The sequence below is a fragment of the Mya arenaria genome, chromosome 2, assembly GCF_026914265.1.
Source record: "Mya arenaria isolate MELC-2E11 chromosome 2, ASM2691426v1".
Lineage (NCBI taxonomy): Eukaryota > Metazoa > Mollusca > Bivalvia > Myida > Myidae > Mya > Mya arenaria.
In genome coordinates, this window is record NC_069123.1 from 5776617 (window position 1) to 5837564 (window position 60948).

General features: G+C 36.7%; 3 protein-coding genes and 1 long non-coding RNA gene across 7 annotated transcripts in view; 3 read left to right on the top strand and 1 right to left on the bottom strand.

Annotated features, from left to right (window-relative positions):
• Window positions 1-1517, top strand: part of LOC128205598 (uncharacterized) — a 2215-nt gene extending 698 nt beyond the window's left edge. Inside the window, exon 2 of the mRNA XM_052907342.1 lies at window positions 1-1517. This exon is cut by the window's left edge and continues 415 nt beyond it. Coding sequence (XP_052763302.1) covers window positions 1-1517 — 1517 coding nt within the window.
• A 10899-nt stretch (window positions 1518-12416) lies between these two features.
• Window positions 12417-44919, bottom strand: LOC128242639 (zinc finger protein 62 homolog). 4 transcript variants are annotated; one of them, XM_052959878.1, is made up of 11 exons: window positions 44836-44919; window positions 41683-41785; window positions 39740-39902; window positions 39395-39487; window positions 38811-38930; window positions 38357-38447; window positions 36815-36882; window positions 35918-36002; window positions 35026-35170; window positions 21570-24004; window positions 20881-21018 (listed from the first exon to the last, which is right to left on the bottom strand). In XM_052959878.1, exons 2-11 carry the CDS (start codon window positions 41767-41769, stop codon window positions 21015-21017), a joined length of 3291 nt encoding a protein of 1096 aa, XP_052815838.1. In that variant the 5' UTR covers window positions 41770-41785; window positions 44836-44919; the 3' UTR covers window positions 20881-21014. The 4 variants fall into 4 exon arrangements, with proteins under 4 accessions (XP_052815846.1, XP_052815838.1, XP_052815859.1 ...); XM_052959886.1 differs by lacking the exons at window positions 20881-21018; window positions 21570-24004 and adding an exon at window positions 12417-16283; XM_052959899.1 differs by lacking the exons at window positions 20881-21018; window positions 21570-24004 and adding an exon at window positions 29603-31002.
• Window positions 42371-44316, top strand: LOC128242665 (uncharacterized). Its single transcript, XR_008262660.1, has 4 exons — window positions 42371-42425; window positions 42738-42864; window positions 43776-43860; window positions 43962-44316. It is a non-coding gene; the product is annotated as an uncharacterized LOC128242665 (long non-coding RNA).
• Window positions 44920-49247: 4328 nt separating the features above from the next.
• On the top strand, window positions 49248-58065 carry LOC128218580 (uncharacterized). The gene is made up of 8 exons (XM_052926286.1): window positions 49248-49670; window positions 51171-51352; window positions 52270-52335; window positions 52807-52912; window positions 53813-53928; window positions 54541-54632; window positions 55646-55731; window positions 57047-58065. The coding sequence occupies exons 1-8, from the start codon at window positions 49566-49568 to the stop codon at window positions 57176-57178; spliced, it is 885 nt and encodes a 294-aa protein (XP_052782246.1). The 5' UTR covers window positions 49248-49565; the 3' UTR covers window positions 57179-58065.
• The last annotated feature ends 2883 nt before the right edge of the window (window positions 58066-60948 follow it).

The window sequence follows — 60948 nt, forward strand, 5'->3', positions numbered from 1 at the left end:
TCAAGGCACTAGCCGTTCGCGAGGAGAATACAATGGTTGCAAGAGTTAATCTACATAACATGAAACAAGATCGTGATGAAACCGTGAGAAGTTTCGGTGCGCGTATACGTGGTCAAGCAGGTGTTTGCAAGTTTTATGTGAAATGTGCCAACTGTGCTTCAGACGTCAATTACACTGACGCCATTCTTCGCGATGTACTCACAAAAGGACTTGCCGACCCAGACATACAGCTAGACCTCCTGGGCGACAGTAACCAGGAGATGAATCTGGAGGACGTGTTTAAGTTCGTAGAAGCAAAAGAGGCGGGAAAGCGCTCAGCTTCGAAACTTTTGGACTCCAATGCAGTGGCAGCTGCAAGCAGCTCTTATCGAAAGCTCAAGCACGTAAATCAGCCGACGCCCAAGGACAAAACAGAAACATGCACATATTGTGGTACCAGAGGTCACGGAAAAAGCTCCACATCTAGTGTTCGACGAAATGAGTGCCCAGCATATGGACACATATGCGACTTGTGTAATCGCAATCATCATATTGAAAGTGTTTGTCGTAGTAAAGATAAGCCTAAACTTAACAGAAACATTAACACATTCTCAAAGAATTCAGCTGTATTTGATGCTTTATGTACTGTTAATGATACTTTTGTTAATGCCTTTGACGATTCTTGCACGTTAAGTGAGTCTGGTGTTGAGCGTGCATTACGCATTAACCACCATGTATATGATAAACTTTCAGAAACATGGGTTAAAAAACGATCAGCCTCTCAAGCATTTGTTAATGTTGTTGCTACAGTTTCTCATGATGATTACTCTGCCCTTGGTTTTGACTTGAAAAACAAATGCTTTATTTCAGCTACTATACCTGCCATGGCAGATACAGGATGCCAGAGTTGCCTAACTGGTTTGAAAGTCCTCAACAAGCTAGGCCTGCGCGAATCAGACCTCATCCCAGTGACCATGAACATGCATACAGCAACAAATGTTGGAATCAAGATCATCGGTGCTACGATACTCCGCTTGCGTGCCACTAACGATACAGGCATACCGATAGAGACCCGACAGATGACTTACGTATGTGATACCACTGACAGGTTGTTCCTCAGCAGAGAAGCCTGCTCAGCACTTGGTATTATTCCCGATGCCTTCCCTGCGGTTGGTGCATACGCAGTAAATGCTGTCACGGTGAATCCCCACCCATCACCATTGGCAACGCATCCATGTGACTGTCCCAAACGCCAAATGCCCCCTCCCCCTCCCACAAGGATGCCATTCCCTGGCACATCTGAAAATTTACAGCGTTTAAAAACCTTCCTCCTAGACCACTACAGTGCTATTACTTTCAACACATGTGAGCATCAACCACTGCCTTTGATGGACACACCCCCGATGAAACTCATGGTAGACGACACTGCGGAACCCATTGCCCATCATACACCCATACCTGTCCCTATTCACTGGCGTGAAGGCCGGTTTAGACCAAGATGTCCGTTTAGGCGTCATAGAGCCAGTCCCAATCGGTGAACCCGTGACATGGTGTCATAGGATGGTCATATGCGCAAAGAAAAACGGTGAGCCTCGCAGGACAGTCGACTTCCAAGCCCTCAATGCTAACGCAACACGTGAAACCCATCATACCCAATCACCATTTTACCAAGCCCGTTCTGTCCCACATGGCAAAAAGAAAACAGTGTTTGATGCTTGGAACGGTTACCACAGTGTACCAATACGCGAAGAAGACCGTCACCTGACGACATTTATCACTCCATGGGGACGATACAGGTATAAAACAGCACCCCAGGGGTACATTGCATCCGGTGACGGATACACACGAAGGTACGATGAACTTGTCTCAGACTTCCCTAACAAGACGAAATGCGTAGATGACGTGTTGCTATGGTCTGATTCCATAGAAGAAAGTTTCTTTCAGGCAGTTCGTTGGTTGGACTTATGTGGCAAGAACGGCATTACCCTAAACCCCACGAAGTTTGCCTTTGCTGAGGACACAGTAGAATTTGCAGGGTTTGAGTTAACACAAGACAACGTCCGTCCATGCAAGAAGTTCCTTCGAGCAATCCTCGACTTTCCAACACCGAAGAATATAACTGACATACGTTCGTGGTTTGGGCTTGTCAATCAAGTTGCGTATGCATTCAGTATGGCCGACAAGATGATACCATTCCGACAACTGTTGAAGTCAAATGTGCCATTCCGCTGGACAGAAGAACTACAAGACTTGTTTGAAGTCTCCAAACGCGTCATTGCCGGTGAGATCGAAATGGGTGTTCGAATATTTGATCCTAACAAACCAACGTGCTTGGCAACAGATTGGTCAAAAGATGGCATAGGTTTCTTTCTGCTCCAGAAACACTGTCCCTGTCCCATTTCCAAACCATTTTGCTGCAATGATGGTTGGAAGATTACCCTTGTCGGAAGCCGTTTTACACATAGCGCAGAATCCAGATATGCCCCAATCGAAGGTGAGGCCCTAGCTGTGGCAGATGCTTTAGATAAGGCAAGGTATTTCGTTTTAGGGTGCAATCAATTGATCGTTGCTGTTGACCACAAGCCGTTGCTGAAGGTGCTTGGTGATAGATCTCTTGAGGACATCTCTAACCCACGTCTACGTAACCTGAAAGAAAAGACGCTGCGCTATAAGTTCCGAATAGTCCATATCCCTGGTGTCAAACATCGGGCAACTGACTGTTTATCTCGACACCCGACTGGCGACCCAGAAAAAATGGAACTCGCAGATGATATAGCTTCAGTACAGTCTCTTTTGCCTATTATCACTCACAACCCTTCGCTGATGAATGGACTTCGTACCTCGGACACAGATTTGCTGATTGACGACACCGTGAAGATTGCAGCAGTTTCTTCTTTGAATGCCATTCAATCAGTTACTTGGGATCGCGTTCGCGTTGCCACTTCAAGTGACCCAGATCTGCACACTTAACTGGGTATTATCGAGTCTGGTGTGCCGGACAATCGCCAGGAGATCCCAGCGACACTAAGAGAGTTTTTTCCTTTTCGAGATCACTTGCACACGGCAGACGGAGTGATTCTCTACAAAGATCGAGTGGTCATTCCACCATCTCTTAGACAGGAGGTTTTGGACTCGTTGCATTCTGCGCACCAAGGTGTTACAGCGATGACGGCTAGAGCAGAATCCTCAGTCTTCTGGCCGGGAATTACACCAGCCATCAGTAATCAACGAGCAACCTGTCAGCATTGCAACCGTATAGCCCCATCTAACCCTAGCGCGCCACCAACACCATTGACAGACCCAGATTACCCATTCCAGTGCGTGTGCGCCGATTACTTCCACTATAAGGGCTGTAACTACTTATTGGTAGTCGATAGATACTCAAACTGGCCAATAGTTGAGCGAGCTCATTGCGGGGCTGATGGTTTGATAGAATGCCTTCGGCGTACCTTTGTCACATTTGGCATCCCTGATGAATTAGCCTCTGACGGGGGACCTGAATTTACATCCACCGCCACCCGCACGTTTCTAAAGAATTGGGGTGTCCACCACCGTCTCTCATCAGTTGCTTTTCCTCATAGCAACTGTCGTGCAGAAGTTGGGGTCAAAACTGTGAAACGCCTCATAATGGACAACACAAAACCAGATGGGGGTCTTGATACAGACTCTTTCCAACGGGCGATTCTGCAATACAGGAACACACCAGATAGAGACACCAAACACTCTCCATCCATGTGCGTTTTTGGTCGCCCTATTCGCGACTTCATTCCCATCCCACCTGGTCGATATCAACCTCATGCTACTTGGCACGACACCTTAACTTTACGGGAAGACGCACTTAGGAAGCGCCACATGAAAGAAAAAGAGAGATTATCACAACATACGAAACGTTTACCACCATTAGCTACGGGAGACCATGTCCGTATTCAGAATCAAATAGGCCAACATCCCCTGAAATGGGATAAGACTGGAACAGTCATTGAAGTCCGCCAGTTCGATCAGTACGTGGTCCGCATCGATGGATCAGGACGGGTCACACTCCGTAACAGGAAGTTTCTGCGACGTTTTGTCCCAGTTAATCCTACACCGTCTAGACTGACAATTGATAGAGACCTAGCGATGTGTCGACAATACCCCACACAGCCCACAACCGGGCCGGCGAATCAGCCAATAAATCCCTCATTGGACCCTGGTCATGAACAGATTCAAGGGAATACAACAAGTTCAACATCACTGCCTGCGACAACGGATGCATCGCATTGGAAGTCATCAAACCCTATGACGACCACCCCTCTTATCCACAGAATCAATAGTCGTCAACATACAGATCCACATATACCTACTACCACAGTCGGCGAGCCAGTGGAGCCAACTAACGACGCACCAGTCCCTCTTGTACCTCCACTCACATCTACCACACAACGAGATAACCCATCAACGAGCCAGTCTGTACATACCACACCTCTGCGAAAATCCAATCGCCCAACAAAAAAGCCTGCGTGGCATAATGACTTTGATATGTAGATGTCTTATCATAAAACACTTCTTGTGAGTCTGATAGACCGCAGTTTGATTCAAACTTCGTAATTATATCTGTTTGCATTGTTTAGCTGATATTTTTAATTCAGTTTTCTGCCTAGTCAATTCTCTAGTCATTGTTATTCATAGCTACATTTTTTTTTTTTCACAACAGCCTTTATGTCATTATATTACAAAAGACTCGAAGGGGGATACATGATTATTGTTTATTGACACTAGTATTTGCATAGTAACTTCCCTTTATATTAAGACTGATACTTAGACATGCCAGAGTTACTCCCCTTTGATGTAAATTGACCATTTGTAATTCAAAAGGAGTCATTTGATGAAACACCAGCTCTAACATGTTTCTGGCATATTATTATTGTAAGTTATCATCGATACTAAGTTCATTATGTTACTTATTGTATTCATTAATGTACTGTACCAATTATTGTTTAGTATCGTTTCCAATGTTAATTATAGGGACAACATATTATTTGGTAAATATCTGAGTATGTCTCATTCATGTATTTCAGACTGTGTTCATTGTTAATCTAATAAAGAAACACAAAAAGACCACGTTCTTATACATACCAAGTATGAGGACTAGATACCAAGTCGTTCAAAAGTTAATGATCGAAAACGAAAGTGTGAAGCCGACGACGGAGGGATGTGTCGTCTGCCATGCTTCACAGGCGCTACAATAAACGCAGCCAACTACTTATACTGTATTTGGTATTGAAATGATTTTAAATCACAAATTATTTCTATTTTAAACTTCATATCGTTTGAAATAACTGTACTCCTCCTACGTTTCCTACTCGTCAAAATCCTTATCATTGTCATCACAACCACCACCACCACCATCACCACAAACAGCAGCAGCATCATCATCAGCAGCAGCAGCAGCTTCACCATCATTTACACAATATATGTTATAAAAAGTGGTCAAATCACTTACAATCAAGCTATGGTCGCTTTGTTCTAGCCGCTTCGCTGATGCCCATGTGACTATCAAGCGGTCGAGAGGTTTGTGACGTCTGGTGCTTAGACATTTTCCCGGGGCAGTGCCGACTTCAGGATTGAGAAAAGGAACACTTTTTTCCTTAAAAATAAAGGCAGAAATGGCAGCATCTAAGTTGTAAAGTATTTCTTTTCAAATCCTGCTGATCACCAAGATGCACTATTTTGGGAAAAGGACTACCTCGTGTGCATACACAATTATATTGGCCATGTATTAAATAAAGATTACATTATTGCATACATATACTTATAATAATTCATTAACAATTCAATGCTCTGCAACACCCAAATTTATGTGTAATATATATATATATATAAACCAGTTTAATGATTATTTCTTAGATATCATGCTCTGTTTCAAAAGTTGTTGAAATTATAAAAGAAAACAAAAGTGAAAGTACTTTGTGATTAAGGTTTGTCTATACTTAGTAGGTAAAGGAAATCTTGCTTTGGTCAGATTGCAATTTTACTGTAAGATTGAAATCACCAGCAGAAAATGTTAGTTTACATTAAATGGTTTCATTTGAAAAAAGCAATGCAAATTAGGACAAATATTCTTTTTACTTCTTTTATTCGAATAATGGTTTTGCTTTCAAAAATAAATTGTTGCCTTCAATTTTAAATATACAAGTACTTAAGTATGTTCCTGTTGCTAAGATTTAGTTTTGTTTATTAATTATTTTATTTACTTTGTCCACAAAATTAACAAAAAAATCAATGTACATTGTAAATCAATTTTAGGAACAAAAAAGAGAGGGTTTTTTTTTCAAACGTAAAAAAAATCAACATAGAAAACATCATTTATTCTTAAGAATTTAAACAAAACTTACTTATAACATTGTTATACATGGATATTTTCTTATCGGAAGGTTCTTCATAATCGGTTTATCTATTTCAGTTAAATGTTTTCAAAAGAAATGAAATATATATTAGGACTTAACTGTTTTGCAGTTCTCTCTCGGGTGTTTCCGTCATGACCTTCGGGCAATAGGGCATAAAGTCGGGTGTTTCCGTCATGACCTTCGGGCATTAGGGCATATAGTCGGGTGTTTCCGTCATGACCTCCGGGCAATAGGGCATAAAGTCGGGTGTTTCCGTCATGACCTTCGGGCATTAGGGCATATAGTCGGGTGTTTCCGTCATGACCTTCGGGCAATAGGGCATATAGTCGGGAGTATCCGGTTATGTTCGACTTCTCCTGTATCACACGACAGTTCTGAAATTGTTTAAATGTCCGTACATAATATTTTAAGGAACATTTTTTTTAAACATTTTTTAAGAAAAATATTATAACGATTAATGGCTTATTTCAGGATTTGAAATGATCGGATTATCTGAATTGAGAGACGGAAAGTATTAATTTGCAACTAAATCATTCAACCGTGCAAAAGTAGTTTTAAGCACGAAAACTAAGTGTTTAAAAATCTTTTTTTTATTTAGTTTAAGGGTTCAATATTTAGTAGGCATAATTCATATATCCGTTGCAACATGTGTAACTTTATTTAGGATGTGGGCAAATTTTAAGTCAAAAATGTCAGTACTACCCAATTAACAATGTTTTGAGGCCTTGTTGTGACTGCAGCTATTTTAAGAAAGAATTTGCATTTTTGTTATGAATTTAATCCACTATGATTCATTATTTCATTAAATATCTTTCTTACTTGAAAAGAGATCAATGACGTCAAGAACCCAAAGACATTATTGATAAGGTAGTCTGGGGCATTTTTACACAAAAACAAAGTTATTATGTCGACAAACTTTTCCGAAAAAAAGAATGTTTTTTATCCAAAATGTTATAAAGTCTTCATTCATAAAATTTGATCAACTCCTTACTACACCAAAACATGTCACAAAAAATGTATGTTTTACTCCCCAAAAAGATGGTTCCTCAAAACTAAATAAAACATTTAAAAACGTTTTAATTTTTAGCCTTCCCCACCCACTTTTGCACTGTGAACGGAGTCTAAGCCTACCACTGGCACCATCGTTTCCGGACAGGTGTAGTTAGGACAGCAAACAGGGGCTGCGGCGTCACGGGAGTCTAAGACTTCTACTGTCACCATTGTATCCGGACAGGGGTGTTGAGGACGGCAAACGGTGGCGGGGGCGACACGGGAGTCTAAGACTTCCACTGGCACCATTGTATCCGAACAGGGGTGGTTACTATATGCAATGTCTGAAAAAAACGGGTTTACTTAGAACAACATCAACAACAGTATTGACACGGAACGTCTCGTTACCGGGTTACTCGTGGGTAAGATTGTTCTATCCGAACAGGAAACACATAATATATACATTGTATATTTAACTAGTGATCACTGGCGATGGTTCGATTCCAACCCTAAGATTACAACCACAACATAAACAAGCAAGTACAATGAGAATGCTTACTTGTTGACAAAAAAACATATAGAAACAGATTCATATTTTATACATACATGTACGCATACACTTTCCAAAGTCAAACACACCAAGAACAGGTAACCGGAATCTCCCAAGATACTGTTTGAACATGCGCACTGACGATTTGGTGACCAGATCTCACCTCAATTTCATTACACCTGTAGAAAATACAGTGGAAGGCATTGATCCGAGTAACACAATAGGCGTGAAATAATACCACTCGTGTCGCGCTCGGCTATTTACGGTTATCTTCCAAAATTGTCGGAGAGGGGAATACGTTGGTACGACTGGCCAATCACAGCAATCGGAACACCTCGGCTGATGGCCGATTTGTTAGGATAAAAACACAAGTGTGTTTAACATTTCATGTCGGGGCGTTGTTCAACTGGTACAATAATGGACTAAAATTAAAAAGATTTATATTGTCTATTTGAAAACAGCATTGGCGGGAAGGTGCATGTCAAGGGGTCAAATGATGCCTGGCATGACTAAGAAATAGAATCTACTAACTTTGTTGATGCAAGAAAACGACTGCTACCATATATTAAAGGTGATAACTATAACACAATTATGCATAAAAAACTGATGAATGAAACAGATGAAAAGAACTTTATTAATATAGCGAAGTTTTTTTAAGTTTATACTGGATTATTTAGAAATAAACCTGGCCCCAATTTCTCGAAACTTCTTAAGTCTCTTATAACAGGATTAAGCTATAAACCCACTATTTTTGTCTTTCAATTTGTTGCGTTTATATACTCCTTTAAATGTTTTAATACTTAAGATAGGAATTATCGTTACGATTATCACAATAAACTATTTTTCATTTATCAAAATTCACTATAAGTATGTATTTTGGCTAAATGCAATAAGCAACTTAAGCCTGTTACGCTTAAGAAATTTCGAGAAATTGGGGCCAGGCTAATTAGCACTTAACTCAATTTTACTATAAATTGTATAAATATATTTATGATATAATTTAAGTCTTAGTTTACTCTAGAAGATAGATAATAGTGTTTTTTTCTTTTAAGTTAGTACTTACACAGCTTGACCGATTTAATTTTTGTATGTTTATTACTTGTTAACCTCGTATCACATGTATTATATGTGCAGAGTGTACACTAAACTTTGAACTTTTGGAATAGAATCACATGGCAGCGGCGGAACTCTCTTCGTGGTCAGCGGCTTCATTACCATGACAACCTTGAACCCTGCCATGGTGTGTGTCTTGAGATTGATGCCAAAATGTGTCCTTCTTACAGACGATTGGAGAATTTTTTTATATGTTTATATAATTATTATATTCATCATAATTTCGGAGGATTTTTATGAGGAAATTTGCAGCCAACTGTCATTTCATGTCATGTAATCAGCAAGTAAAATAATCATGCAGTTAATTAAAAATGCGAAAATACATCACAACATGAAAATATAAATTAAAAACATGCACAATTTCGCCATTGAACACACAAAAAAACTTGTTTAATATATAAAAAAAACACACATATGAATCATATTGTTTTGTATCAATGCAGAGATATACAAAAGAAAACATTTTATATATCAATTTAAATATTTACAATCTGTACATGTATACTCTATATACTAGTAGGTTTAATAGGTAGTCATACCACGTGTATCGGAAAATATAAGTGGAAAAACGTTATTTAGATGCACGAAACAGACAACACTGCTAAAGAAACTGATTAGGAAATTAAAAAAATACCAGGAGAACTGGTAGCTGAACTTATAGCAACAGTCCTAGAAAGCAGTGGAAACACCTACCTCAGCTGACTCAAATATTTAATTCCAAATACAGCATTAACTTAATCAATGACCTTACCATGAGTAATTCAACTCGGGAGAAATATGTACACGTGTTACTGTATCACTTGCACAACAACAGCACGTGTTTACAGATGGACGGACTCTATGACACAGTAGTGAATCAACTCAGGAGGAAGATGTACACTGTTACAAGAACATTGAAAAGTGACGAACATATATATTTACTTGTCCTTGAAACATTAATTCAAATTATTAAAATAACAAACAGTTTATTCATTTGACTTAAATGATCAAAATAATAAAGCATGTGATCTGTGTACAGATAAAAACAATATTATCGATAATGGCGCCTATAAACTGGGGGATTTGCGGACACGAAGCTATTAATAGAAAACCCTATTTATAAAGCCTTATACTTTTTAACTGTGCACATCATTAAAGTCAAATAAGTTAATCATAATACATGTAATGCATTTCATTGAAAAAAAAAATCGTTCTATAGTTTGTGCCCCTTTAACGGTTGTTATGAGTTTCTTGAGGACGTCGATCGTGGTGAGCGCTCAGAAAAAAAAAACGTTTACAAAAAGGACAGAGCTCTGATATGGAAATGAAAAAGAGGCCTACCAAGGTCTATGCTCTACTGGCATGATTTGTATAGAATATATACTGACCTCACATTCAAAGTACCGTGTATGTTTCACAAAGGGTTAGTACTGCACTAGTACACAACTCTCTGTACAAAGTTTCCCCCTTACTTTTGCTTTCGGGCAAGGTACAAATACACAAGTTTCTGTACAAAGTTGTCTCCCTTAGAAAATACTGCAGCATTTCAAGGGCCATAATCCAGTAATGCATGGGCGGATATGGCTGATTTCATGAGCTCTCATGGATATCTAACTACTGTATAAGTTTGATAAGATTACAATCTTAACTGAAGACTGTTTCGTGTTCACAAGCAATTGTTTACAGACGAACTCCATCGCATAAGATCATTTGGCCTTTTGCCAGTAGGGCAAAAAATGGTTGGTGGGTGGGATGGAGAGTTAATGGTGAATATGGGACGAGGGAAGAGGCGGGATCTCGCGATATGTATGCACGTGACGGATCCCGGCTGCCCAGGTAGAGCCGAAGACGGTAACACCTGACGTCTTCGGTTGGAACCACTTACTATCATGAATTTCATAGCATTTTACCAAGTCTTAGTAAGATTCTGGTCGGAAAAAGATATACTAGTATGACTGTACAAAAACTTGATCCATCCCTCTATCATTTATAACAACTGACTTATTTAATATATGAACACATACGCTATGTCTTATTAGCACCCTTATAGATTTTTGCTCGGTATATTGGCGGGACACGGAATAGACCATTTTTATTTTCGCCATGTCCAATATGCATACCAAATTTGAGGATTTTTTTTCAAGTGAAGATTACAAGCAATTTTTACTGATGAAGGAACGCTGAATACCACCTCAAGATATTGAAACGAAAATATGATGACAAAACATTGGAATTTAAATAAAATGCAATAAGTGTGCTTCTCACTAAACTTACACATCCAAAATAAAATCTTTTTTTTTATTTGTTTTTATTTTTAATTTTAGAAACGTTCTATTTTTGACTTTCTAACAAGTTTAATAAAATAAGCCCCACCCCCTCTAAAAAAGGTTTTGGTAGGGTAACATCCTTTTCGAAAACAGGTAAGGGAAGGTAGGCTTTTTACTTCTTATTTTATATAAGAACTATATATCAAAACACACTTAAAATATATATATATACAACTTTTTTACCATTGACTAAAAAAGGTAGGGTCGGCGCCCATTTCCTAAGGTTTTAGATCATAATATTTTTCTCATTCAGGATTGTTCGCATTCCAGAATAAACAAATGCTGAAAGCAAATCTGAATGGAACAAAATATACTACTCAAAATACTAATATGCCCCTTCGAATAGACAGACCTTCAATATGTGAAAACTGATATATGATGTATTTATCAATTTGTAAAGAAATGTCACAATTTATTATAACAACTCGGAATTTTTCCAGAAACTATGACATAATGCTTACCATTGGATCACAACTTCAAAATGACAAGAGATTTTATTTTCTTTATTTCTGTAATTCATACAAAATCATAATAGTACATGTCAATGTTAACCATATTACATATGTGCTGTATAATAAAACAAGAGTACATAAAAGGGATGCGACGCTCATCTTTTTTGGCAGTCTAAAAGAGGCGTTTCTTCAGAAATATTCAAACCAGAGTTATGGACCTTGGTACGGATGTACAAACAGTCTCCTGGAACGTGTGTACTAAGTTTCATTTGAATCTCCTATAATGTTTTTAAGGAACGGCTATGACAGAAACAGAAAAGGGATAGGGTGATTAAACATATTATTTGTTTAAGGATTAAAAAATCCATTATTTTACTCTCTACCATATTATAATGATATTGTTATGACTTTTGACCTTTTACAGCGAGTGTCTCAATACAAAGTTTTTGTATGATTCACAAGTTGTCTAATTCAAAATATGTCATAATGCATGCAATAAAGAATATATATTATAATAGAAGAATGGCCATAACAGCCCATTGAAAAACAAACAAGCTGAAAAACCTGAAAAGAAAACATGATTTTCATCGATGACTAGGTCTTAAAGCTGCACTCTCACAAGATGGCCCTTTTGTCAACGTTTTGTTAATGTGTGGAACCAGTAATATAAGAATGCTGACAAAAGATCAGATCGCAGTTTTTCATATTTATCTCGAAAATTGATGTTTAATGCCGAAAAACTCATTTTTGTTGAAGCGTTACTAAAGCTTTTAACCATAAAACTTCAATTTTCAAACGTAAATGTTAAAATATTCAATCTATTATTATGTCACCAGTAGTATACTACTGGTTCTCAGATATTTACGCCGAAATTGGTTCATTCCAAGACAAAAAAAGTTGTCAAAATGGTCAATCTGTGAGCGTTCAGCTTTAAGTTGAATATGCAAAATCACACTTGTGCATATTCTTTATACTTTGACAAAGAAATATCAGGATATTGACATTTAATTTACAGTAGAAACCGGTTAGCTTAAACTCGATAGGCACGAATAGTGTTGGGTCGAACTAAATGCAAAGGTAAACATTCCAGCTTGACTCAAATTTTACGAGGCTCAAAGTATTTTCGCTGGTCTCTGGGAGTTCGAGCCAACGGGGTTCGACTGTAGTGAAGAAATGACACGAATAGTTAGTTGAATGTCCCTCCTTTTTAGTAGAACTATCATCTAAAAGGCTGTTTCCCCTTGCGAAAAAAATGTCCATTTTACCCCCCAATTTTTTTCCCTAATTTGATCAATTTGATTTGATCAGATTACGTTAATGAATAAAAAAGCAATGGATTTCTTGAAAAATAAACAAAACAATGAAAAGACGAACTCTTTCACAGCATAGTGTATGAATTAAAAAGAAAACACATGTATATATATGCCATTATAGAAGCTATTTTGGCCAGAGTTTGTATAAATTTTCCAATGTCGACTTATTTCTAAATTTGCAAGGCACAGGCGGGTAATAAAAGTTCCAAAAAATCCCACTGCTTACGTTTATTTTTATCATTCCAAAGGCAGACTGTATCCAAAGATTGAAAAAAGACCATAACTGTTGTTTAAAACATTGTTGGCCAAATCCTTAATTACATGTCCATTTTATAAGAATTTAAACACTGGGCAGATTGTTCAGAACTTTGTTAAAAGATGCAATCTTATTCCCAAAAAGACTTTCAACAATAAATTCAATAGTTTTTATATACTAAAAGAATGAATAAATGTCGAAAACAATATTTTTATGAAGGATAATGTTTTTATTTTGAAAGAAATGTGCAGAAAATACGGTTTTTGAACCTTATAAGACGAAAGTAGATCACTGTAAATCTTTTAGCACTCACCAATCATTTTTTTGCGTTTTCAGCTATTGAATACTCGGTTACAATCTTGTTTAATATCAGTGATGCATATTTTTCATAAATGGATTATTTAGTAAGTAGTTTAAGGTGTATCACTCAAAACTCGTGTGTGTTTATATACATGTGTAAGTATTGATTTTAAATAAGAGCTTACTTTAGTTAACCACGTTGCTGGAAGTTTAATGGAAGTTTAATGAATACCCTTGTGATCTAACAAGATTTGTTACAAAAGTTTTAGCCATACTTGTTAAGATTTAAAAAACATAAGCTCATCATTATTTTTTTGCATTTGAGTTAACAAGAATGTCGCTAATCACGCTGTTAACAATAACAAAGTTCAGAACAATCGGCCAGATGACACTGTTTTGTTTCTCTTTGTGGCCTGGCCCTCTATCATAGATTGTGCAGTTGTATCATCAGGCAATTAATATATGATTACATCAAATATCCACAGTCAATTTTGGCCTATGCGAAATCTTTTACAAAAAGTTCTGTTATTTTATGCATCACTGTTATTCAACACGTAAAAGTTAGGCCTTTAGTTAAATAATGTATGTACTAACTACTTGAAAACTGAACAAGTAATTTTCACAAGAAAAACACTTTAAACTCAGGAATGTTCCGCGAGTGTTTCGGTGGCTGCCGCCCCGTTCGTTCTGTTCCACAAACATCGGTCAATCTCGGGTGGAGGCTGCTCGCCTGTCCTGAGCCCAGAACCACACGTCTTCTTCGTCAACTAAAACCTCAAAATGTTCAAGCTACTTGAGAAAAAGAACATAGATTTTTTGTCTTGAACAGCTGCTCCATTTTACCAGAAGATCACTTGTCATCAATACTGAACTCCCAAGAAGGTGGCACAGCATCAGCCGACATACCTTCAGCGTCTGAAACAATTGTTACAGTCACTGGAAAGCCGCCTTTTTCGCTGGCCTTTGTTACCTTATCTCGTGGGTGCACCTTATCCACATGGCTTCGCAAACCTCTTTTTGAGGTAAAAGTCTTTTCACAATATTCACATTTCAGTTTCTCCATGTGCACCATCTGATGGAGCTCACACTCCTCGTGTGTGATGAATATCTCCGTGCAGATCCGACACATAAATCTCGTGTCATCCGACTGTCCGTCCGCATTTTGAAGATCCCCTTGACGTGCGAACTTCCTTTTCGTCCCATGCTTTGTTACGACAACTATGGATTTCCCGCACGTACAGGTAACTCTTCGCGGCACTCTTTGGTTCATCCCCTCCATCCACTTCTCCGTCTCGACAACATAGTTCTTGCAATCGTCACATCTTCTTGTGTGCACGGTTAACATGTGGCCCTCGAGAATGGAATTACACCAAAAGGCTTTGCCACAAATTTTACACTTGTAGTCCAGTTTCTTTAAATGCACCCTATTTATGTGCGACTTCATAGCATTCTTACCCCTGATGGTTATTCCACATTGATCACAAGTCATTGGAGCACGAATGCGCCCTGAATATGGTTCTTCTTGAGTCATGCCATGAACTTCAATCAAGTGTTTTTTAAGAGTTTTCTTATCATCAGAAGTCTCACCGCAGTATTTACAATGGTAGTCAACTACACCATGGTTTCTTTTGAGATGAAAGTTTAATAAGTTCTTGTTTCTAAATGTTCGGTTGCACACGTTACAAAGTTCGCTGTCCTTTTTATGCGACTCGATATGCCGATCATACTCGTGTTTGTTCTGGAAAAGTTTACCGCACGGGTCACATGACAGGTAACCCGTCACGACACGCCCTAACGGTAAATCTTCTGCGTCAGCTGTATCTGGTAGCTCTTCTGCCATAAAATCTGCGTAAGCAACAGATTTGTCGTGGCACGGGAATATTTTCAGGACCACCCCACATGGACATTTAAACTTACGCAGCATCCGTCTGTTGACATCGGGTTTCCAAGCCTCAGTTTCTTGTATGTACTGTGTACATTTGTAGCACTGTCGTGTATGAACAGCCAACTGATGAATTTCCATGTGACTTTTTGTAAAAAATCCTTTATTGCATACATCACACCAAGCTCGTCTCTCTTTGTCATGAACACGCCTGTTGTGTGCAACTAAAGTATCAATCCTTGTAAAATTCATGTCACAAAGTTCACATCTTGGATTTTCAATTTCCTCAACGTTTGCAGCCGACTTCCTTCCTCTTTTTGTTTTTCCTGATTTTTTGGGACTTGCAATTTTTCTTCTTTTTGGAAGGGGTTTACCATCCTCCTTGTCCTCATCATTGTCATCATCCCAGTTTGGGTCAGCAGAGTCTTCATCATAATCATCATCATCATCATCTCTTGAAGCATCAAGATGGTCATCCGAATTACCAACATCTGCACCAAAGTTATCACCCTCAGTTGTAGAGTTCCCAAACAAAGATGAAAACTCCTGATCGTCCGGTAACTCTGCTAGGTCCGAGCCTTTCATTTCAACATAGTCTGCATATTCAGTTTGTGCATCGTCCATCACAGATTCTAGATTGTCCCCTTCATCATCTATGAGTCCAGAACCTTCTGCACGCTTGTTATTAGATGTTCTCTCAGAGCCGTCCATGTACGCTATGCTAATATCTCGTTTCGCTGCTCTTTTTAGCTCCACCTGTAACCAGAAAAACACTGAATTTAATACGAACGGAGTTGAATTGAAGCATAATTAAAGCATGAAATTTATTCGCAAAAGTATGACAATAGCATTTTAGTTTGGTTCAGAGGGGTAAAAACTTATGCCTCGAAGTATTTCCTGTAATATAACCTTTTGAAATAAACTGCATAAATTGGTATGTCAATCTGTCAGAGATCAAACCCATTATCTCTCTCTCTCTCTCCCTCTCTCTCTATGTCTCTCTCTCGATCTCGCTCTCTCTGCAGGCAGACACTATACCCCATCGCTATAAAAGCTAGCTCTATAGCTAGACAGTTCAGAGTCTCGCCATATACAAATTGAATACCTGGTTACACTTTCTACCCTGCATTTTAGAAATATGCCATAGCATTTCAGAGACTACGGTCCAATTGTTATGACATTGAGGCTTATCCTGCAATTTGAATTATTTATGTTGGGCGCCAAATGTAGCAGACTGCACTGGAATTCGAGCCAAGCGAGTTCGAGCCAACGGGGTTCGACTGTATTATGATTAACTTATTTGACTTTAATGATGCGCACAGTTAAAAAATATAAGGCTTTATAAATAGGGTTTTCTATTAATAGCTACGTGTCCGCAAATCCCCCAGTTTAAAGGCTCCAATATAAATAATATTTTTCTAACTGCACTGATTTCTATTTGAAACTGTCGGTGATCTAACCAATGACTTCTGGCTCAGACGGGCACTTTCAGCATGGCTATAAAAAATCAAGCTCTATAGCGAAACAGCATATAAGCGCCTATATACATATCAAATACCCATTTAAACTTACACATTAATAGTGAAAGGTTTTAGTTTTTCTTGATTTTCCAGGTTAAGTGAAAGTCTCGGTAAGATAAAGACTGTTCATCATTATAATCAATCAAAGAAAAAAGTTACAAAGTGCAATTACTTTTTAGTAAGCTAAAATAGAGTTAAAATACGTGTACTCTGCACTTCGTATTATTGTGCTTTACCATTGTATGCAGTTTAATAAAGTTCCATCCAATAGTTCTTAAGTTATGTCCCGGACAAGAAAAGGTAACAAAGGGTTATAATTCTGTAATAAGCTACAGTAGTTATGATTCTTTCATACTGCACTTACATTCCATCAATGTATGAAGTTTTATTGAATTCCATCCAGTAGTTGTGAGATCATGCTCCGGACAAGAAAAGGTAACAAAGGGCAATTACTCTGAAATTAGCTACAACTGTTATGGCTCTGTCATACTGCACTTCCTCTTATTATATTCAAGCATTGTATGAAGTTTTATAGAATTTCCATCTTCTAGTTTTTAAGTTATGCTGCCGACAAGAAAAAGTAACAAAAGGCACTAACTCTGTAATCAGCTGAAATATAGTTATGGTTCTTGTTCACTGCAATTCCTCTCTTTATGGTCTAGCATCGTATAAAGTTTAATCAAATTCCTATTACAGTCTAAACCCGATGGCTCGATATCATTTGCCTCGATTTCCTCATTGGCTTGAGCTGGATATTGTAAAAGACTGATTTTGTTTTTACTCTTTGTAAGCATTCCCGCTTGGCTCGATATTCCCGAGGCTCGAAGTTTTTTGGCCAGTCCATGGGATATCGAGCCAACGGTGTTCGACTGTAGTAGTTTTCTAGATATTCAAATTCTCTGGACAAGGAAAATTGCAAAGAACCTACCAAATGACGAACCACAGGGTGACTCCAATAAAACCCATTCAAACTTCGTTTGTCGGAGGTATAATAAAGTATTTTAGATATTATTGAGTTACCATATCGTATGACAAGTGAGATACTTAACAAAGGAAAATAACTTACGGCAGAAATTATTTAAGATGTTTTATAAATACCGGCCCCAGTTAAGTCAGTCTAAACATCTCACAAACCAAAGGTTGTTATCTAAAACAAACTTGATCAAGTCTCTTTTAATGTATTTATTGTAGCTTTTGGATTTGTTGAACGGGCGTCGCAAACTCTCATCAAGTGTTTTAGTCAGACAAATATAAGGCTAAGTTAACAATTATTAAAGCCAGAGTACATGTGTGTACTGTCTCTGCCAACATGTGTACCTAGTTGAATATCTTAACAGTTCAAGGGGCTAGACACCAGATGATACAATAGCAAGAAAAAAAGTTCAAAAACTTACATGAAATTGACATCAGAGTGTACAATGATGTAGTATCGGCCTCAAACTAGCTCGTATTGATAACTCTTAAGACTTGTTTTGAGGAACTACTGTATTTGTCGATTTTGGGACCATCTGGTGTCTAGACCCTTTAAGTCAAGAATGGTTTATGACTTGTGGCCAGGTTTGTCAGACATTGCCAAGTGCCAACAACAGCAAGGCAATGACAATACCGTGTTGTTTTTTTTCAAAAACAGACCGGTACATTAGAATACGTTTTCTAGCAACCTTGAAATCATTTCAAATTTCTATGGAATAGTAAGTCTTGTGTTCAAGTTTTGCACAGTACAAGGCTAAACCGTATACTCAGCCAGAAGATTTGACTTATATTTGACATTGACCTTCAAATTGGAATTTGATTAAAATCCATGTTTAGAATTCATTGTACTATTTCCCAGGGTATGTATGTTACACTGCAGGACTGCATTAAGTTTTGATCTGCATGAAATATAGCCGAGCCTGCTTGTTGGGATGATGCTGATGACAAACGGATAATACCAACGACAAACGGTTTATACTGATGACAGACTTTTGATTATATGTACAGTCGTACCCCGTTGGCTCGAAATCGTTTCGCTCGAATCCTACGTTGGCTCGAACTAGATGTAAAGGATCGATTTCTTAATATTGAAGGTAAACACTCCCGCTTGGCTCGAATTTTTCGAGGCTCGAAATATTTTCGTTGGTCCCTGGGAGTTCGAGCCATTGGGGTTCGACTGTACTGGTATATTACTGACTGAAATTAACTTCACAACACAATATACTGCAATGCCAGTTTATTGATAATTACATTGTAACAGTTCACAATTAAAGGCAAACAATATTTTTCATCTTAATAATAAACTGTTCACACAAAAAACTGAACACAATATACAGAACATTTTGCAGTTATAATGTTATACCAATTAGAATGAAGTTGCAAATAATTCATATAGACTTCACAAAGAGTCAAGAGCAACAAAGCAACATTGCAATAATAACGATAATGTACAATCTCTCAAAAACAAATATATACATGTATACTAGTTTATTTTTACAGTAAACTTGCAAGCCCTATATAAAAATACATTTCAACATGAAACAAAAATAAGGATGTGTCTATCATTAATAAATTGTGTAGTTATCTAAAACATTTAATATGAATAATGTTTATACTAATAAATAAACTTTTTTTTGTAATTTAAGCTTAAGCTGACAGAGTAAATATAAAAGAGTGTTTAAACTAGCTGATATATTAATAAAAAGTGGATTTTTCAACATGAACATACAATCCAAACAATAAAGTTTTAATAATTTTTTTAGCAAAAAAACTTATTTTTTATTAATAATGACAGAGAAATCACCAGATGGGACATCAACCAAGCCCTGGGTTATAGCCTGCTTAACATACTCTGTAGCTTCCTCATTTGTTATATCTTCATCACCAGTTGTGACGACTATTTGCCCATTTTCAGTCTGAGCTATTATCAATTCAGACATTCGAACATCTTCAGGATTGGTTTCTTCGTTTTCATCGACCTTTTCAATGACATACTCTGCATTACCCAATTGTTCTTTTTCGATATGAACACGCTTTTGACTAGATGCTGCATCATTTTCGTTAACTTTCAAAATCTGATTTTTGTGAGCTTTTATACAGTGGATTTTCAATGCTGACTCAGTGATGTAAAATTTATTACAGAAGGAACATCTGTGCATTTTAACATCATGACTTTGTTTCAAGTGCGTCTCTAGTTGAAAATCACTAATGAAACTTTTTGAACAAACATAGCAGCATTTAGCCACTTCGGCATGAATCTTCATGTGTCGAACACACACCTTTCTATCTCGGAACATCTTGCAACAATACGGACAGGCAAACATTGACGGTGAGCTAGTATCTCCTTCAGTGTATATCTCCTCAACCTGAGCCACTTTCTGTCTCCCCTGTGCTGTAAATATGGAGACCACCTCCCCACACTCACATTCAACCTCCCGCTTATCTCTCCTGTGTGCCCCCTCGGGCCAGGGTACGGACTCCACAACATACATATTACACTTGCCACATTTTCTAGTGTGGACCTGAAGCATGTGCGACTCCATGTGTGATTTCGTGTGGAATGGCTTGTGACAAATCTGACAGACGTTTTTCTTAAGTTTCAAGTGGACACGCTTAATATGTGCCTGTAAATTCCACTTTCCTGATAGGAATTGTCCACAATGCTCACATTCCATTGGAGTCAACTCAGCTGCTGTTCTATTGTATTTTCTTTTCCCTGACTTTCCTTTACCTCTAGCAGCCAACAATTTGAACTTGTCCGAAAAGCTTGCTTCAAAATTAGGATCTGACTCTGTAATACCCTTGTCAATGTCATCGTGTTCTTTAAAGTCATAATCCTCGTATTCCATATCAGAGTCATCCATGGGTTCATCGGAGTCGGCAAGACTTGATCTATTGATTTCATCAGCTTGTTCATCATCAGAATGTTCCTCTGTGTGTTCCTCAACATTGACAGCGATTTCATCATCGCCGCTGTTGTCAGATACTTCAAGCCTCACCTGTACAAAAGAGAAAATGTGTAGGTTGGAATCCAGCTGGGTGGAGACTACACCTACTGATGATATCGATACTAAATATACACCTATACAATGAACTTCAAACAATGAAAGGCAGGCATGTTCCCTTAAACCAAAGTATGGCTAATGTCCCATCTAATAAAATCAAACTTTTGACTGATTGAATGTTTATTATTACTGTACATGCTACATATCTTGAAGTGTCAACCAATAAAACAATTTTTACATTCATCTTTTTGACATGTTTCAAAATCATGATACACACTGTAACTTATAAAATTCATGTAATGTATTATAATTTTAAAGTCAAAGATTTAAAAAAAAAAAACATTTCAATAACAATTATAATCATGGGAAAAAAAGAAAGAATCCTTTTACACAGTTAATGTCAATGTGAATTTCATGGTCATTATTTACAACAATATAAATACATGTACATCAAACAGATTATGTTTCCAACAAAAGTCCAACTACATGCAACTTGTTTGAACTCTAAGCAATGAATATCAACTGAATTACATGTCCATATTTACAATTTGTTAAGAATGATGGATATCGTCCCAGATGGTACAGTCACATGTCCGTCCTTTATGGCTTGTTGCACAAACTCTCTCGCTCCATCAGTGGTGAGGTCAGAGTCCCGCGTTGCCACGTAGATGACCCCTCCCTCCACCTGGGAGATCATCGTCTGGCCCGGCCCAAGCCCGCTCATCACTTTTTCCACCTCCGGGTCGGCTGCCATGTCTTGTATAAGCTCTGCATCTCCAGCCATACTTTGTTGAACCAGCCCTTGGATATTCTCAACTTTAATTTCCCCCTCCTCTAGTTCCTCTTCCCCACCAAAATACTCCTCTTCTGTTCCTGTCCCTTGCTCATGTGATCCTGTTTCTATAAACCCTGTGTGGGCCTTAGCAACATGCAACTTCAGAAGCGGATCAGAATCAAAGACTTTTTCGCATAATTCGCACGATGCAAACAGGTAACCATGGACAGTTTCCATGTGCTTTTTAAGATCATTTGTATTCCTTAGATCTGCATTACAGCGGGAACAAACTGTCTCCTCTCCAGTATAGTGACTCATTTCATGACGAATACAGCGGTTTTTGCCCTGGAAAAGCTTGCCACAATGTCTGCAGGCATATCCATTTTCAACTTTCGTTGGTCCGCCATCATCATCTACGTTAATTTTCTGCTTGAGGCCTCGCGCAGTCTGGAATGCAACAGTTTCACCACAGGGGCAAAGCATCTCCCGTCGTAAACATTTATGTGTGCCCTCACCCCAGACCTCAGTTTCAACCAAGTATCTTTCACATTTATTGCATTTCTTTGTATGAATGGATGAAACATGGAGTTCAAGAGCCTTCCTTGCAAAGAACGTATCGGGACAGATACTGCAGCCAAAGTGTTTAACCTTAGAGTGAATCCTTTCCACATGATTTTGCAGGGTTTTCTTGTGTGAAAAGGACTTGGTGCATTGGTTACACTGGAACTCGGCCTGCGTCCTGTTCCGGATGATGTGGACGGAGTATCCCGGGCTGTCAGTGGTCTCATCTCTTCCCTGGTCTTCCTCAATCACATCTGGGATCAGAATTTCGTCCACACCTCCCATGTGGGCTCGCTTGCCCACGTTTGTGCAGAAGACGACATTAGCTCCACATTTACACCTCTCAATTCTTTCCATTGATCTCTCAGTTCCCTCTGGCCATGGAACGCTCTCTTCAACATACGTCTGGCATTTCTTGCATTGTCTTGTGTGAACATGGATGACATGCGTCTTCAGGCTGGCCTTTGAATGAAACTTCATCTGACAGATGGAGCATTCATAGCCCTTTGCTCCAAGGTGCATGTTCTGAATATGCGTTCTCAGTGCCCATTTGCCCAGGATGGTTTTCCCACAATATTCACAATTCATCGGAATTTTCTCAAGCCTCCTCCTTTTCGTTGGTTTAACTTTCCTCTTGCGGACATTCCCATCCTCATCAATAAATGTTTCTACGGTTGGTGGCTCTCTCGGTGGTTCGTTCTGCAGCATCATGTTCATTCCACAGGCGCATTTAACACTTCTCTTATCAGTCTGCTTTATTCCCTCTTGCCAAGGTTCAGTTTCATTCACCTCTTCTCCACACTTGGTGCATTGAATGGAGTGTATTTTAGCTTTGTGTTTCTTCAGGACAGTTACATCAAAGTATTTTTCGGGGCACACATCACAGGCATATTTTCTAATCTTCAGATGCAGGCGCTCAATATGCTTTTGCAGAGACCACTTTCCAGTGACCTTCTTGTTACAGTAGTCGCAGGTAAGAATTTGAGTCTCCGAGAATCCCCTCCTCTTTTTGCCAGAGCTCATGAAGCTGGTGTCCGTCATCGTGCTCTCGTCCCCATCAGACATCTCAATGTACTCATCCTCTGCATCAGAAAACTCCTCTGCTTCATCATTTACGATAGATACCAACTCATCACATTCCTGACATTTCACAATCCTTGTCGTTGTTTTCTCCATCCCTTCCTTCCAGGGTACCGATTCCACCACCATTGCCTTACAGCCATGACATTCTATGGTATGAATCCTGTTCAAGTGTTTGCGCAGGCCAACTTTCCCGCTGCATATGGCCTTACACACATTGCAAGGAGTGTTGTTATGCATTAACCCCATATGAGTCTCGAGACTCCACTTTCCAACAAGATCTTTATCGCAGATGGTACAGATGACTTTCTCCACCTGCACAGCTACACCTTTCTTTCTTCCTTTCCTGGTTCTCTTGCCAGCACCTGGCGTCTCAACTCCTCCATCACCTTCACTCGCATCCTCATCCAGGTCAGTTTTCATTGACATTTCAGAGTACCCTTCTTCGTCTTCATAATCTTCATATTCCATATCAGAGTCATCCATAGTCTGATCCAATGGTTTCTCTCCAGGATAAGATATTTGCACATCAGCCAGATCAGCCATAGTTAGCTCAACAGACACCTGCAGATGATAGAAAAATAAAATTACACCAAGTCTTATTCCTTGAGTTCCAAAAGTAAGAACACATCAATCATTCATTGTTAGTTACATGTAGCAAACTGTCATATTCACAACTGGTTGACATTAAATTCAATTAAAATCCTTACAAGCGACATATTTATTCTTATTAACGCACCAAATCTTATTAAATTAAAATCCTTTTACATATATACTCTTACTAATGCACCAAATTTTAGTCTATTTAAATATTAAAGAAGGCATTCTCACCTTATAGAATGCTGCTGCAAAAGTCATGCCAGCTGGGATGTTAAATTCCAAGTGAGCACCGCAAAATTTCAGTCTAGTAATGAATTTGATTAGCACCTGGTGCATTAATATGAATACATACGGTAATTGAGTTGCATAGCAAGCGAATGGTCCTGCTGTTGGAGTTCAATTTAGCTCCTCCCATATACAGTATTAAATTTTCTTTGCAATACTTTCAAACAGTTGGTTAACATTTGGATACATGTAGATGTTCCCAGTGCTTAATTGTCTTCAAAAAATGTTCAAACATACATCAGCTACCCCTAGTTCCAAAAGTGCTACATTATTTTAGTCATCGAAATTAGACTTATGGATGAACAAGCCCAAATTCTTATACTATTGCTTCAAACTTTGTAATAGCCCTGCTATATAAAATCAAAATTTAAGCAACCCTGGATGACATTTTACCAGTGCACGGCTTGCTGGCTTGTGATAATTCTGACTACTGTATCTTCAAAAAAAATGTTCAAACATACTTTTTTGTCTGCCTTACTTTAGTTTGCAAATAACATAATCTCTTTCCTTCATAGAGAAAAAGCCACATCAGTTAACCCTAGCTCATCCCCATGTTATATAAGCCACATCAGTTAACCCTAGCTCATCCCCATGTTATATAAGCCACATCAGTTAACCCTAGCTCATCCCCATGTTATATAAGCCACATCAGTTAACCCTAGCTAATCCCCATGTTATATAAGCCACATCAGTTAACCCTAGCTAATCCCCATGTTATATAAGCCACATCAGTTAACCCTAGCTAATCCCCATGTTATATAAGCCACATCAGTTAACCCTAGCTAATCCCCATGTTATATAAGCCACATCAGTTAACCCTAGCTCATCCCCATGTTATATAAGCCACATCAGTTAACCCTAGCTCATCCCCATGTTATATAAGCCACATCAGTTAACCCTAGCTCATCCCCATGTTATATAAGCCACATCAGTTAACCCTAGCTCATCCCCATGTTATATAAGCCACATCAGTTAACCCTGGCTCATCCCCATGTTATATAAGCCACATCAGTTAACCCTAGCTAATCCCCATGTTATATAAGCCACATCAGTTAACCCTAGCTAATCCCCATGTTATATAAGCCACATCAGTTAACCCTAGCTAATCCCCATGTTATATAAGCCACATCAGTTAACCCTAGCTAATCCCCATGTTATATAAGGAGAAAGACATAATTATAAGGTACCATAATGGTTTGAGAAGAAAAAAGACGTATCTATAAAGGAATGGGTTAAAGAAAGGTGCTTGTCACAAAGCACGCTCACATTGCAATTTTGCACCAAAGTCAAGGTCAAGTTATTCCACCCAATATAAAACAATGACACTTATTCAAACGAGTTTAAAGTTGCATTTTAAATCACAAAACTGTATTGGCATTCACAGTTGCACCTTTTCAAGATGGTATATCATATTAGTGTGCTGTGTGTGATGAATGAACTTAACAAGAGCTGTCGTAAGACAGCGCGCTCGACTACGCCGCTTTGACTTAGAAGTCAATACAATAATGATGTAATATGTGGCTGTCAAAACCAATCAAACAATCAAACTGAAAAGTGAACAAGAAGCCCGATGTGACAAAACCAGGTTTTTAATGATTGGCAGAAGAGATTTAAATAGTTTCAAGTGCTTTCTTCTATTTTTAGTAACAGTGACCTTGATTCCATGGGCCCCAAACACAATCCCATGGAAGTCCTCCATAAACTCTTCCTACATATCAAGTTTGGTCACAGTATGTCAACCATAACTGAAACAGTAATCTATTTTTAGAAACAGTGACTTTGACCTAGGGGGCTGAAAGGCAATCCATGAAAGCTCTGCATAAACTTGTCCTATTTACCAAGATTGGTCACACTATGTCAACCCTTACTTGAGTTATTCAGTACTAAGCATATTTCTATTTTTAGCAACAGTGATCTTGACCTAGACCATAACTCTAGGGGCCCAAAACACAATCTCATGAAAGGGACCATAACTCTAGGGGCCCAAAACACAATCTCATGAAAGGTCTCTATAAACTCTTCCTATATACCAAGTTTGGTCACAATATGTAGACCCCTACTTAAGTTATTTAATACCAACCCTTTTTCTATTAATAGTAACCTTGACCTTGATCCTACGGGCCTCAAACGCATTCCCATAAAAGGTCTCCATAAACTCTTCATATATACCAAGTTTGGTCTACTTATGTCAAACCTAGCTAAAATTATTCGATACATAAGGTGACTTTGATGCTGCCCTCCCACCAGCCCGTCTGAACAATGACGCAAGTCATTCAAATAACTAGTTTTCCCTTTACGAAAATGTGGTTAAGAATATAAAAATGTGCCTTTCAAAATATTTAAAAAAAAAAAAATCGTTCAAGGGCCGTAATTTGTATAAAGGGTTAAAATGGAGTTATGTTCCTTGTTGTAAGGTGGTCGTCAATAATTCTGCGAAGTATTAAGTGCATTAAATGAAGGGTATAGAAGTTTTTTTTATTAAAATCCCAACTTGCCCTAAAACTTTAACCTAAGTCAATCAGGGGCCATAACTTTTATTAAGGATACTATGGAGTTATGTAACCTCATTGTGTGATGGTCCTGAACAATTGTGTGAAGTATTAAGTCAATTGAATGAAGGGTATTGGACTAATTAGTGAAAATCCCAACTTGCCCTAAAACTTTAACCTGCCCTAAACTTTAACCTAAGTCAATCAGGGGCCATAACTTGTATTAAGGATACTATAGAGTTATTTAACCTCATTTTGTGATGGTCCTGAACAACTGTGTGAAGTATTAAGTCAATTGAACTAAGTGTATAGAAGTAATTAATAAATATCCCAACCTGCCCTAAAACTTTAACCTACGTTCCATAGTCAATCAGGGGTCATAATTTGTAAAAAAGGATAATATGGAGTTATCTAACCTCATTATGTAATGGCCCTGAACAACTGTGTGAAGTATTAAGTCAATTGAATGAAGGGTATTGGACTTATTAGTGAAAATCCCAACTTGCCCTAAAACTTAAATCGGACGCCGATGCTGGGGGGAGTTGTTTAGTGTTTAGCCCTCCTTATTCTTCGAATAGTCGAGCCAAAAATATATATTTATTTTTACCAAAGGAATCTAAAAACTGTAGGGTCAGGCCTTTTTCATAGGAAAGATTGAGTGACCCCAACAAAAAGTGTATTTTTTAGGCCTTATATCAATATTCAGTCTAAGAGCACCATGCAAATGAAAAAAGACATCTTTTACTTCAAACTAAAATAAGTCACATATGTTTTCAATTCAAGTAGCCTTTTCTCCAAGATAGTGGCAGGTTAAGCAACTTCCAAGGGCTCTATTTTGGAAATTTTTGCATATTTTAAGTCAGTAATTACTTCCAAACTTGCTTTAACGGAAGTCCTGAACAGGATGTAGTAAAAAAGCAGCTGTGTGTCGGTAGTCGAAATTAATACAAGCCCACAAAAAATAAAATATTTTATGCAAAGCAATAGTGTAAGAATTTGGGCTTGTTCATCCAAAAGTTTAATTTCAATGATGTGCTAGAAAACGACAGCAGGGTGCATTGCCCTGCTTTTTAGACCTAGCTTGAGCACTGAAATGCAGGAGTCTTTATTTTTCAATCAAAAAAAGGGGCACAACTAAGCAATTATCAAACAAGTTATTGGCAACGCATCTTAATGTCCATGAAGCTTTTGTTCAATAAAAACAATTTTAATTGACTTAATATCTGTTGTTTCTTTTTTTTTATATAATTGTATTGATTTGGGATCTAGGTGCTGTTTGTTTCATTTTACTTCTAGCTCTAACTAGTGATGTTCCGATGATCGATTATAATTGAAAATTTATTGGTTCAACCTAAAATTGGCAACACACATTTCATTTTGTCATAATCCATAATCGTTTCAACTGGCGAGTTGTTTTTCTTCTATGGTTATTTAAGTTCAGGTAATTTTCGCCACTGTTCTCCTTTGAGTTCAATTGTACATTCAGAAGTGTTCAGTTGTTATCATAAACAATATGGCCAAAAGCAACAACAACACTAAATTACTTCAAACCTACACCTACCATAAGCAAAGTTTAGGATTTTAAGCTATTTTACATGACATCAACTAAACTTAAGGTATTGTCAAAAACTGATTGTATTTTCGATAATCGGTTACTTGAAAAGAACAGATTCTCAACACTACCTCTAACCTCTCAATGTCCTTGACCTTTTTCCTCTAGCTCTAACCTCTCAACGCCCTAGACCTTTTTCCTCTAGCTCTAACCTCTCAATGCCCTTGACCTTTTTCCTCTAGCTCTAACCTCTCAACGCCCTAGACCTTTTTCCTCTAGCTCTAACCTCTCAATGCCCTTGACCTTTTTTCCTCGAGCTCTAACCTCTCAACGCCCTAGACCTTTTTCCTCTAGCTCTAACCTCTCAATGCCCTTGACCTTTTTCCTCGAGCTCTAACCTCTCAACGCCCTAGACCTTTTTCCTCTAGCTCTAACCTCTCAATGCCCTTGACCTTTTTGCTCTAGCTCTAACTTCTCAATGTCCTTGACCTTTTTCCTCTAGCTCTAACTTCTCAATGTCCTTGACCTTTTTCCTCTAGCTCTAACCTCTCAATGCCTTTGACCTTTTTCCTCTAGCTCTAACCTTTCAACGCCCTTGACCCTTTTCCAGTAGCTCTAACCTCTCAATGTCCTTGACCTTTTTCCTGTAGCTCTAACTTCTCAATTCCCTTGACCTTTTTCCTGTAGCTCTAACCTCTCAATTCCCTTGGCCTTTTTCCTGTAGCTCTAACCTCTCAATTCCCTTGGCCTTTTCCTGTAGCTCTAACCTCTCAATTCCCTTGGCCTTTTTCCTGTAGCTCTAACCTCTCAATGCTCTTGACCTTTTTCCTGTTGTTCAGTCATTAGAAGATATAAAAGTTCAGTTGCTGAACTGGATTTGATTCCTTGAAACTTCTTAAGCCATAACATATTTAAGTAGCTTTTTTTTATTTGACATTACTTTTTACTTTATCCTGATTTTCATAAATAAAACACTGTTGTTCGGGACAATTTTAATCAACAGTCAAAAATGTCCAAAAAAGAAAAAAAAATTATAAAAGAAAAAAAATAGTGAGCTTAGCTTAATCAAGTTTTAACAGACTTATGCATTTCTGAGAAATCCATCCCAGCCATTATTTAAGCTCAAGAAACCATTGCATGATGAAGAATGTCACAATTACCGTTAAAACCTTGCATTCACTTGTGCTTTCAATTTGTCAGTTTAATTAGCAAGCAATCATTAACACTTGTACAATGTAAGTCACAATTTATTCAGAATAGGGTATACAAAATAGACAATACACAATGAAGTTAAATGCACTAATTACAACAGCTGAATAAAACATTCCATCACCAAATAAAAAAGATGTAAATTTTACAGGTTCACATTTCACGTCACAAATGGCACAGAATTATTTCTCCACAATATTGAGTGCAATCAACAGTGGCCCTGGAGGGACTTTTAGTTGTCCCTCATTGATAGCCTGCTGCACAAACTTCTGTGCATCATCATCAGTCATGTTAGGACTCCTGGTGGTGACATACACAATGCCATCCTGAACCTGGGAGATAACAGCCCCGCAATGCCCTACATCCTTTACAACATCAGAGTCACTGACCTGGTTACCTTCACCAACATTTTCGTTTTCATTCACATTAGTCTTATCATTTAAATCAGTTTTATTTGGAGATGAATGGGCTTTCGATTCAAGCTTCAGATTAAGCATATTGCTATGCACTTTTATCGTATGGACTTTTAGCGATATTTCACTGCTGTATCGTTTCTTGCAAATCTTACACTCATGTAAGACAATGCTATGTTCATCTTCAAGATGTTTCACCATGGAACTTTCAAACATGAAATCCTCCCCACACACCTGACATGTATTGTCCCTTTTACCAATGTGGATCAACTCATGACTCTTACAGCTTTTCCTATCCTTGAACTTTTTCTCACATGTACGACATTCAAACAATCCGTCTTCCGTCACTCTTGGTCCATCCCCCTCCCCGTGGTCTAATGTTCGTCTTCGACCATATGCTGTAAAAATGGAGACAATAGTCCCACATGGGCAGATAACGTTTCTTTTTGACCTTTTATCCATCCCCTCTGTCCATGGCACAGATTCAACCAGAAAAGATTCACAATTGTCACATTTTCTTGTATGTAATGTAAGCATGTGATTATCAAGAGCAGCATTTGTGAAAAATGCCTGTGGACAAATCTTACACTGGTTGGCCTTTAACTTCAGATGAACCCGTTGAACATGACTTCGAAGATTTGTTCTCCCTCGGATGAACATTCCACACTGGTCACATTCATGGAGTATTTTTTCTACAAGAGATTTCTTTTGACCTTTCCCATTCTTACGTGAACCAGCTGCAGGTTTTCTTCCACGTTTATTAGTCTTTTTTTTCCTTCCTTCAAATTCTTCATTATCATCAACATGGTAATCATCATCGTCATCACCATCATCATTTTCCCTACTGGGGTCCACAAAGTCATCATATTCCATAACAGCATCATCCATTGGTTCAGTCTCTTCTGATATACTCTCCTCTCCTTCAGCAATGTTGTCACAGACCTGGTACTCGCCTCCATCTATCTTTATTTCATCCTCGACGTCATCTTCATCAATGCAAACCTCCACTGGCACCTTTAATAGACAAAAAGGGCCGATAGGTTGTTGCAGTCAACATTTCCTCTTCAATTCCTCTTTCTATCTTCTTTCTTAACAGCTCTTTTCAAAGAATATATTGCACAAGAGTGAATCGAATTTGTGTTTAATAACAATTAAGCTCACCGACTAGTTGTAACAAGGTATTCCTCTTGAGCTTAGTGTTGAAATAAAAAAAACAACAAGAGTATGTGAATTTAAAAGCATCTCCTCACTAGTTTCCCAATCATAAAATACTTGTTTTCTTAGATATTTGGTCTAAAACAATACACAGATTTATTTCTGTGGGCTCATAATATTCCTTATGCCTGATATCCCATAACGTATCATCATAGATTGTTTGTGTTTGATTGATAATTGTTCTTCAATTATTACTTTGTTTAAATCAAGGTCAAATGAGCTGCTTAAATTCTGTTCCTATTATAAAATAGTGGCAGCTTACTAAATTAAAACTTTCAGTCAATTATACTGGTTAAATACCAGAGCATCCCAACGAAAAGTTAATTACCGTATACAGAATGCACCCCCCGATTTACGGTATATCATATATATTCGAGGTCCAAACAAGAGCCAGATAATCTAACAGTGTTGCACTAGCTAATATATGACCACAAAGTTATCTTTTGTCTATTGAACTCATTAAAAAGAGTCATTATTATTGGACCAATCAAAATATTTTCGCTCACCTCTCGAGATAGAACCAAAACATTTACTGGTTTTATGCAATTTGCTACAGGTCTTTATTAACACAAACTTTATTTCCAAATTTTAATCAGAAGAAACACAACTTTACACAGAAAACTGCAAGATATGAAATCGTTTGAAAGTATAAATTAATAATTCAGAATTTCATTATATATCATTATTCTTAATAACCAACATTACATTTCAAAATATATCAAAAATGTCGTAAACCCCCCTAAACTTATTCTTTTTTAAGCAAGATGTTTACGGACTGTAAATACATTTTACATCCCATATAGATGAAGAGAACAATGCGTCAGGTTAAAAGTATTACAGTGCAATGTCAAAACCTACATAATAACTTATTCATTATTTAACAACTTTTTTCAAACTCTCTGCATCATCATCATTATCAACATTCAAGTTCAACAAAAACTACTGGGACATTTCCACTTCTCCAGTATCAGTTGACATCTGCTTGATGATAATAGACATGTTCCCATCCTGGGCAATCACATGCCCGTCCTGTATAGCCTGTTCTACGATTCTCGCAGCACTGTCCTGGTCCAAGGATGGATCCTCTGATGTGACATGGACCTGACCCCCCTCTCCCTGTGTGACAATTATCTGGCCGCTCGTAATGCGATTTAAGTCAGCCTGAGACATGACCATCTGACCAGAGACTCCATCCATGATCTCCCCCGACACCGAACTAATCTCCGGCCCGGTAAGCATTATGTGCCTCTCCGTACTTCCATCGGGCCTGGAGGTGACGACTATATGCTCGGTCTGTCCTTGCTGGATTTGCTGCATCCCTGCGCTTCCAGCCAGCTGCTCAAGATCCTCCCCATCTCCCTCACCTTCCATAATCTCATCCATCTGCTCATTCAAGCTGCCTGCACCTTCTTCAGTCCTCTCCTTCACAATCATGACAAGATTCTCCCCGGTCAGTGTTTCACCGTGGGTTTTGATCAAATGAACCTTCAGGGCAGTGTCATTGCTGTAGTTCTTGCCACACACTTTACAGACATGCTTCAGAATGCCATGCTCCGTCTCCATATGGTGCTTCAGTGAGTTCTCGTACGTGAATGCATTGCCACAGATATTGCATATGACCCCTTTGTAGTCACTATGAGCTCTGGAATGTCTTTCACAATTGGACTTCTTCAAAAACAGTTTACCGCACGTACCACAAGCATACTTTGTGCCAGGGGTAGACTTATGTCTAGGTGTGCTCGGTTCTTCAAGGTCATTAAGTCTTAACTCTTCCTCCAACTCCTCATCCCTCATGTACTGCCTTTTACGACCAAATGTGCTGTAGATGCTGACAATGGCTCCACAGGTGCATATCACATCCCGTTTCATTCTCATATCCACGCCAGTGCTCCAGGGGACTGACTCTACAACATATTCCTGACAACTATCACACCGCCGCGTGTGGACAGACAGCATGTGACTCTCCAGAGCATTATTGGACCAGAAGCCCTTTTCACATATTGCACACTTATGATTCTTAACTTTAAGGTGTACTCTGCGTATGTGCGACTTCAGGTTACTCTTACCCTGTACATACTGTCCGCAATGCTCACACTCCATCGGCATTCGCTCATACAAAGGTTTTTCGTACTTCTTTTTTGGTTTCACAGTGGATGTACTAGCTGGGGAAGGGGAGGGAGAGCTGTGCATGCCTACAGCCTGCTTCGGTGATGACGTGTAAGGCACAGCACCCGGCACATCATCATCAGCCACAGAACTTGCTACATCATCTTCAGCCTTGTCAGTATCTGCATCTCCAAAATCATCATCCTCATCAGCCATCAGATACTCTGTTTCAGAGTCTTCACGTTCCTCAGTCTTCACTTTTGGATGTGTAGAACTCCTTGTAGCAACAACAGCAGTAGAACCCTTAGTAGGAATGTTGATTTCCAACCTTTCATTGTCATCCAGACCGTCGGTGGTAGTGCCTTGTGTTGCCATTTTAAGAGATGCTGGTTTGTGGCATGATTCATCTCCACCAGTTAATTCAACTCTCACTTGACAATCTGCAGTCTCATTAGTCAATACCACCTAGAATAAAAAAATAATCAAATTTTATACCAACTGTAATGTAATGAAGCCATTCATTTAATAATCAGCAAACAATTTCAAAATATCACAGAAGTTTAAAAACTTAATGATAAAATACAATTTTAAATCTATTTCCATTTCAAACAATTCAGGAATATTGACATATGACATGTAAGATTCCTTTCTCAGGATGGTAAAATTTTCATACAGCTGTTTAAAAATGAAACCAAAACAGTATTTCAATGTTTGGAATCCTACATGACACATGTCAGGTCAAAGATATAAATCACACCTACCTGACAAAATAACCCATTTACTTCCAAGTCAGCCTTCGTTTAAACTTAAAAAATAAAAGCGCGTCAAATCTTCAAAGACATCATTCATCAAAATTAGTCTTTTGGATGAAAAAGCCTGAATTCATGTACTACTGCTTGGCATTACATTTTTAAACAAGCCCTGCTGTATAAGTTGCTTGCGGGCTTGTGCTAATTTCGACCACTTAGACATTATCATTGAGAAGCGTAAGGTAACTTTATCAACCTGAGAAAGGAATTATTACAATGGGAACATCATACACTTAGCCATCATAAACCCGACAAATTATAACACTAGTGCTAAACATACGAAAAACAACCTGTTGTATAAAACCGAGAATTTTAGCAAGACTGGAAAGCGTTTTACCAGAGCATGGCTTGCCCTTATTTCGACCACAGCACCACTTCAAACATTGACCAATAACTAGCTACTCCCATTCATTTTTTTAAATATTCAAGTGTATAAGTGAACATGAAGATATATAATACATGGGCAAATGGGTTTTTCCCAGCAGCTAGGGAAGATCAAAGACCGCAAACGATCATACAACACAGCAATCAAGCTTCTGCTAAACGGTGACTGCACAGACAGCTTATGTAGAAAACACTGCAAATGTTAAGTCTTTTTATTTAAAGCTTATGTTGCTGGTCTTTTCTTTTCAATGACAATCTGTGACCATCCTAACTGCTGGACTTTGATGTTCACTTGACCAAATTTATTTACAATCTTGAAATCAGAATGTTTCAGCCGAAGCTCAAATGAAAGAAGTCTAAATATTCTTCCATAAAATTTCCCCATAAGTTAAAAAACCATTCTCAGCAAATGTTACAATGTACTTCAAAACTATTCTCAATTTTTTTTTAAACATTTAAACCATTCACAAGTGGTCAACTGAACATCAGTTAAACAAAATGAGTCTCTGAATTCTGTACACACCTTGACCTGCTTCCTCTGGGCAACATTGGGGATATTCTCCAGCTGTTTGATGATGGAGGTGGCCAGGATCTCCATCTGCTCGGCCTGGGCCAGCGTGGTCTTCTGTACATCTATGTTCTTACCATCGCCAGTCTTGACCTGAACCCTGAATAACATGGTTATGTATAGATTTACATTATGATAGTTTATTTATATTATAGTTTTGGGAATTGGTTCCAGTTTGACAATCAATAATTTGTTCCATTCAAGTTATCGATTATAGATAGTACAATCCATTCAAGTTATCAATTATATATAGTACAATCAAGTTTTGACAAGAACTTAATTGCAGTTTTACTCTAGTGCAATAACTCGTAATCTTATTTATGATTATGGTATGTGTATGTTTGTGTTGGGGATTTTGGATTGGATGTGTCGCCCACTAGAACAGACATCGGAGTCAAACCAATTATAATATAACATTGTTAAAGGAACCTAACTTAAGTCAATTGAGTTACTAAGGCGATATATTGCACTACCAAATTTGACTCGAGATATTATGCCTGCAAACACTGTCACCAAGTTTCATCATGATTCAGTAATATCAACTTAAGGTCCACAAAGAAAGAAACATACCATATTTAAACACCAAAGGGGCATAACTCAAGTTGCTGATGCAACTTACCCTACTATTGAACTTGACCAAGACATTACAAACCACCCAAGGTCAAGAGATCAAGAACATTATGCATACAAAAAGTGTCACCAAGTTTCATTAGGATTGTTATTGTCGACACAATTTTGGCCACAATGCCCAAAACACATTTCAGACTTTACTTTTCATTTCTTTCCACAAGGTTAAAACACTAGTCAATGTTAAACCAAAGGTACTGTACAAATACTCAAAACTTACTTCTTCATAGCCCCTGCTTCTAAGTCAGTCAGCTGGTTGAGAATAAAACTTTCTGGTATTTCCTCATCCCCAGAGTCTTCCTTCTCTGTAAACAATTGGAAGACATTTTTAAATGAAGGTAAACTAGTTTTCAAGTAGGTTTTTAGCCATGTTTTGAAAAGGACAGGGGGCTGCAGAAAAAGGACAGGGTGCTAAGGGAGAAAAGGTGCACATCATGTCTGGCATTGAAGAATTTAGCATTATGAATCTCTCAAAAAAGTGGTAGTAATGACACTTAATTGATGTAATAGTATGTTTCTACTGCCAAATATGTCAAGTTTTTTATGAATTTAAAATAATAGTTTAAGTTTCTATCAAAACAAAAGAGTTTTTATTATCTTCAGCATTTAATTCTATGAAGGTAGGGGGAGTGTGCACATGCTGGTCTGCATGAGGGCGCTACCAACAAAGGACAGGGGGCAGCACCCTTCTATAATTTTTAGTTAAAACCCTATTTCAAATGATGTATTTTGTCTTTCACATGAAAATGATGATTTCATAAAACAAACAGCAAATGGCATTAACTGAACAGCCAAAATCAAAAATCTAAATAACATTAACAGCTGGCTGATTGTTCAGAACTTTAAGCTATCAAGGTGATAATCAACATTGTTGTCACATTTTATGTGACGAAAATGTGACGATGTGCTCATATGTATTTAAATAAAACAAGTACAGCTGAAACAGTTGTCCCAGCTCTTGTTAGAATTACTGCAGATCACAAGTTTATCAATAACACTTGCACAGCAGTAATGATTCCAAAATTAACAAAATTCTTAATAATCGGTCCAATATGTACAAGTTACATAGATAAATATTAACTTAACAATCAAACCATCAAAGGTGCAAGAGCATTACCTAGCTTGACTCGCTTTCTGGCACTCTTGATTCCCTCAAGGTATTTGTTGCTGACTTTCCTTCCGCTCCTTCAAAAGATTATCAATTTATGACAATCAGTTCCACAATTCATCACAGCAATATTGGTGACATGAAAGCTTGTCACTATTTCTTTTTAAAGCTGCACTATCACAGATTGATTGTTTTGACTTTTATTTTATTACTTGTCTCAGAATAAGCTGAATTTGGCATCAATGCCTTCAATTTAGTCATATCAGATAACTCAAAATATAGTAGATCACAAATGTTTAGAATTCTGCTGAAAAACTCTCTTTTTTCAAGTGTTTCAGCCATAAAACATCAATTTTTAAATGCAAGATTAAACACTGTGATGTGATCTTTTGATCAAGCAGCCTTATATCACTGGTTCCAGACATTTATGCAAAAATTGGCTCATTCAAACACAAAATATAAAAAAAGTCGTCATGACGGCCAATATGTGAGAGTGCAGCTTAAGTATGTCCCACTATGTAAGAAATACAATAACCGCGGTCGAAAATTAGCACAAGCCCTCCAGTGGTAAAATGCTTTTTGGACTTGCATAGATTCTGGACTTTAAATAGCAGAGATTGTTGACAATTTCTTATGTTCCATGTACTCAGGGTTGTCAATAAGTTTTTGTTGAACCGACTGAAACAGAAAAGTAGGCGGCCAGCTAAATCCCCCGTGGGCATGCCCCCCCCCCCTCCAAATTTTTACATATTTACTACCCTCTACTTCATAGATACGCAATTTTACTTATCTATCCATAACTTCATAGATACTGAGATCCACGCTTTATTGATAGCTTCATGGATACGTAATTCTACGTACTCGTAATGTAGGGTCATTTATTTTCATATCTGGTGCTTGTTTATTTGCTATAAATTCATTTCCATGAAGTAAAAACATCGATAAATACAATGCACTAAAAACAACAACACTATGTTACTATTTTAAGAATTTTGGAAAATTGCGAAATAAGGTCATTGGTATCAAAGATGCGTAAAATGTTGACTGCGCAGGTTTGTGGGCATTCCTGTCTCGTTTTCCTCAAGGAAATTTACACAATGCTGCCGAATCGTAAGATAATGATTAAGATTATCGAAAATTTTAAACCAGTCAAGGCGATGCTCTATATATCAAACAGAGATGTTATAGGCGAGAAGGGCCATTTTTAGCGGTATTATAAAGGAACATTTATTACCAAAAAACCTCGCGATCAAATTTTTTTCCTTCCGAATTTGAACTACCCTGAGTACTAGTGTAAGAATTAAGGCTTGTTCATTCAAAACTTTCATGTAGTTGCACTTTGAAGTTTGCGGTTGTCTGTTTATAGCGCAGTGACCCGGGTTCAATTTATGGCCTGGATGCATGTGAGTTTGGTTTGTAATCACCAAATGGGTTATCTCCGGTTATCCCAAGAACACAAGACCAGACTCTTGCACAACATCGTGCCAATGGGAGTGATTATTGTAAGTTGCAATAACTTGTTTCACAATCGTTGTAAATTTTTTAACTAACCTTGTAACTCCGGATGGTGTGTCAGGGGCCTTTCCTTTTTTGATAGACTCCAGCAATGCGTCAAACTTGGTACCACCACTGGAACCATCACCTGTATCATTGAAATAATTATTTTACAGTCACTGTATGAGAAAAAGTTCACTCAATATTTTAGATAATAGTCAGTTGTATAACAATTATCAAAGTATACTGGTATTTAAAAAAGTATCTTTACAGACTTAATTCAGTTTAAACAAGGGCTTTCACTCAGCTCTATATAATCAAGCTTTAGGGCTGTTCCACAAGGGGAATTTGTCAGAAAAAGGAATTTTGAAAAAAATAATATTCTTATTCTTATTCTACAGTCATTGCAACTACAGAATATTGCTGAATTTTAAGTTGAATAAAGGCAAGACACTACAAACCACAGAGTAAGCTCAGCTGTTATTTCAAAATGAATCTGCAAGCACATTACCTTTAGCTTTGTTCTGTGTAAGCTGAGAAGCCACAATGCGTCCAACAAGGCCTCCCAGTTCCTGCTCCGATATACCAACACTCATTTTCTTGGGAACAGTGATCTTCAATGTTGGGGCGTCTGAAATACAAGCCCATGATTATATCTTGCATAAAAAAAACAATGCGACTAACTAAGCCACTACATAACGCAGGGGCTGGCTTTTATGGTACTTTCAACATGCTTCACATCTAAGAGCCCTTTTTTCAAATAGTGATATTACCAAGAAGTAATTTGCCAAAAAAGACCTTATTAAGCTTTTTTGCAACATTTCAAATGAAATGGCAGACAAATTTATGAACAAATGCACTTTATTGAACTCATTTTTTCTTTTGATTGACTCCAGATTGTGAATTTTTGTTGGGAAATTGGGTAAATAAGATTAGGAAATTAGGAAAATAAGATACTTTTTGCCATAGGGAACATGACCGAATACTGGCTATAAATATTGCCAAAAAAAACAACCTGTTGTATAACATCTTATTTAGGAGTAAGAGTGCATCTTTAAGGTACTATTTGGCAATGATCTCAAATACACGAAATACCTGTTGAGGCTGAGGTGGCTGCTTTTGCTCTCCCCTTTGGTGTAGCAGCAATTTTCTTGGAGGAATACTGGGTTCCCACCGCTTTAGACTTTTCTGTAAAAAAGAAACATAGTCAACATTAGTGATACATGTACACTAAGTGGGTTTGATCCGAATATACATGATCAATTTTCAAATGCCAACAACTTGGCATATATTATTGACAGCATTTATTCACCTACATATTATATAGATCGGGTCCAGCAGCACTTAGGTTTGGAGAATATCTCTTTGGTGTTTAGAAGATTGTTAATCTACAGTAAATACATTTATATTCAGGGTCCAACAATTATCCTGACAACTCACTTTGTCCATTTGATTTACAGAAGGTGACAAAGTTATTGGTGAGCGACTTCTGTTCTGTAATGAAACAGTCCCCAAGCGGAGTTCCAAAATGTGTGGAAGTACCATCCTGAATGTTTACAGCCATCACTACCATCTCCTCGCCCTGTTCACGCATCTGAGTGATCTGAAGAAAAAATCAGGCCAAATAAAAATTTAAAATCATGACTTAGGAACAATAATTATTCGTAGATTTTAAATTAATCATTTAAAAATATATAATATATTTATATTACTTTAACTAGGGTATAAATTTCAAAAGCTCTGTTTAACAGGCCAAATTATTTTTAAAAGAAAGCAGTCTGTACGAAGTCATTATCACATTGCAGGACACGAGGTCCTGCAATACAGTCTACATTGGTTTGATCAAGTAAACATAGGTTAGTTAATAAAATTCACATGATACACGATTAACACATATTTATTTAATCATTTTGCCCCACAAATTATTGCCGGACACGCGGGCCTACAAAATAGCTGCTATTGTCGGGCAGACTGAGAAAGATATAGTAGACTCTACAGCAGTCATCAAAATTAGACTTTTGGATGAACAAGCCTGAATTCTTATACTATTGCATGGAATCGTATTTATGAACAAGCCCGGTTATATAAAATTCAGGAATTGAGCAAGCCCGGAAGACATTTTACCAGTGCAGGGCTTGCGGGCTTCTGCTTATTTCGACCACTGCTACAGCAGTCAATGCGAATGTCCGTCGAACAGTCGGTCATGCCCGGTAATTTTCAGGATGACCGGCTGAAATTTCTGTTTTTGTCGGACACAATGTCTGACGAAAATATTTCCAGTGAAAAGAAATCAAAACCGGACATTTATTGTCAGGAAATTTGATAAGTCCTGATGAAAAAAGCCACTTTTATTTCAGTGAGATTTGCATTTTACCTATTTTTATTCACTCTGACACATGTTTACGTTTGAGATAAAGCTAGCTCTGTTTAAATTACGCTCACATTCGAATACGACTAGCTCAGCATGAAAGCGAGAGCGTCGCTGTATTTCATTGGTTCACAGACATTTTCTAAGCCAAACGTTATTTTTATTACATATGCGTTCTGCTCTGTTTGTCTTTGTCAAAAACACCGAGGTCATGTCAATCGTATAAAAGGTTGTATTTTTCGAGCTATTATTAGTTATTTTAAAGTGTGTTTGTTTTTAATTTGTATTAATAAGCAAGTATTTTTTGTCATTAGCTTGTGTTATTTATTAAATCAAAAGGATCTTAATAGAAACAATCACGTTTTAGACGCAAGTGACAATTTCTTCAGACAAACTTTTTGACAGTTCTGAAATAATTATATTTTAGTGTTTTCTCAAACTACGATTACAATTAAGCATGTTTTTTTTTTAAATATTCTAAAGATGCTCAGCCAGGGCGTAAATTGCAAATTTCATCTGCAGGGCAAAAGAAAACACCCCCTGTAGACAAAAAGTTTGTTTCATCTTGGAAAGAAGGCAGGCCATGGCAGATCTGTTGGAGGATGAAATCAGCGACATGTTTGGGGAAACAGACTCAGAGGATAAGATTGCGGACTATCAAAGTGTTGAAGAAAATCTTTTGAAATTATGTGTATATGAAATAAATGAAATAATTTAGAATAGTCTATTAGTCTCTGTCACTGTTACTGCTATAAGCAATGCATTCAGTATTGTAAGAGTTAATTGTATTGGGTAGAAGTTGTCGGACCGGGTAAAAAATGTCGCGATAGGTTAAAAATGTTGCGACAGGTAAAAAGTTGTTGCGACAGGTAAAAATTTGGTCCTTGTCTGTCCCAATGTCCTATGAGCTAGAAAAAGTTTTCGCATTGACTGCTACAGTGCAATTAAATTACATTCATTACACTGACAAATTATCATTTTTATTCTAAATGCCTGATCAAATAATAAGACTTACCAGATCCTTCATCTGTCTCTTCAGCACATATTTCACAGCCAACGTGAACTCCTCAGTCTCCTCGATGTCTCTTTCTTCAGCAGCCATCTTGCCTGTTCAATATCTGGGAAATAAAAACACAAGTAAGTTTGACTATAAAGGACAACGTGCCTTGACTGCTCAAGTTCAGTAGTATACTTTAATTTAAGCGCCTCTGTTAGCGTCAACCGCGCATGTGCAAAGCCAATTATTGCGCAATCGGTGTTTTCGCTAAAACCTGACCCGGAAATTTAGCATATTTTATACGCGTCAATGGGAAGAAAAGAAAGGTTAACCAAATGAAATATTAGCATAAATGGGTGGGATTAAGTCCAAATATGGCGTATATGACCTACATATTATATAAATGCTGATTTTTAGTAGGGAGAATAAGGTTTGAAAACTAAACAAATCGCGATTTTGTTGAAAACGGCCATATACGCGGATCTTTCTGTGGTTTAAATGAAGTTTGATCATTATTCTAAATAAAATGGGTAACATTTACACCGTATTTAACCGTAATATATGTGAATTTAGGTTATTTTCAATATTGGTGCGCGACCGCGAGGGGAGTTAAGAATGGATAAAATTACCTCCCCTGCCAATCGAGCACTTGCTAATGTGGACGTTTCCGGAACGATTGCAAACAAAAATTAATGCGTATTACTTAGTAATTGCAACAGCGATTTGTATCTGGTAGATGACAATATTGCCGTTTGGTGCAGGTTGGTTATATTGAGTTATTGCATGTATGCATTTATTGAATCTTATTTGTTTGTCTGATAAATTGATGCATTTTTGTGATATCCATTTCGTACTGTACTCAAAATCGTTCGTACTTTTCATACATTTTTTTTGCAATCGATGTTAAATATATAATCTAAAAAAAGCAAAACTAATTTTAGGCAAGGCTTTCTTCTCATTTATCATGCACAAATATTGGTTCCAGTGTCAAACCTGAAAATAATGTGTATAACTGAGTTAACAAATGGTTTTGTTAAAAAAAATAAGTGCATTTGTATTCAATTCATTTTCAGAAGAAACTCACTGACTCCGTGACAGAGTGTGTCCGCCTCGGGCTGGTTCAACTTTGATTTGAGTTTTATTATGAGTGACCGAGACCTATTCACAACTGATATCAGTGGTTCCCAGCTTTGGAGAATGGTATAATGTTAAATATGACAGTGATGATGCTATTTATGCATATAACTTATGTCAGGATTACAAACAAGGTGATTTTAGAATAATTGTGCTATTTATAAAAGATCAGCTTAAGCAGTATTTAAAGTTCAATGAAGATTACTTGAGCTTTTCAGATATTGACATAGAAACTGGTGTTGGCATAATCCACATTATTTACATGTAAGACACATTTAACAGTGCACATGTTCCAGTTGAAATCCTCTGTGTCTGAGGGAGAGTGTTAACTTTCCATTAACATTTATTATTTTCAGGTGCCAGTTTAACACTCATCTCATCCCTCATCAATCATGTTTCATTGTTAAGTTAATACTATTAAAAGGCACTCATGTTTCATTGTTAAGTTAATACTTTTAAAAGGCACTCATGTTTCATTGTTAAGTTAATACTAAAAGCATTCATGTTTCATTGTTAAGTTAATACTAAAAGCATTCATGTTTCATTGTTAAGTTAATACTAAAAGCATTCATGTTTCATTGTTAAGTTAATACTAAAAGCATGTAGCATGTTGTTAAGTTTAGATGCTTTATAATGTTAACAAATGTTGCTTGCCTAGAACAGTAGATTAGTTTCCGAGTTTTAGTTAAGAAAAGTTAATTATTTTTTAATAAAACATAAGGCAGTTTTTTACATACTAAATGACAAATATCACATTCCATTCTTTGGTTCTAAAGCTAATAATGCTTGCTATTTCGGTTTGGGGTAACTTCATAGCTTCTAACCTGACATTATATCATTCTTGCAGTGCATTATCATTTCATAATTGAGAAACTAACCTGTTTAATATGTATTTTTATAAAACTAATGTAAAATATAATGTGATGAACATTTTTTCCCATATAAATGTCTTATATGTATGTTTTGCCTATTTTCAGGTATTTCTGTCTTGGCGCGGCGCACTTCGATTCATCTTAGCAGCATACTAAGAAGTTGCCTGGTCCAATACAAGATACGGGATAGGTCAGTTTAATATGTATTTATATAAAAGTAATGTAAAATATAATGTGATAAACATTTTTCCCCATATTAATGTCTTATATGTATGTTTTGCCTATTTTCAGGTATTTCTGTCTTGGCGCGGCGCACTTCGATTCATCTTAGCAGCATACTAAGAAGTTGCTTGGTCCAATACAAGATACAGGATAGGTTAGTGATGGTTATAGAAGCAGTCAGGAGTGAATTGTGCACTGGAAAAACATTCTAGAGTGGAATAAAAAACTTGGGTCAGCTTTTTGTAAAAAGTGAAAAAAGTGACTTTCCGAATGTTGATTTTTTGCATAATCTGGAGTTGTTAAATTCTATGTGCTTTGACATAACATATTAAAAGTATACATTTTTGTTATAAGTATGGTTATATCTATCTGAAACAGTAAGGTTTAAGCTGGATTTGATTTTTTTTAAAAATCACTGATTGTTGCTACCTCTGTTAAAAAACAGTAATTTGATCACATGTTCTCATATCTTTCATGGCCCATGGAGTCATATATGTTCTTGTGGTACTAGGGCTTTAAATAAGTTGCCATTAGTGCTTATTTCCCTTAATACAAGGCAATAACACCCCAAACCCGGCATTATTTTTTTCTTACATTGAGTACACGAGTTCCTTCCCTTGGAATGTTATCATCAATTTAAAAGAAACAATGATATTGCATTTAAGTCGATGCAACGTGTACAAATGTGTAGTATAGCTAATAAATAGAATCAATAAACAAAATACGTTGTACACTGTTTAAAAAAGGTCAGTCGCACATCAATACAAGGAAAGAAAATATGGCGGACATTACAACATTACTTCGAAGAAAATGGCGGATATCAAGGCACATACAAATAATAAAGAATATGGCCAATAAACAGACTTTGAGCTGGCATGTATCTAATTCGCAATCAACAAAAAACATCAACAAATATAAAGGCAAAATATTTTTGAAGACATACCTTGACTTATTTACAAATTTTCACTTTACTTTCTTTGGCGTCTACTCTAATCGTTTGGCTTGTAGCGACCTTTGGCGCCCTCTATGTCGCTTGTGGGCGATTCAAACACAACCCTATTGCACAATCGCGCCAAATTTTACTATTCATATAAACTGGTAAAACTGATATTTTAATATTTAACCTCGGTCACAATACAAAACTAAAAAATAAAATTAAGGTTATTATTTGAAATAGGGTATTTATGGGCGCAAGAAGGCTTTTAAAAATATTGGCTTTGTTTAGTAGGGCATCGTATTTAATTTGTGCATGCTTGTTTATGGAATGCGTTTAACAGATAAACCAGGTTTGAAGATATTGGTTGCTAATGCGCTTACCGACATCGGTATATTGCACTATTTCAAATTATGTCTAAATACCCGTCATTTGATGAAATTAAGTTTATGTTTCATAAAATAAGGTGATTCAAAATAAAACTGTGTAGTACATTCATCGTTTATCAAATTAAAATAATGCTGGAGTATTATATTTAAATGTCCTGTTATCAATAATGTATCTCCCAGTTGATTTGGCTTGTTACACTCTATAATCAATTCCAGTGGTAAACTTTACATAAGACTTTACTTGGTACATGTACGTCTGAAACATCCACCTACTCGTTAACAATCAATATTGAGAGATTATCGTGCACTTTTGGATATCGCCAAAAATGATGCTGGACAAAAGGAAGAGGATAAGAAACACATGAATTTATATTAGTTCAAAGCGTTCAAGTTCGGGTAGATTACTATCTATGTATTTTCACAGAAAAAAAGTATCGCTGAAACACAGTTCATACTATACAATACTTTTGTAAAGCGTGTTTGCTTCCCGCGTCTATAATTATAGATACAAACAACAGCTGACTTGCTGACTTGAAAACTGGTATACTCCATCAGTAAACCCCCTTCTAGCTGACCGTTCCAATACGTAGATAGTAGAAGACGACATTATGAATATTGTTAAGGATAATCGAATGTCGGCGCACGTGTGTTCTTTCTCCTTCTGTTTCTTCCAAGTGAAGGTCAATGATCGTTTCCAAAAAAATGTACATGTCGCTGAATGATCTACGCTTGTCTGGTAGAGGTCGCCGGCCTGTTATTAATCAGTGCAACTCAGTGTGACAGCTTCAAGTGTGTTTGCACTTGTGATGGTAACCTGTAGCTTATTCTAAGCCCGTAAAGTATGGGGATATAAAGTAAGGAGTTATTGAAGATCGTTGATCCAGTTGTATATTGTTTGAATCTGGCCAGCCATTTTTCCCGGTTGGAGAAGCGAATCCTGGATCCATATCAACAGCAGGGTGCTGGACGTTGAAAAATGAAATTCAGCCTTGTCGTGTATCAACCAAGATTTTTCAACACATTTGTGACACAGTCACGCCCGTTATTATCTCAATGTTTTCGACACACATGGTTGTTTTTGTTGGACTTGTACGAATCGATTGATGACTTTTTGGTCACCTGTGTTAGTCAAACGCCGTGGAACCCTTTTTCATTTGTCTTTGCCAAATGTTTTTTTCCAAGTTTACTCGGCCAAAGTACGGGTTATAGTCCACAGCCTGAATGTGGCCATGATTGTTTGCGAAACCTAGCTCTTATTTGTGCATACATTAATGTCTTGGCATTTCTCAAAATTGATTAACAACTTCAACATTGATTACCACACGTCAGGTCCTTCAACCAGCCTATTGAGTCTTTCTCTGACTTTATCTCTGTGTTTTACAGTCCGTTATCACCTTATACACGTGTGTCTGAAGTATGGTAACTGTACTGTATAGGCATGTCTTTGCTACAGACTAGAAAGACAGGGGAACAATCATTACCTAGATGCATTTCTGACATGTCAGTGACACCATATTAGCCTAAGACAACTTCACACACTCTAGAACTTTTTCTGGAACTAATGAAGGAACAAATCCACCCGAAAGGGTTTATAAACGAAGTGACACCCCGTCGAATGCTTAATAAACGTCTAGTATCCGTATGTATTTTTTTTCATTATGTGTCTCTTTTTCGGTGTCTTTTTCCTCGACATTGTGCCTTTAAACACTATCTTAGTTAAATTGCTGGCTACCATGTATTTGTATTTTCCGGAATTATATACAATGTACATAAATTTGTTACATAGCTTGTCTTCAGATGAGGCTCATGAACATGTGCATTTTATCCTGTTCGTAAGATCTCCCCTTTCAACAACGTAAATAATGTAAAATAACACATGAATATATATATATATATATATATATATATATATATATATATATATATATATATATATATATATATATATATATATATATATATATATATATATATATATATATATATTCATGTCTTATTTTATATGTATATATATATATATATTCATGTCTTATTTTACATTATTTACGTTGTAGAAAGGGGAGATCTTACGAACAGGATAAAATGCACATGTTCATGAGCCTCATCTGAAGACAAGCTATGTAAGAAATTTATGTACATTGTATATAATTCCGGCATAACGTCATCGTTGATTAATAAAAAAAAACTCTATTAATCTACATGTTTTTTGTTTCGTCAGTTCACTACTGAAGTTGGTTGTTTGATGTTAGTATTTTTTCACTGCTGCGTTGTGGGTATTCTGAGTAGATATTTTTTCTTCATAAATAGTGCTCAACTATTTAATATTACAACAACTTTCATTTATGTAACTATGTCTGAAATACTATTGCTTAGTCAAAAGACCGATGTAATTGTAATCAACTTTGCTGTTGTGTATTTGGAATTTTAAACAAATCTATATAATTGTTTAATTTGTGGCGGCCAATCGTAACGGAATGGGCTGTTGACCAACAACACCATTTCTCAATTTGTGCAGTTTGGGCAATCGTTGTCAATCTCCTACACCATGATCTTCTCCCTGACAAGCAGCATATAGATATCTGCCACCATGAGCGACTATTGCTGGAGTTCAGCGATATAAAATATAAACAAATATATGTAATTTTTTCTTCTGTCTTTATTTGATAATTGTTATCAAATTTCAACTTTTCTTGCATTAAGTTTAGATAAAAAAAAAGAGTTAAGAAAAGATCGTTTACAATCTTTGCCGATTTGATATTTTAAGTATTTTTAGATATGATCATGTGATTTGCATGTGGCATCGTATATTATATATTTTTATATGTATAATGATATGTTTTCAAGTAAAACTCTTAGCATTTCACATATTGTTTTTTAACAATACCAATTGGAATGAATGGTCATATTTTAGTGTCCAAGCTATGGGACCTTTGGCTGAGACACGGAGTATTGCGAGATCGATAGATTTGCCTCCAACTGAGACACTTAGGTATCTTTGAGATGGGAGGATACCTTAAGATTGTCCTTTAACGTATTTATTCAATGTTCTTTTTATAGTTTGCCGCAATGTTTCACGAAAAAGAACATTAAACTATGTGTGTGTGTGTGTGTGTTATTGTTTTTAATGAGCACGTTTTCAATAGCGCTTTTTACTCAGTTGAAATCAGGTTCATACGGAATTTGTGAGCTCATAAATAAACACATTAAAATTCAATTAGATGCATCAAATAAGCATTTTTCTTATTTACGCATGGTGATGTGTTTTAGGTACGTTAACTGAACGAAGCTACTGGCCTATGGAATGGCGTAGGCACGGTGAGAGTACGCGCCTGTGTAAAGTGGCACATAGGAACCCCATTTAACGTGTTTCCCTGAATATGGTTAAAACTTGTAGTAATGAGGCGAGGACTTGAACTTGCAACCCATAGGTTTTAATCCAAGTATGTTACCACACTACTACAAATCGGCTACAGAGGTGACTTAACATCACTATAAGGTTAAAAAGTTATAGCTGAGACAAAATATGGGCGGACGAACGGACAGTGCGACTTCTATACACATTCCTTTTGATCATACACCTATATATGGTTGTAATAGGGTTGGATTTACGACGGGAAATGGTTGGATTATGGTTGTACCCCGATGTTGACCCAACGTTGGGGTATGACATATAAAAAACTTTCAAATCCAACCATAATCCAATGATCCGATGTTGGGGTCAACGTTGGCACAACGTTGACCCAACATTAAATGTTTACTGTGTAATGTAATTATATAATATTAATATTTAAGAGCATTAAAAATAAATGTAAAGAAGGCGTCTTTCGGTGACTTTCTTGCGTATTTCGGTAATTTTCTCCGTCTTTCGGTAGTAAACTAAACGCGGCGTATTTCGATAAGTCCAGTATCCGCACCTATGTTCATCCGAAGAACTGCGTTGCACTAATTAAATTGATAATTAAACTCTGTCTTACTACAGGGGAAGTAACCGCTGCAACAATTAAAAACTTAATCGATTAAATGTAGAAAATATTGAAATTTTAATCGAGTGCGAAAATTGTAAACAATAAACAAAAATAAAAACAAATAATTATTTATACTTGGTGAATGGGTTCCAAAGATGATAAATATTGTTAGTCATATTGGTTGATTATGGAATAATGCGGAAAACACTAATGTCAATTATTTTAAGTACAAAGTGAAACTTGAATGTACGGTTTCTTTTGATTTCATCAGACTGTTGTACATCAAAAACAAAATTTCTGTTTATTTCATCAGCTGTTTGATGTTTTTTTAAAACACCTTGATGGACTGTATTAATAATATAAACAAATTCATTCACTAGTTGCTATGTACAAAAAATACATTGAGCAATTAGTTTCTGCTGAATATCCAGAATCAAAAGATCATACTAGGATGACTGATGTTGTAGATCTAGAGGCTGTGATGAAAAAGGTAAAATCTGATTTGGACTCTAAACAACTTAAGAATATTATTATTAAATCTGACATGTTTATGGGTAAATTCTGTGCTAGTTACCTGTAAGGCAGTTGTGTTTGAAAGAATTATTGTAGTCTAAAATAATAGAGGTGTTATACGGGATTCTTTCAATCCCTTACATCTAAACGGGTTTGTGCAAAAACTGGGTGGGTTTGAAATATATTGAAATTGTATTTAGTGAAGTATTCTGTGCTTGAAATGGATAATAAAGGTTTATATTCATATTTTACCATGTAAGTATAAAGCTATTTTGCACAAAAACAAGCATTAAACACATGATCCACCTTTCCAATAAAACGAAACTTGACCGACACAGACAACAATTATGCCAAGCGGAACAACTCGACCCAATCGTGATAACACGGCCACCTCCGTCAAGCTTCGTGACAGACCTCGTAAATACAATCGTAACAACTCGGCCATGACCGAAGTGCTCCGATTGTTGTAATACTGTGGACTGCAGCCTTGCGTTATGTATTGATAGAATGAAATGAAGAACACCCATCAAACTCATAATTATCCATTAGATATTTATTTTTTGTGTAAGGAACTAACATAAAAAAAACATTATCTAGTAATATTTCTTGTTTTTATGATATTTTATGGACGCAATATGCTTTAACCCGGAATCCCGATTGAAACAACTATCCACTTTTGGTACAAAACAATTTGTACGTGAAGGATTTGCCATATCAAAAATCGTAAAAAAAAATCTGTCAACATACAATTATTTGGACTAGAATTATTGCTACTTGAATATGTTCATTATTTTTTCTTGCAAATGTTAACTTGCTCTTCCTAATTTAAGTAATTGGCTAGGTAAAATAAGCATTGACTTAATGGCTGTCAGTGCCATGGAAAAATTAAGCAGCCCAGAACACAGACAATTACTTAAATAAGAAAGCATCAGTGACATTGATCTATAATACTTGTTAACAAAAAGTCAGTATTATCACATACTACTACTGTTGTAGATATTTTTTATGATGGTGCCTTGTTTTTGCTCTAATTGTAAATTGTTCCAGCAGTATAATTCACAGCTAGAAGGTTAATTGCTTTGGTACATATTCATAGAAACACCCTAATTAGATTACTTAGTTACTTTGTCATATATAATGTCATATTTGCCTAAGGGATTCATGTGGCACTGTCGACTGTCATGTATGGAATCTAAATATGACAGTCCATGTGTAACCCAACTTTCCTCTATGACTCTTAACCTGTTGAAAGCAGATGTTCACCGCGGTTTAACCTGTTTTCTCACTAAAATTTGCATAGTTATGCCAAGTTGTTTGTTTATCCTTTGAAGCACAATTCATTTACTACCTACATAGTTATTTCCCTGGAAATATTGTCTGTTGTTCTGATACAAATTTATGACAATTCATGTGTGTGTGTTTATCACATTTTTTATCATTGACATCATATAAATTTACTTGTTCATCTTTGTTTCAGTTGTTTGAGAAGGAAAAGGTTAGAGAAGATAAATTTTTGACAGTTGACGATCTAACAACTCTACTTGAGGAAGAAGCTGGGAGAGATGATGTTTCTCGTGTGCGCAAGGGGATACTGGGATACCCCTCTCATCCACTGTACAGACAGCTGGCTTGTATGATCACAGAGTGGATGGAGTTGGGGTAGGGCTATATTTTTATATGTCTGTATACGGGATCATGTTGTCAGATGTCATTGTCCCACATGAGGTCACATATTTCCACGCACTTACTATGTAGAGATACATGTTTATTATCATAATGTTCTGCTGCATCCATGTCATTATCCGCAGTGTCACACTTTCATTTCCGATCTCTAACTTAAGACTGTAATTCCTTTTCTACCAATCTAGGTTACAATGTTTCTTAGCATAATACTGGACTGAATTGGATCAACAGCTACACCACACAATTACATGTATTAACTCCAGATGTATGGCCCTTACAAGTGTGGTCAAAATTTGCGCTCGCAGCTGATGACATACTCCATGCACAGAGTCCTTGTTCAGAATGGATAACAAGAATTTAAGGCTTCGGTTGAAAGAACTGATCTAGAAAATTTCATAAAGAACAATTTACTTCTAACTTAGTAGAGAAAAATGTGGCCTTCATTTGTATCGACAAATATGTATTCTCTTCTCCCAACACTTGTCAAAAAATATTTATGGGAACATTAAGTTCATTGTTACATTTGAGCTTGATTTTCTGCAATGTCAAATCAGCATTCATTTTGCATGAATCGGTCGACATTTCGAGACCTTTGCAGGCTGAGTCACCTGTTTCATGCATATGTAAAACATGAATTAAAATCTTCATATTTTTTTGATATACATGAAAATGTTTCAACCCTTTGAAGTTGAAAAAAATAAAATACCAGTTATGATAAGGGGAAAATGTATACATAATGAATCTATTTTTTTGTGTGTTCATGCAGTATGTATGCTTGGCTACAATTTTTCAAATTTTCCGAAGAGTCATTGTGTGCTTCACAGATTGCAGTCATTTTTTACACAATCCTTATTTTTTTTTTTTATTCATTGTTCAAATTCCTTCTTTTCTAGACACTGTCCAGTTCTGGATCTCCCAAGCTATGACCTTCTAGATGAGCAAGCTTATGTGGAATCAAGGTATGTAGACATGAAAAAGATGAAGTGAAATGTTTTTTATACTTACAGGTATGTCTATTTTAGATTGCATTAAGTACTTTTTGTTTGTTTCCTGTTTTTCTTACTGGCCCTTATTTTAGCACCCAACCCCTTTTTTTATTTGAGGGATGTTGTTTTTTTTTTACCGGTATCTTTAAATGTTATATCTTGCTAGATAGATTTGTCTCTTCAGTAGTTTCTTGCCCTGGCATGATATGTGAGTATATTGTATTTAAAGAGTTTATAGTTTCCATTGCTTTTATACACATAACATTTTATGTTTATAACTAAAATACATTTAATTGCAATATAATGATGAGTTCTTTTCTAAACAAGTGTACCGAAAGGTGGTCAGTGAACCTGGTTTTAATACATCTGTGATATATCTTAACAAATCTGGTCGCAAAGCCACTGTCATTTGAGAATGAATGATAAATGTTGTTTTTTTTTCAGAGCATCAGTAATCAACTCCATCAGCCCTTTATTGGAGGGTCTTAAGACACTGCATTCACTGTGGTCAGAGGATGAGGTTATCTTCAGACTACGCGAGATTCTTGTGGTTTGTGCTTTATAGACATTATAATAATAGTAATACTAACTTTATTTAAGGAGCATCACATTAAATACATGTACAAACATAACATACATCATTTTTTCCAATGTGGCCTTATGGAAAAACATGCACGAAGACATATATGTAAATTAAAGTCAGAGACATATTCTGTTTTTGAAATTACTTGCAAACTGTCCGTGTTATTCCATCATGAAAGTGTTGGACTTCAAAAGGAAAGGAAAGTAAAATATATCAGTATTTGTTTAAACTATTGATAAGTGACTCTGTGGGCATCTTTGAAGCTTCTTTTTTCTTGTTCTTCTGTGTCCGCCGGAGATACAAATGACACAGGCGGACCATGATTTTATGCAGCGGAGAATATCCTTGGATAATGTTAACAGCTGTACTTGCGGCTTTTTATGAGAGTTACGCATTCCAACTCGACTCGATTCTATCCTTGGAACAAGCACCCAAAGACGCCCTGTGAAATAAATGTGTTGACCGTTTTTTTGTCATTGTCATATAGCTTAAGCATTGTTGTCTGCATCAACAGTGGTGTGTAAAAACTTTAATCTTGGACAGAAAACCTTTAAGATACAAGTATTCAAATGAAACATGGTGTACATGTTGGTGTAAGCTACACATGCAAGGCCAGTAACTCTGGGTTTTAGAATTATTCAATATTATAGTTATTCCCCTTGTTTGACTGAGTTGAAAAATGATGATTAGTGTTGAATTAAAGTGTTTTACTGGTCAATAAAGGCAAAGTTTATTGAACTTGGTATTAAACTGAATATAATTTGTATTATCTTGTTTATTTTATTATCTTGTTTTTGATAATGAGACGGTAATATTGTCATTACATTTAAAATATCCATTATGTATAGTTTTCTTGTAAAATGTTAGTTGCTGGAGAAGCGTGGGCTGCTGGACCTATTAGGAATTAGAAAGACAGTCGGGACCAAGGACCTATGGCCCCCAGCCAGGAGAAAACTCCTGGACAGCTTCACTGCTAAACACTCGTAAGGAATTATTTATATTAATTTTATGAACTTTGTTTACTTGATAAGGATATTTAGTTCAACTAATTTATTATAGGTTGCTTGTTACGAAAGCTTGTAGCTTATAGAACCACTCACGAGTCCTTTTCTGCATTTTAACCCTACATCTGATAAAGTGGAAATACTTATCATTTGCTTTTATATTACCATATATCAGCATTTCAATTGAAGATTTAATTTAAGGTTGAAATTAGGTTGTTTTTAGTACACACCAACAAAGCGTATCAACAAAGTATCTTTGTTGACATGTTCTATTTGTTTCCTGTGTAAAGTACGCACTAAAAAAGTACTTTTATAATTGATATAGTTAAACATATTGCACCAAATTACCTTTGGTTTTGCACATTTTGGTTGTAAAATACACGACTTTGTTATGCAAAATTTGTTGAAACTGAACGTCGCATTTCTAGATTAAATGGCGTTTTCTAATTCCACATAATACAGTGTTCATATGCTTCTGACTATCAGGGAGCAAAATGTTCGACAAAATTCTTTTTAAAACAGTCTAAAAAAGTTTGATTGAAAATAATATAAAACTAAGAAATATAATGAAAATATTATTTTTTCTATCAGAGAGAAGGCGCAGCTGACTGTTGGTGCAAGGGCACTGGCCAAGCATCACCATAGAGACCAGTCGGACTCCTGGTGGGGAAACTCTAAAGGATGTAAGAACTTGTCCATGCAGGGTTTTTTCCACTTTAAGGGAATAATGGCGGGGCCCTTTTATAAGAGGAAAATAGCTTCATTTGGCAAAAATGGCAATATTTCTAACATAATTCATATAATTTTTAAATTGTTTACATTCATGAATGACACTATATTGCTACAAAGAGGTCTGTGCTGAAAAAAAAACATTAAAGGGGATTTTTTTACCTGGGCAAGGGAAAATTATATACATGTACTTGTTTAAGAGGGAATGGGGCTGAACTTTGGCCCCATAAAGGACTGAAAAAAATCCATTGACATTGGATTGTTTAGACTGCTGTAGGGTAAAAGGAATCAATCACATAACTATTGGTTATGAAGACAGCTGTAAGCACAAGCATTTCCTGTGTCAAGCATTTCAAATATGAAATTGAAGCTGGAAATCTTTATCTTGCCTATGGGTTTGAATTTCTTTTTTACATACGGGTTCTTTTTTATCTTTGCCCAATTATCATATTAGGAGATTACCAATTATGAATGGCTAATTGGGATGTTTTGATGGATGGGACAGTGGCAACATACTCGCTGATTGACAGATTTACAATGTGCTAAAATTGTCGGCGAAGTCAATGTCGCTTTGACGATATAAATGGGCGAAGTCTGGGAATTTTAGGCGACCACTTCGCCCAAATTGCCCCATCGCGAGAGCCCTGATATTTTGTTTGATGGGAGTAAAAACCATGGCCGCTTGTGTTAGACAGGTCCATCCCAATTCTTGAGTAGGGTGTTCTGCGGAAACTCTGTAAAGCTTTTTTCCACAAAATACCCTAAGCTTGGGTTGGGATGATCCTATCTTACACTCTTGGCCATGGCAGATACTTATATTCTGATATACCCGGTAGGTAATATTTCATTTATCATAAATTTTTCAAGGTGTTAAAATGATAAGGTTCCAAGTGACGTAAAATAAAGCAGCATTTAGAACCCAACATAGTTGAGTCTCAATAAATAATGAGATAACATTTATTTTCAGCTGAACAAGACAAGAATGATCATGCTCTGACCGTGGTGAACAGGATCCTGGACAATGCCACCTGGATCAACATACACTGGCTACCTGTAGGATATGGCTCATTTTTGTTTTGTCTCACTTCTATAAAGATCCCAAGAATTAAGATCGAAAATTTCCAGCCGTTAAACTGTAGGTGTAGACTGCATTTTAATGAAAGGACATTTATCGCATAGATTCTGCATGTACTTGAGCACTCTTAAAGCTGCACTCTCACAGATTAATTGTTTTGACAACTGTTTTGTTTTGGAATGAGCCAATTTTTGCATATATGTCTGGAAACCAGTAACATAAGTCTGCCTATAAAAGATCAGATAGTAGTAAGAAAAAATGAATTTTCGGCAGTTTACCAAACAATTGAGATCTATTCAATTATCTTATATGAGGGCCATCAGTGCCTTCAGTTCAGTCATTATTAGTGTTGGGAATCGGACAGAAAAAATACTATCGATAATCAGTTTATGAAATCAATCAATGATCGATTATTAATCGATTTAATCATTATTTAATTATCTTTGGTCATCATATTTAAGGCATACAGATACAGTACATGCACCAGTTTAGCACCAATATTCCCTTACACTATTGTCTGTACATTTCTTTGTATAAAATACATTATTTAATGAAAACGCAACTGTCTTTTAGAGTTTACAAGTTACTATTAATACAGAACATGAGACCACAGACTATTTTTTGTCATACATTTAGTATTGTATACATGTGTAAAATAAACAAAAATAAATATATCAATTTCGTTTTAATAATCAGTCAGTAACAAGTACAACAAGAAGTGAATATTCTATATGTTTTACAAGAACATTTTCTTTCAGACAACTGAGAAAACTAAATTCTTACATGGTAAGAAGTAAACAGTAACATGTTTTAAAAATCACTTTTAAAGCACAAACATGAGAAGTTGAGATCAAATCCTTTAGCAGTTAAATTACAAAGAAAATTTGTAATAAGGTAATGTTGTGGCTTACTTTCTTGATAAAAATATGACTAGATAACTTAACATGGAAACACCTTAACATTTCAACATTAACTAGCATTAAACAGAAAAAGAAAATTTGGTAGCGGTTACATCCCTTGTTTTCTATATTCGATTGTTCAAATTTCACTATCGATTGTTGGCGACGCAGGCCTTTCCGATCAATTGTCGATTATAATCGATCATTGGCACAACACTAGTCATTATGATGCCAAAATGAGCTGATTCTGAGACAAAAAAAGGTAAAAAATCAATTTGTGAGAGGGCAGCTTTAAACAGATTAAAGTGATCAAAGTATTTTTTTTTCTGAATAATAAAACAGACAAATGCTATATCCACACATTCTTTTTTAAAGTTTGTTTGTTTATTCACAGCAAGAGGTATTTGTGATGGAGGCTCGTGTCCTTGAGGGTTACGGAGTGCGATGGACAGCAGACGGCAGTCAGTTCCGGGGCTTCCTGGAACCACAGATGGTCGGTGGCCATGAGGTCGGCTGGAAACATTGACCTCATTACTGAAATAGATGCAAGTCAGTTCCAGGTCTTCCTGGATTGGAACCACAGATGGTTGACTGCTATGCGGTCGGCTGGAAACACTGACTTTCTCACTAAAATAGATGGAAGTCAGTTCCTTGACTTTTTGGAAAGACAGATGGTCAACGGCCATGAGGTTGGCTGGAAACAATAACCTCCTTGATACCTCGGCCCTTAGAGACAATTGGAGCCAAGTGGGAATGCTTACCTTAAGTAGAAAGAAATCAGTCCTTGATATCCAGTTTGCGCCAACGAGGAAATCAAGCCAACAGGGTTTGACTGTATTCACAAACCATTTTGCTTCTTTTAAGGCTTGGGGACTTGTGCTTATTTCAGCCGTGTACCGTACACATCTGAGATAATTGTAGTGTTATTATTTATATATAAATATATTTATGTCAGTGCAATACTAGTATTATTCATAGCTGGTTTTAAAATCATTATCTGAGTTTTGAATAAGTATGATTTAAAAAATCAATCTTTTACATGAATGTACTATTCAGGGTTAAATGTTAAGAATGATTCTGATGTTTTAGAAAATAAGATATTATATTATATATTACAAAAAATATAAAACCATTAAATTTGTTTTTTTATACAAGATGTACTTTATATTTTGTAATAAAAAATGCTTAACAATTTTTAGAAGTATTAAATTACTCTTACATGTTTTTTTATGATCCTAAAATATGAAACCCTTGTTTAAATTTAAAATATTTTATTGTTTTTTTTTAATAGCAACCGAGTAGATATCCCTCAATGATCCCCCATAGTTTTGATACCCCCAAAAGCCGAAAGACGGCAAACAGAAATCTGACCAGGGTTTCTAAAAGTTTAAAATCTATATTGGTTTCAGCCCAACGATCTGAATCCCCCCCAAAGAAAACCCTGCAAATTTGACATCTCTTTGATGTCATAACAACAACAAAGTCCATAAACTCAGATGTTATCGCCCTCAAGGATGTCCCCTAGTATTTGGGGATTTACAATTTCAATTTTTTAACTGACGGCTGTTTTTGGACCAAAATTGATAAAAACATTTTTCAGACCTAATGACTTTGGCCATTTCTGTTACTGAAATCGGTTCCGGCAAAGACAAAATCGGTCCAGACTTAAAAATTGTCGTTTTTTAGATGCCCTGAATCTGACCATCTGTCCCTCCGCAATAGCTTTCAAACGCTTAGACCAAGGGACCTCACTCTTGGAGAAAAAAATGGTCATGACCAGGAAATGAACCTTTTTGATTTTGCGGTCATTGGGACCAAGGTCAAGGTCATGTTGACATTGAGCTGAAAATCCATTTCTGATCAATAACTGAAGAATGTTGGGACCCAGTGACCTCAAACTTGATTGGCGATGACCAGTAGATGAACATGACTGTTTTTGAGGTTTGATTGTTTTCCAAAGGTCAATTTTATTGTGACTGAGCTTAATATCCATTTCCAATCAAGACCTTAAGATTGTGAGGTTAGTTGGTCAAAGGTGAAAGTCAATAACTGATTAACACTCGGGCCTAGGAAACTCATACTAGGTAGGCTGTTTGAACACCAGCTGATGCTCCCTAATGATAATGGCATATATGATAAAAGCCAGGTACATCGTTCACTTAAATGCTATCAAGTGCAAATATTTTTCTTCAATCTCCTTTACATAAACATTCATTTTTTCATACCATTTTTTCTTTTTCTAGGTTTTAAGTAAAAAAATAATCCTGGCAAAAATGTCTCTTACCCTCCTCCCCACCTGGATCCTCTAGTGTTAATTAATCTAATTTCAAAGACTGAAAATTTGAAAAAAAAAAGGTTTATAAAGTTTTATATAAAACAAGTTTAATGCGCCTCAGCCAGGGACATAAACTGGTCAAGGACAACCTACCTACAACCGTCATGATCTAAGGTGTGAAGGCTTTTTTAAAGATGTACTCTGACATACCTCTGACATAGAAGTGATCAACATGAGTCACTTTGTAACTGAGAATTGATTTTCATTTTTCATATAGTATAATAATGCTTGGCTGTTAAATTGCAAATCCATTAAGCATGCCAGAAGTTTGTACTACATGAAATGGGAATCAATTCTAATATTTACATTTTTGGCTATATATTTTAATTTGTTTTGAATTTAACATATTCGGACAGTATTTCAAGTAAAATTATGAAAGGATTTTGTTTTTGGCATTCTAAATCTGTAAAAAAGTACTGATATTTGAAACATGGTTAATGACAGGTTGTGCTTATCAAATCGTATCAGAATGCACTGAATTAACAAACACGTCACAACTCAGACTGGTTCATGCAATATTAACATTCAGTTTTATCTGCAGAAAATACTAGGGCCATAAAAAATAAATTTGGTTCATGTTACGCAACTCTACCTATGAAACAGGCCCCGACCCTACCATTTTTAAAAATAAGTTGGTAAAAAAAAGTGTGTTTTGATATGTAGCATTAAACTTTAAAGGGGCTGTACTCCATATGATGAAATAGCAAGAAAAAAACGAAAATTGTCGAAAACTGACATAAACATGGAAACGATGTGTACAATGCATTGAAACTTTCTAACTTAAGTACCACATAGTTTACAATTAAAATTTTTTCACAGTATTTTCGTATTTTTCCATTAAAACTTTTTACTAGGTATGTCTACCTAGTAGAAATCATTCCTTATGCGTGATTGACTAGTCGATGTTATCACGTGATATTACCAAGTTAGGTATATAGCTTAAATATTCCAACTATTTAGGGTAAGCCTTCGTAGCACAGTGGAAACAACACTAGACTGCAATTTTGGCGACACCGGTTCGAACCCGGTCTCCGACTCGATTTTTTTTGTTTTTTTCAATTATGATATCAAAGAATAAAACAATTTATTAAATAATTGTCCTGAGATTCGTTAAAGAAAAAATAAAATTTTTGGTACCAATCTGGTGTACAGTCCCTTTAATTAAGGCTTTATAGATTGTTTTAATACCGTTCTCCAATGATGACAATTACTTTCTTAAATAAAGCCTACGGTAATAAAATATCTAAAATAAATAAAAAGCTTACCTACCCTACCTGTTTTTGAAAAGGATGTAACAAGACCATTTTGTTTTGGCCTAGGGAAATATCAACAACCTTGACCTAACTAAGTAGGTCAAAATTTTCACTAGCTATATAGCTCAGGAGCAAAATAGGGTTTACCCAACTTAATATTAGACAGTATGTGTTAAAATATCATTAGGTTTTTTTAGCAAGGTTTTGAAAAGGACACGGTGCTGCAGAATAAGGACAGGGTGCTGCAGAATAAGGACAGGGTGCTGCAGAATAAGGACAGGTTGCTGCAGAATAAGGACAGAATAAGGACAGGGTGCTGCAGAATAAGGACACGGTGCTGCAGAATAAGGACAGGTTGCTGCAGAATAAGGACAGAATAAGGACAGGTTGCTGCAGAATAAGGACAGAATAAGGACAGGGTGCTGCAGAATAAGGACAGAATAAGGACAGGGTGCTGCAGAATAAGGACAGAATAAGGACAGGGTGCTGCAGAATAAGGACAGGGTGCTGCAGAATAAGGACAGGGTGCTGCAGAATAAGGACAGGGTGCTGCAGAATAAGGACAGGGTGCTGCAGAATAAGGACAGGGTGCTGCAGAATAAGGACAGGGTGCTGCAGAATAAGGACAGGTTGCTGCAGAATAAGGACAGGGTGCTGCAGAATAAGGACAGGTTGCTGCAGAATAAGGACACGGTGCTGCAGAATAAG

What these genes read in the sequence shown, in the direction of transcription:
- LOC128242639 (XM_052959878.1), bottom strand. Translation starts at nt 41,769, where the DNA reads ATGGCTGCTGAAGAAAGAGACATCGAGGAGACTGAGGAGTTCACGTTG. An exon ending in AGAGACAGATGAAGGATCTG is followed by an intron (nt 39,903 to 41,682) that starts GTAAGTCTTATT and finishes TTTTTTCTTCAG; the next exon opens with ATCACTCAGATGCGTGAACA. An exon ending in CAGAAAGCGAGTCAAGCTAG is followed by an intron (nt 36,003 to 36,814) that starts GTAATGCTCTTG and finishes AATTGTTTACAG; the next exon opens with AGAAGGAAGACTCTGGGGAT.
- LOC128218580 (XM_052926286.1), top strand. Translation starts at nt 49,566, where the DNA reads ATGTACAAAAAATACATTGAGCAATTAGTTTCTGCTGAATATCCAGAA. An exon ending in TAGAGGCTGTGATGAAAAAG is followed by an intron (nt 49,671 to 51,170) that starts GTAAAATCTGAT and finishes TCTTTGTTTCAG; the next exon opens with TTGTTTGAGAAGGAAAAGGT. An exon ending in ACAGAGTGGATGGAGTTGGG is followed by an intron (nt 51,353 to 52,269) that starts GTAGGGCTATAT and finishes CTTCTTTTCTAG; the next exon opens with ACACTGTCCAGTTCTGGATC.